Source organism: Alosa pseudoharengus, unplaced genomic scaffold (assembly GCF_046254945.1).
Source record: "Alosa pseudoharengus isolate Yale_2024_CS ecotype anadromous, Long Island Sound unplaced genomic scaffold, YU_APseudo_1.1 YU_APseudo_1.1_scf_2, whole genome shotgun sequence".
NCBI lineage: Eukaryota > Metazoa > Chordata > Actinopteri > Clupeiformes > Clupeidae > Alosa > Alosa pseudoharengus.
This window is the reverse complement of record NW_027468663.1, coordinates 22,849,969-22,910,916: the sequence shown is the minus strand read 5'-3', so window position 1 is coordinate 22,910,916 and position 60,948 is coordinate 22,849,969. Positions and strand designations below refer to the sequence as shown.

Below are 60,948 nucleotides of genomic sequence, written 5' to 3'. Positions count from 1 at the left end.
ATTCCTTCCTGTGACTGTGGGTAGTTCACATCCTCCACGCTGACCCTGCTGACCCCGCTGACCCCTGATGTTACACTGCCAAGCAGGTCAGAGTTCATTTTAAATCACTCCCAGACCAGTGTATCTTCCCAAAGGAAAGAGTCTAAGATAGAGTGATGCCCTCAAACAGTTCCCAGGTTGTTGACTGAGCATCTATATTACGTATTATTCACATACTGATTAAACAAATATGATCATTAAATCTGATTCTTTACCTAACTGTTAAGTGAAATAATTGACGTACCATATAGCAATGTTCCCACTGTTTATTTGACGTGAACCCATTGGAAATCTGATGGGAAATTATAAATAATTATAGAATAATTATGGTCATAAGAAAATAATATAGATGACTTACATTTTAGTGTTTTGTGATATAAATGCCTGGTGATTAGACAGACATCTCAAACAGAATATTTGAATTCACAAATTCGACTGACACAAATTCATTTAACACTGCAGCCTAAAGCCTCTTTCTTAACACCACACCACATCAAGTCAGAATATTAAAAGCATGTTCCAACATATGGAGCATAGACTTACAATACATGCACACTCTCAAACAAACTTGTTTATATCAAATTGTGTGTTTAAGTACCAGTTATATAATGATATAATGATGGAAAAACGCTTGTTCTTTATCAATCTTTGTAATCAAAGCATTGGAACATGGACAATTAAATCTGTGTCCTCTACTACAGTGATATTAAGAAATTATGGATGATTTCTGACTTCACAAGTCAGGGGACTTCTTATAAAAAGATGCTTCTTATAAAAAAAACTGTATATGAATATATTGTTAAATGTGTTACACATTGAAGCATATATTACTTATTGCACCATTTGTAATGTCTTTGCTCATTATATTTGGTTAACATAAGTCAAACGTTAGGATTAATATTTACTGTAGCTAGATATGAATCTTTCTATAATGAATTTCATCAAAATGAAAGTATAGATATTGTAGGCCATCAAGAGTATATGACAGATATTAAGGCAGTAATACAGACATTTCATACTACTCATAAACAATTGCAATGGTAGACAATTATTTGCCCTCAAATTCACAGTGTAGGACAGAGGATATGTTTTTTTCTTGACTCATTTGTCATTTGCAACAATACAGGCCCCTTTCCCATAGCCCTTGCCTTGAACTCAAGAATGGTCATAATGTTTTAGTTTATTACCCAAGTTTGTTGCTTTTGGACACTATCCGAAGGCAAGCTTTAAAATCTCTAACAAGGTCAAAAATCATTACCCTCAGTTTATTGCTTGTTGAGGGACTGCTACATCTGGTGTAACTCCAGTGTTCTAGTTGGAGTGTGAATTTGGAAGCTTGGAATATCAAGGTCCTCGTGTTGAGAAGCTCTCACCATGAGGACCTTTTCGTTCATCAAGACGGGGGGGAAATTGCAGCAAAAGCTTGGGTTGGCTTAAGATATTTCTAAATCATTTTCACATTTATACAAGTTAGAAACATTGCAGAGTATTTGCATGGCAAAAGAAACCCGCTTCAATCAATAGACAAGTTAATGACTACTGTAACACCAAGCCTCTCAACATTTATCAAATGTGACGACCAGCGCACTGAGTAAATAGTCCTCGTAGCCCTAATTGCTGATGAAGTAATTGGTGGCCCTTTGCTCAGGCCCATCCAGAATAAGACCAAATGGTCAATAGAGGTCCTTGGCAAGTCAACTGTGGTAGAAAGCGATATAAGTCGAGTGGTTTAGTGATTGTGGGCCCATGTTACTGCAGTTCTCATTAGTTAATCCCTTGATCCCTGGGACAGTCTCGGAGCAGCTTCATTGACACACCTTTTCACACATCCTTCCTCTGGCTTCCCATTGCTGTCAGCCATGTGAAGACAACACTGTCAGGCACTGATTGAGTCATTTATAGCTTATGTACAGCTACATCCTGTTACCGCCCCCTTCCCACTCAGCGCTCTTCCTCCTAGGAGAGGGTCCTGGGAAGAACACTTGTGTGGGGACTGAGACAAACATAAACACACCGGCTCCATTGTACGCGGCTATATATAAGTTCAATCCAGTCTTGTCTGTCTTTCAATGGCTCAGAACTGCTGCAAGGTCCTGCAAGCACGCACACACCAGCATGTTCACATGAGCCTTTGTGCACACACACTTGCTCACAGACACACACACACACACACACACACACACACACACACACACACACACACACACACACACACACACACACTTGAGGCCTGCAGCTTCATGGACTGGCTTGTGGATTAGTGGACATGAGTTCACATTGTTTTGGCCAGTCTGCGTCGCCCCTTGTTCCACAGGCAGTATTGTTGGTCAGGCGGGCCTAGTCACTGTCCTTGCGCAGGCACAGGTCTGTGTGCAGGTTGTTGGGGCTCGTGGTCTTGCATTGGATGCTGTTGCTGTTCACCTGAGGGTCAGAGTGGCACCAGCAACACAGGCAGGACTGAAGGAGAAAACAGGAAAAAGAAACTTTAATGGCACTGAGATTTGATTGGAATTCTGTAGTTTGCGTAGGTGATTTCCTTTAGAGGATATTTTGCCTCAGTATTCCCAGTGGTAAAATGTTCAGTTCAGTGTTATAACATTAATTGCATCTATTCAATGTGATCCTTTTTCCTTTTAACTGTACAGGCATGCATGTAGCATTTGAGTCTGTGATCTGTGTGTGTGGTACTGGGGATGATAAGGGTAAAGGTCATTGGAAAGGCATTACAGTCACACTGAGCATTCCCTCTCTCCCCGGGGAGAGGCTGGGGGCCACGCATGGCTTATCTCTCTCTAGTGGTATTCTGGCAGGGAGTTGAGCATGCAACCCCACCCCAGTAAATAGCTTCATAAATCATGTTCTGGTTTATATTTTCCTGTAAGTGTGTCTCCACAGTCATTTGCTGGGGAGCAGAGTAGAATGCGGAGAGCAGACGATAGCTAGGGTAGTTATGGAGGGAAGTATGTGTGAGTGAGAGAGGAAGATGTTGGAGACATCAAGAGGAAGGCAGGAGTAGATGGGGTAAGTTGGGTGGAGTAGATGGGGTAAATTGTGTGGAGTAGATGGGGTAAGTTGGGTTGGAGTAGATGGGGTAAATTGGGTGAGTTGGGTGGAGTAGATGGAGTAAGTTGGGTGGAGTAGATGAGGTAAATTGGGTGGAGTAGATGGGGTAAGTTTGGTGGAGTAGATGAGATAAATTGGGTGGAGTAGATGGGGTAAGTTGGGTGGAGTAGATGGGGTAAGTTGGGTGGAGTAGATGGGGTAAATTGTGTGGAGTAGATGGGGTAAGTTGGGTTGGAGTAGATGGGGTAAATTGGGTGGAGTAGATGGGGTAAGTTGGGTGGAGTAGATGGGGTAAATTGGTTGAGTTGGGTGGAGTAGATGGGGTAAGTTGGGTTGGAGGCGTTTGATCCTCACCTTAAAACAGTTCTTAAACTTCTTGCTGACAAAGTAGAGAATGATTGGGTTGATACAGGAGTTGACTGTGGCCAGGTTTATGCCCAAATAGTCCAAAATTAGGAGGAAGCTGAAACAATAAAAAGACCAAAATTTAACCAAAGGAGATGCAGAGTCTCTATTTCTTCTGTTTCTGTGACATAAATGCTTGGTTGTATTGGATTGCATTTGTAAACATTATATCCAGCAAATTCAACACACTTGAGGAAGTCACATCGCGATGTGTCATTTTCATGATAGCCCATCTTCTTCAAAATCCGGCTTAGATGCAGAGGAAACCAGCACAGGGCAAAGATCAGAACGAGGCAGAAGACAGCTTTGGCCACTTCTCGTCTCTGTAAGACATATCAGATGGTGATGTCTTTATCATATTGGAAAGCATGAGATCCCTGTTAATATACTAGATCTCAACAACACATACATTTTCTTTTTCAACTGACACCCTCCTACATATTAAAAACATGGTATCAACTCTTGTATATGTGTATTCACAGCTGTCATAGTTTTGATCATATATTACCTGTTTTAAGTGTTCACTCAGTGCAATCCGGAGATTTCCATTGCGGTGATTGAGCATCTCAGAGGTCATCAGTGTGTAAAAGATGGCTGTGCAGGCCAAGGGTACACAAAAGTAGAACCCGAACAACCACCAATCCTTTGCTTCCGTGTAGAACTGCAGGTAAATAACACAACTGAAGTTGAATCATGAGGGGAAGATTTAGGATGAATACACTCATCTTTAAGTGGTACTGTATTCATGGGTTTCATCAGGTCCCTTTCCACAGGTGTATAAAATCAAGCACCTTGATTATCAATGCAGGCTGCATGGTGCTTAATTAATACACCTGTGGAAAGGGACCTGATGAAACCATGAATACCTTGGCTGGAGTCAAAAGTCAAAAGGTCAAAAGGTCTAAAGCTCCAGTTTTTCCTGTTTTCTCCATCACAGGAGAAGGAAACGACTGCATGCAGTAGAAGCACAGACTTGCACATGTCATTACATGTTTAAAGTAGTAGCAGCACAATCAGATAATGAAATGACTCCAAGACAGATGTGAGATAAAGGCACACGATAAGAAACCTTTTTAAAATGAGAAACTTAAAAGTTAGAAAATGGCTCTAATTTTGTATGAAAACTGCTCCCATATAACATTGTTATGTACAAGCCCATTAATATGGCCTGGCTGGAGGACCTGAGCCAGATACCAAGGAAAGGTAATTGTTCTGTACATACACTGATCCCAATCAAAAAGTGTAGAATCCGTATTTGCTAGAGCAGTAACGCTTCAGAGATTCAAAGGCAATGCAGCTCCAAAGAAAAGGCCCAGTGTTTCTCTGCACATATGGCTCTGTTTCAGGGAAACATACATCAGCTGGATGTGATTGCTCGTGTAGCCTTCAATCAATTAAACTTCTCCAGGCTTGGGAACAAAGAAAGTGATCTCCGGATATGCCCAGTGCAGGAAAGAGAAAATAAGGCAATGCTACCCAGGTTTCTCCTTTTCTCATTTTCTGTGGTTTACAAATTCCAAACACCTTCCACTCAAGTCTGTTGAGAGAGGGCTCTTTGTGCCTAAGAGGTTGTTATAATGAACTGACTGTCATTTACATCAATGTCAAAAAGTGTTGGCTTACATGCATGAAGTTACTTTGGGGGTTGAGCATGCAGGTCCTTATGGTCTGGTTTCTGTATTCGAAAGTGACCATGTCGAAGCAGATGGCTTCAGGGACTGCAAGAAGGATTGACAGCACCCAGATGGAGAGGATCTCGATGGCAGTCAAGAGAGGGATGCCCACCCCCTGCACCCTGCTCCACGACGCTACAGCCCTGTACCTAGAACAGGAACACAGTGCAGGCGTTACACTTTCTCTCTGGTACCAAGAACACTTATTGTGTTAAATCACACATGAACACTTCATAAACATTATTCCCCCTGGTGAAAAACTGAAAATAAAAAGTACTTGTCCTGTAGATCAGTAGGCCAGTAGTGTTTAAAGAGCTAAAATACTGAAGGGTTTAATTGCTTTTATTTGTAAATAACAAAGCAGATAAATTAGAGATTCATCAGAAAGGGCAAGGATCATCCAAGACTCATGGAAAGTCACATTGTGTTCTTCTGTGCTGTAATATTGATGTTGCAAAATACTCACTGACAGAACTAATGTTTATTGTTGGGAAGAAGCCATTGAGCTTGCTTGCCAAACACACTTCTTGTTTCCTGTTGCTGGAAATCATGTTTGCCTGTTTGTATCATTAATAACATCTCTCAAGTGAATGTTTTAGTATAATGCTGCATCAAGATTTCATGTGGAAATATATATTTTTCATGACACATTTGAATATCCCTGCCGAACAACATTGTACCATTTATATTTCACCAGTGGTGTACCTAATTCTTTAGACTGCCAGACCATGGAAGAAGACAACAGTCGTGACAGCCTTATGCAGGAATACGGAGATATGCAGAACATTTCCTTGACCTCATTTTGAATACAAATTAGGACCATCTGGGTATTTGTACCGGTGATGTGAGGTGAGCCATTGTCATGATGAAGCCCAACCTCTCTCAGCTGCACCTTGGATGCATGCAGACTTATGAGGACCTTCTGTGCTTTCTGCTCAAAAGTTTTATTTTTCATCTACTTTACACTAGCAATGCTCCACAAGAAGCCAAAGACACAGATTACTCCTTTTTGTCACTTTAGTTTCTCACTATGCATCATCTTTAGTTTTTCTTTGTGTTTCTCAAGAATATTCTGTATGGTAGGACATTTTTAAAGCAAACCAAAATTATCATATCAGAGATAACTGTAAAAAACATCTAAATCTAAGACTTAGGGATAACATTATTAAACACATACAAACAATGATTTCCTATCTGCCTGGGAAAAAAACTGAGATAAACAAGCTCACAGGTGGCCATGAAAAAGGAAGCTCCTCTACATCATGAGAGCTGGCCATTACACTTAACCCCAGCTCCTCCTGAACAGTGCAGTAGACCGCCAACAGGGACTAACCCAGTCCTGCATCCTGTTCACATTCGGACAGGAATAAAACCGTTGACCTCTCTTAGGAGATTGTTTCCCCTTCAGAGCTGCAAGAGAGAGCCTCACCCTACTGCCCCTCGGAGAAATCAAAAAACTAAATAAAATGACCCAATGCCCAATTACCAATAAGATGACCATGCCCAGTTACCAATAAGATGCCAATGTTGATTGATAATTCAATGCTGTAATGCTACTTGTAATACTTACTTATAATAGCCTACTTACTTATAATGCTACCAGAAGCTCAGAAGCTACCAGAACATCTCTTACTTTAAGGACAAAAGTTGGTGGGTAGAAAAAGCAAGACATGTGTATCCCATCTGAGGCATGGAATGCAACCCTTAGCTGTGTCAGCATCACATGTTTCTAATTACCACAGGGCAATCAAGGCCTACACGTTAAGGATCCTCAATTTTCTGCTCACAGGCCCCCACTTGCACCTGTGTCTTTCTGCTTCAAGCTCTTGTTTGGTTAAGTAAGGTATACTAACACTCTTGGTCAGTTAAGGTATACTAACACTCTTGGTTAGTTAAGTAAGGTACACTAACACTCTTGGTTGGTTAAGTAAGGTATACTAAAACTCTTGGTTGGTTAAGTAAGGTATACTAACACTCTTGGTTAGTTAAGTAAGGTACACTAACACTCTTGGTTGATTAAGTAAGGTTGGTTAGGTAAGGTATACTAACACTCTTGGTTGGTTAAGTAAGGAATGTTAATCCAGAACACTGATTAATTAAGTCACGTATGCAGAGTAGGAAACATTTTACTTGACTGATTTTAGAGCTCTTGAATCCTGTCATTGTATTGAGCTTTTTCGTGTAAATGGTAATTTGTGTTAACCTGACTCTCGCCAGATGAATTTCGTTCCGCCTAGCTCAGGGGTGGGCAAACTTTTTGGCTCAAGGGCCACATTGGGTTTTGAAAATTGGCCGGCGGGCCACACAACCCCCCCCCCCCCCTCCCCCCCACGACACACGCCTAAAAAAATACATTTTTTATAGCCTATAATTTAGTATGAAAAGTATTTTTTTTTAAATAGTGCTAATTTGTTTTAAAAATACTGCTAATTTTATGCTGTTAAACAAATGTATAAATTGTACACTATCGCTTTAAGACAGTCGCTTTAATTCACGTTTATTTCTCAATGATCTTCTGCCTGCTCCACTATGGCTAGTGCTGTACCTACGGCTGGGCCCTCTCACAGTTTTTAAATGGTCAGTAGTGGGAACTACTGTTGCCTTCATGATTTCCTTTTAAAACTTTCTTATAAGGAGGAGATATCAATTATCAACAATCACAAGCCAGCTGGAACCTGCGGCTCTCTCTCCCTCTCGTGAGTGCAGACGCTTTCCCAATTAAATGGATTGCATATGTTCACGTTAGATCTGCTGCAAAGGAGATAACTAAGAGTTAAATTAGTTTAACATGATGTTATCTCTATTTAACATGATGTTTTGACATTGACATTGTAAACGTTATCTAAGGAGAGTGAAAAGCAGTTTGCAGTAAAGCTAACCAACGTCTATCGCAGGAAAAAAATAGCGAGCAGCCTGATAACTAGCCTAAATGAAATGCTCGGCGGGCCGGATGAAAGTGCTTGGCGGGCCGGATCCGGCCCGCGGGCCGTAGTTTGCCCATCCCTGGCCTAGCTCCACTCACATCCATCTGGGATCGCTTCCGTTGAGAGTGATTTCGGCACCAGATTTTATGGTAGAGCCAATCAGGACGCAGGGCGGGAGTTTCATAGATGTGATGTAACGTAGAAGCGACTGTGAGACTGTTCTCAGCATCACGGGTTGGCTTTGATGTGAGTGGTTGAAGTAGCACGTCAATAGTTGACGGACAAGTGGCTTATCCAATCATATGCAAGAATTTTTAATAAGGCCCAGCCTTCTGAAACACCACTCCAATGGATCGATCCCAGATGGATGAGTGGAGCTAGGCGGAACAAAATTCATCTGGCGAGAGTCAGGTTACATTTGTGTAGCAGCGGTCCAAACGTACCTGTCCACGCTGAGGGCACAGAGGTTGAGCACTGTGATCCCCACGGAGGCTTTCTGCAGGAAGGGCACCAGCTTGCAAAGACACAACCCAAATGCGCTGTCATTGAAGGGGAACTTAGCTCTGAGGAGCTAAAAAGAACAGATGACAAACTGGTTATTCACCAGGCAAATGTAGCATGTATATTTTACAGCTAATGGGATCATTGATTTGTTTTTTGAGATCCAGTGAAGTTAAAAGGTAAGCTTTGCCTTAATATGAATGCATCTTGTTTGTTTGAAGTATAGTCACAAAGGTAACATTTACAAAACAACATAATCAAGTCCATTAGCCTGACCAAAACAATTAGAGTTCTAAAATATCCATCTGAATTCATCAGTCCCCAATGTCACCACAGTTTAGAGATTTATGTCCTGAGACACAAACAGATCCTTTGGGATCTTATGCCACCAACTGTCATCTCTACGGAAATATGCTTTAAATAGATGTAAGGTTTCTAAAAGCAAAGATAAATGTGGGTTTGTCCTGTAGTTTTGAATAGAACCTCTTCATGCACCCAGCCCCTGTGTTTACTCCAAAGTAGTGCTTTTAATCATGGGAATCCATGGGAACTGACAGTCTGTGAGTATAGCAATGTCTGCAAAGAAGCAATTATGTCCTTTATAAATTTACTTTGTCATGTATTTGTGAATGTAGGTGATTGGAATGTACAGCAAGGTAGACCTCTGTCTGCCTTCCTTTGTGTGTGTGTGTGTGTGTGTGACGTGTGTGTGACGTGTGTGTGTGTGTGTGCGTGCGTGCGTGCGTGTGTGTGTGTGTGTGTGAGAGTGAGTGAGTGTAATGTTGTTGTTTCTAAACTTACTGGTATATCTAAGTATGTCATTATTAGCACTATTAGGACTAGAGAGAGCGTGAGAGACAGATATGGCAATGTTTATGCACATGCATGGGTGTGTTTAATTTCGGCATTTCCTCTAGACTTGTGTGTACCCATGATGGATGTCATTCACTGGGAGCTAAGCAGCCTCAGTGCTGCTGTCCTTCCCAAACAAAAGCATATTGTCCATTTTCCTGTCAGTGACGGAAAAGCCTCCCTTCTGCCCAGCTGTGAGTTTATTGTTTTGAGCAAGAGCACCTGTATCGGGGACTCATTTGAAATATGTGAAGAAGACTATAAAATATTAAAGAAGAATGGGGATTATAAGAGTATTTAAACATCATAATCACCCTCTCTATCAGTTCCAGAAACATCCCCCAAAGCTGCATGCAAAGCGTAAGACACTTATGGACAGAGCTGGAGTCCCAGATGTGGTGTGAATTTGCAATCAGACATTTCCCTGAGGCCATGTCTGTGATAAAACCCTATTGGTTTGTTGAGGTCTCTGCACATTGTTGAGTGGTCTATTCACTGATAGTGGTAGATAAAGCCGTGCAGTTTGACCAGTGATAAAGTACCTCTCCATTCTGTAACCGCAGCTCAATCCCTGTGTTTATTTTAGCAGGCCGTCTCTCTGCTGCCATCGTCATGAAAAAGCCTCGTGACTAAGACAGGCTGGTCTAAGAGATAAGCTCTGGGTAGATGTCTAATTGCACGCCCACTCTCTCTCCTCCTTCATTTCTCTCTGTAGCACCCTCATCTCTCCTTTTACTCTTATGCTTTTCCACTTGGTGCTTTTCTAGTTGCTATTCATGTCTTTATGTTTTGCCAGTCGTGATACTCAGGTTTTTACATCTTAACAATTTAGTCCATATAATATTTTCTTCACTCCCTAACATGCTTTTCTAAGTGAATGCCTTTTTATTGGTCCAATAGGCCAAACCAAACTATCAATAAATGACATTGAGAATATGCTGGCTTTTAGAGACCTTTAGATCACCCCTTTGCAAATAAAAGATACACAACCCTAGCTAGGGACTTAGACAGGCCAGGGAATGTCTATTATTAGATGTTTGATGTAGCTGGGCTTTCAATTAACCCCTTCTCTCAGTTAACCCCTCATGTTCAATTGGGAAACAACAACACTGGGAAACAGCAAGTCATTCACTATTTTAAAAGTGCAACAAGTGCTTTTGTGCATACACTAGTTTTCAGGAGAAATCATCATGAAAAATGCCCTACCTTGTAAACGGTGAGGGGAAGGCAAATGATGATGTACATGAGATCTCCTAAAGCCAAGCTTGCAATGAGAGCATTGGGCCCATTCCTCATGCTTTTGTTCTGGTAGATGATCCTCAGGAGTGTTGCATTTCCTACCATCCCTACGAGGAACACGACACAAGAGATGGCTGTGTTGATGTACCTGAAGCAGTCTTTGATACCTGTCTGGACAACCCGACAAGCAGGGGGTGGGGGCGACCGCCTTGTAGCGTTGCCCGACATCACTCCCCTCTGGCTGGCCACATTGTTCTGAACAGAGCCGCGGCTGTGTTGGTCACTGGACGATGTGGTCGAGATTGAGCCCAGGGCCAGGGAGCCGCGCAGAGTGTCTGAATCATTCATGTGGCACATTCCACTGCTTGCCGTGGCAGCTATTAGCAGCAACACATGTAAGGTCAGGAAGCCCATCGCGCTACACATTCCACACCACGATTCCCAGATATGATGACAAAGTCTTTAATACGTCCACTCAATCAAATGGAAGCTACGAAAGGAGAGAGTGATTAAAACCCAAGAGACATAATTTGCCTTTTCAATATAAAGGCCATGCAGAATATAATGACATGATTGAATATGTAAAAAAGTATTCATATAGAGAACACAAAGTTATTAAATTAAACAACTAGAACCATTATTGAAAGTTTGACAACATGTCTGCAGAACAACTGCTTCCTTTTCAACAACAAAAAGGATTTAGAGGAGAGCTACAGATGGGGGATGCCAGTGCTGGTTACTGTCAAAGAACAGAACAAGACGGCTCTTCTCTCGTCAACACTCACACTACCCATTGACAGTGGCAGCCCTGCTAATACCATGCAACTCTGTGTTGGAACTTTGTTTTTTCTCACATGTTGTTTTGACAATGCGCCCCTTGCGTGGCTTTCATCACTGTGGTTTCTGTTGCTGGGCATTCCATTCTGTTTCCAATTTACAGATTTAAACAAGTGGTTTCAGCAAACAAAGGAACATTGCAGCATAAAAGACAGGACTTTCTGTGGAGGCACAGGGGGCATTTTATCCCATTTACTCACAGCGACAGAAACATTAATGAAAAAGTCATGGTGAGAAGAGTTGTAGGCCTCCAGTTACCTTCATTCAGTAACCAATAACCCATACAATAGCACAATTTAAAAATAAAATAAAGTTAAACAAACCAAAATAAATTAAACTTCAATTTTACTATTTTGTATTTTTTGTATTGTATGTGTATTGTATTGTACGTTTTAGATTGTTTAACTTTGTAGAGGAATGTGATTCAAACTACATAACTCACAAAAATAGACACAATAGCCACAAACTAGATAAAGCTGAATAAATAATACTCAAACATTAAAATACATCTAATCCAGTCAAAGTGACCCAAGTGGCCAAAGATCCACTACAAAGACAGTTCTTCTCATTTCGCAGACACATATTGCTGTTTAAACGTCCTGCCACCACCTGGTATACAAAACCTATTTAACTGTCATTCCTTCATGTAGCATCACAGTTTAACTTCAGCCTTGCCACGACTGGGAGCCCTGACAGCACATAAACGGCTCCGTCTATAAATAATAAATGCCTTTTGGTTTTTCACCTACCGCTCCTAAAATGTCTGCCTTCCTCAAGATCCCGTCACTCAGTCAGTCATTCACACACATGTGGGGAAACTTTCGACTCTTGCCCCCAGACGTCTGTGCGGCATCACATAAGTAATTAAGCAGATATCAAAGTAGTGAAGGATCCCGTCTGGGCCGACGGAGCTCTGTGTGACGGCAGAGAGGTGCTGCACATTCTGTCTCCAGCTTTTCCTGTGGAGAGTTGCCTTGTGTGTGTGTGTGTGTGTGTGCGCGCGCGCGCATGTGTGTGTGTGTGTATGTGAGTGTGTTTGTGTTAGAGCACTTTGACTGGGTGGGAGTGCATATCTCCACCCCCTCCCCTTTCCTCTCCCTCCACAAAGATCCAGCCGGGAGGGAGGCCCCAGAGAGAGCAGCAGTCGTCTGAGAGACACAGGCACAGACAGACATAGCACAGGATACATTCAGACACACTGTGATGCACAGTCACAAAGTACAACACACAGGCATAGTGCATACAGCCATCACAGACATGGAGCCTACCACAAAGACACAAACTGCACAACACAATACACAGACATGTTAAGTACAAGCCACCACAAAATACAACACATCACACACTCACACACACACACGCACACACACACGCACACACACACATACACACACACACACACACAAACACAAACAGACACAACTCCCAAGCGGAGCAGAGAAAGCACAGCAGATTATGGATTCAGATGAGACAAAGAAACTGTGGAAAAAAATTGCCAGGGTAACAGACACCTAATATAGCTACTACTATTTGTGTTTTCAGATATCAAATGGCCAAAACCTCATCACACACACACACACACACACACACACATGTGCTCTCGCACACCCACACAGCTCCTTCTCATGGGCATTTGGAGGTACATTGTATTCAAATGGCTAGCTGCATCATTTTGATCATGTCTGTTTTCCTTCCCCCACAGATAACATCACACGTGGATCAAACGTGCCTTGTGTTGGTGCTCTGTGGACTGAAGAGTGGAGAGGGGCTACAACCACAGCATCTCTGATCTTTTCATCACTAGATTGTCATCTTGCGGTGGGTGGTTGCTGGAAAAAAGGAAGCTCCAATAAACACCGGTAGGGGTCATTTCTCTCCATCCAAACCTCAGGGCTGCATGGCACGTCTCAAATGCCCTGCACCATGCCCTGGGTCATTTCAGCATGGGATTGGATGATGTCCTGAGACACACCATACATTAAGGAGTCCCACTAACACGAATGTTCTCATAGAGACAGATGGTGCAGGTTGCAGGGAACTGACAGAGAGTTTAAGCATGCATAAGCTCTCCGAGGTCCAGAGTGCCTTGCTGATGGCATCAACATCCATTACGGAGACCACATGTCTATACTTAGCCAGTTTCCTGCTCTCTGGCAGGGTATTGATAATGGGCCCATCTGCTATCGGCAGGGCCGATGTGACGCCCCTCACATCAGCAAAGAGCTGAGACAGCACCTGCCATGAGTAAACAATCCCAATCCACTCCCCAGAGGCTGGAGATTGGCTAAGCATGCTATAGGAGGAAAAACACACTTGTATTGTTTATGGTCAACATTAGAGAGAGAGAGGTTGCTACATTTTTGTGACAGACTTTGTAATATGAGGACTTTTAAGATCAGTCGATATGCAGATGTTGTTACAACTGCTTTTGGTAGCAGGCAAGTGTATTGCACCAATATACGTCTTGCATTTACGTAGAAGATGATATTTTAAAACATATATTTAATATTGTTGAGATACAATGTGTAGGGACATAATGCAAAACCAAAAACAACCCCCCCCCCCCCCCAACACACACACTCACGCTTAATAGTCAAGAATGTGGTTTATATCCCTTGGCAGACCCAGGTTGTCTGCTTTTTCCAGAATATTCTTTGTTTCCTGTAATGCTGATGTTGTTCCAGTCCGGCCCCCTCTGCCTGACTGGCACTGGCCGCTCACTGCCCCAAGGGAACTATTTTTCTGGAATAGGTCACACACCAATAATCAGTTTTACTGCTCTATCCCACAACCCTTTATTTAGTCAGAACAGTGCACACACATCTAAAAGGCTCTCCATTTTACCCCTCCTGCTAAACTTCATTCTATTACTGGTAAGAGAAATTACACAATCTGCATGAAGCTATATTTGCCCCATCTTTGGTCACAAAACACATACGGTCCTTTTCATGAATTAACCCAACAGGCTGGTTGTGTTGATACTTGGAAAAACATTATAATAAAGGTTTTTATTTGCCCAACAACCATTGTTAATAGGTGTGCTTCCTCCTTAATATAAATTGTGACTTAATTGGGTAATGCTAATATTTACTACCATTTAAAGTTTAAAGAATTGTGTTTTCTTTAATTGAAGGCATAAATATATCATAGCTGCTGAATAAGTCATGGTCAACTGTGGCAGATATTTTATTCATTAGGATGTGATTTGCTGACGGGATCTTTTTTTCCAAATCTAAACTCCCATAAGTCAGCCAGCAGTTTTGGTGGTGTCGCAACTTTGAGAGGCTCCAGTTGGAGTCTTTGTTAATCAAGGCATTAATATCTAAAATGATGAAACCTTTACCTGGTCCCTGTTGTTTTGGGCTTTCATGTTGTTGTGTTGTTGTTGTTTGCAGCTTCATCTCGTATTAATGCCATTCTCTCTGAACTCAAAGATGGCAGCTTGCCTAGTAATTCATATGCTTGTTCTCTGATGGCATCTGTCGAAATGTGCTCCCTGCATATTGGTACATACCCTGTGGGAAAAAGCAAACCCAGGCCTCTGACTGAGTGGGATGTAAGCGTTTTCTTAACTGGGGCACTTGCTCCAAAAAGGAGGAAAAAAGGGGAAAAGAAGTTAAAGGCCAACGCTGTTGTCACTCAGGCAATAGCTGTCACAGCGAAGCAGAAAAAACAATGGCCATGCACACAGACTCTCAGAAAAATGTACTGGATCATTTTTATGTGTTACAGATGGCTTGTGAACAAAGGAACAAAGGAATGTTTTTGAGGGGAAAAGGTTTTTCAGTAAATGAGGATGGTAACTCACAGAAATACACATGAAGCAAATGACTTGTGATTTCATACGGAAAGATACTTGTCTTTACCGGCAGAAAGATCATACGTTTGCAGAGGAAATCTAATCAAGGATGACAGGATTTGGGGATTGCAGCAGCTCGTGCTGTTGAAATCCTGTATATGAGAAGGATGGATGAGAGACAATGAGTGAAGAGATTTCCTTCCCCGGTCATTTGTTTTCTGACTGAGGCTGCCTTTTTCACAGTCCAGTCCCCCCACCCCTCAGCCTGTCCCTCCTCCCCCGACACACATCATCTTAAGGGGGTGCATAATGGATGAGCCGGCAGAGGCCCAGCCTATGTCGTGTATTCCAGGAAGTGATTCATTTTTAGTCATCCCCCACCAACACTAACACCAAAGGGTCAAAGAGGTCCTGAGAAGTGTTAGGGTGCTCTGTCCTGATATGTCTTTACAAGGCTATCCTTATGAAGCGCAAAGGTAAAAAAAAAGATTTTACTGGACTGCCACAGGTCCATGGTGGTACAAAAACAGCAACAACAACAACACATATGTTTTTCCTTACAATTATGAGGACATGAGATTTTAAGAATCCATGAAAATATTATTTTTACAACTAGCAGTTTAGACACCAATTTGAGCATTTCAAATGAGTAAATCAATAGATATATTGCTGCTAATGGTTTCTGACTACTTGGTGAAAAAATAGTTAGTAATGCATCGTCACAAACAATGAACTGATTTCTTTTGCTTTTGGAAGTTTTTGGAAGCAAAGAAGTGGCATGTGCAATTCTCCATACCCCATTAGTAAAGCTAATGATCTGCTACATTTGAATTGCACTGATATGCAGAAAGGCAGCTATTGCATTTTATGTCAATAAACATTCCTCATGTTTCTTCTGTGTACAAAAACACTTGTGTGTTTGCGATGCAGCAGCTTATACGTGATAGAAACTTTTACACAATGAAAAACCAATAATAGTAAACAGTACACACTATTAAATGAATAATCAGTGTTCTTTACTGTACATTATTACAGAGAGTGACTATATTATATGTAATACATGAAAGACAATTTAATAAGAAATGTTATGTTTCAATGCATCAATATGTGAGCATACATAAAGAGTATTTTATCATTGAGTTCCTGTCCATCTCAGACCTAAAGCTGGGTCCATCAGGACAGACAGAGCCACAGAGGAGGCTAGAGTCTGGCGGCACCTTTAGCTTTATCTCTGTCATGTCAAAACACATAGCTTACCCAGTGATAAGGAGGAAGCACCCTGTCTGTGTCTGAGATGGTCATTTTTGTGTGCGTCATGTCTTGTACAAACATACTCAGTCAAATCTTCTTGGCCCACCTCAGCACACATCCCCCAGCCCAGTCAGTCTGGGAAACATAAGTAAGCGCAGCGTCAGGCACCTCTGCTGGCTGGTGAGTGAAGCTGACTACATCCCCAGCTGGCTGTCTAACAACCTATTCATCTCTGAATCTTGTGGAAAATTACAGCCACGATACTGTCGAAGGATAAGGAAATAAATTGCTCATCCATAATAATCAGTAAATATATTCTGATTAGATTTGGATAAATCACATTCTGTTAATAGTGATGGTGATTATCGATGTATTGAATTTCACTGCACCTGAAAATACAACAAAGTTTCCACACTAGTCACTGTTCAAAAAGCTACTCTTAGATGCCCGAAGGGTGTTTCAGAGCAAAACTAACATCTTTTTTGCTGTCAGGCCTTGTGCTGATTGGTCAAGTTGGGCAGACCATTGTGAAACATCTGTGGCCAATTACAGCATGGCGTGCAAGCCATCAACGCAGCCTCTGGCCAGGACGAGCCAAATGGAAAGAGATCACTGATGTCCAGAGAGGAAAGCAACAGCGGACAAGAGAGTGTGTTGAGAGGAAGCCTTTGAATGGATCCAACTGTCCAATTGCATCCGTCTGCCAGATAAACGCAGCCTTTCTGTGCATGTTAGCTGCTGGCAGTCAGTGAGCCAGGTAAGAGATGAAAGAGGGTTGGAGCAGGTTGACCATGGGCAGGATGTGGCCACTGAGCAGACGTTCACACTTTACAGGATTCTCAGGAAGCCGAGGCCCGATCTCTAATATGAGGCTGGTGCCACTGGCTGGACAAAAAGTGTGACTGTACATGAATATGTTTGTGAGGCCACATTTATATTGTATATATATATATATATATATATATACCCTATATATATATATATATATATATATTATATTTGGGGCAGCCGTGGCCTACTGGTTAGCGATTTGGACTTGTAACCAGTTGTCAGTTTGAACCCTGACCAGTAGGCACGGCTGAAGTGCCCTTGAGCAAGGCACCTAACCCCTCACTGCTCCCTGAGTGCCGCTGTTGTTGCAGGCAGCTCACTGCGCCGGGATTAGTGTGTGCTTCACCTCACTGTGTGCTGAGTGTGATTCACTAATTCACGGATTGGGATAAATGCAGAGACTAAATTTCCCTCACGGGATCAAAAGAGTATTTATACTTATACTATACTTATACTTATATTGTGGATTATGGGAAAGGAATCCTATCTATATTTAGGGGTCTATTAAACTTCCAATATTTTTTTAAAAGACAACTCTGCCCTGTCTTCTGTCTAGATTGCATGTTCTTTGGGTTATATTCTAGTTACGTGTTTGCACATGATGCATGTCTACAGATTTGGAGTTGGGGTTATGGAATGTACCTGGGTGTTGATAATCTCTCATTATAAACCAGTAAGTGATTATTTGTCTTTCCAGAGGTGGCCAGATGTTAAGCACAAACCTGTTGTTGCTCCTTAGATTGCAGCTGGTAGTCGCGTAAGGAGCTAATGAGGCTAATCATGCAGTGAAGCCTTCAGCCCCCACCTACTAAAGCATCTCATAGTTCTGAACTATGGGTTCCCTCTCACTCAGACACACAAACACCCACGTGTACACTTGAGTGTAGTTCACAGATGTTTCCCATGTGAAATAAAATCTCACTGCCTTGTGTTTTTCCACTTCAAGAACATTTTATTCCCTATTTTTTCTTTTCATTTTTTTCTGGGCCTTGATTGCAAACAGTGCAGTGCTATGCTTTGATGTGCACCACATGGCCCATTAGCACACAGTCATTAGTTCCACGCTGTGAGAGCCTTGAATAAGGCTTTATCAACCCTGGCTTTGTTTATTGGTGCCTTTGACATATATGAGTTACTTAACTGTGGGTTAAATTCAATAATGTAAGCGTTGCATTCAAAGGTTTGGGTCCATGGATTTGTTGTTTAGTTTAAATATAGTTTACAGATGGAGTTGAATAAGAATCCAGAAGTAACTCTGAAACCAATGCAGACCATGCATTTCTCTGTGCATGAGTGTATTTTTCATGCTATTCTGCTGGCATGGCAGTTTGGCATAAGCTACAACGGATTGAAGGAAATCGGACTGAAGTAAAAACAGGAGTGGTACCTGTATCTAGTTACGGGGATTATTGGAATTGGGATTAATGGTCAGCATTTATTCATTGAGTCCCTCAATGAAAGATGAAAGAATCACCATTGAAAGTCTGAAAGTATTACCATTCTCAACATGCGTTTTTAAGGGTGCGTTTTTAAAGTTTTTTGCTCTTGCGTGTGTGTGTGCTTGCATGTGTGCGTGCATGTGTGTGTGCGTGTGTGTGTGTGTGTGTGTGCTTGTGCTAGAGGGTGGGGATGGTGTCAAAGGTGATGGCAGGGTGCTCATCTGGGAATGATTATGGTACTGATTTGAATGATTTGTGCATGAATATCTTCCTAAAATCTCTACTACTAAGAAGTTATTGAATTGTCATGGAATATATGTCATTGCATAATAAATAGAATGTTATTGAACATTTATATGATTTCATTGGCATGACATATCCTCCTGAGACCGAATCCATAGACCTATGTCCTCTGTAGTGGACATAAGTTCTAGATGCATACCCCTTTACCCCTTTGAGCTATTCTATCAATTCCTGTGGTCTTTTAAAGAGGACATCCTGGGCTTTCTAATGATATATCATGTGATTGGTTGGGTTGCTGGGAACCTCCTCTTTCTTGTTCTCAAAAATGGTTGACATCAAAACAAGCACATTTTATGGAAGGAGGAGAGATACGTCAAATAGTGTCTTCTTATTAAGCATTCATTGTGATGGCAATATATGGTCTTGTTAATGAAAATGTCAGGAATCATATGATTAATTTTGAAAGAAGTTAAGTTATTTACATTTTGAAATAATAGTGACTTTATGAATGTCCATTATAATGGACACCAGGACCAAAATATTTAGATTTTTTGGGAAATTTAGGAGATCATTTGTATAGGATGAATGAGGGGGCGTCAGATTTGGAGCTCTCAGGTGATGAGTGAGTGAAACAGAGGACTATGAACCTGTGCCTCAAGAAGATAGCGAGGAAGAGTAAGACTAAAAAATGAATTATCGCAGATGAAAGAAAAACATGAAAATTAAATGAACAATCCAGAAAAAAGAAATACAACTGTCCAAAAAGGCAAATAAAGAAGGATAAATAACCTTTTCCCTTATATTTGGTTAAATTTACCCTTAATTTAATACCACTAAAAGCATAATTTGTCCATTTTTGTCTATTTTCATGGCTACCTTTTCATACTAAAATGGTCCTTTTGTCCACCACAGGGGACATGCTATAACATTTAAAATAAAAATAAATATTTTTATTAATCCAATTTTTTAAAAAAAATAAAAATTCTAAGATGTTTTTTTTTAATTCTAAATAGAAAGGAAATCACAACAAAAAAGAAATTGTTGGACACTTTTTTTTCTTGGTTCCCAGGAGGATATGAAATGTGATAAACTTACACTTGCTTATTCATCTGCTGACCCTTGAACCTTTGATTGTCGAGGTCATGAACTCTTAGTTAGTGGGGATAGAGTTCACTTTGAATGATTTGAAATTGATAGTACTCAAGTTTCACAATGTTACAAAAATGGCCTTAATTATTAACCCTTTAATGTGTGAGAGACAACTTTATAAAACCTTTTTCTCCTTCCCTATTGTAGACATCACTAGCCTAAAATGTGTTTATCTGCTATACTTATGGAATAATTTGCCGTGTATAAAAGAAACACATGGACCTGTTTTTGAAGCCTATAGTCTTTTGAAAACTAACTTGCCAATTCAATCAGTTCCCAAAAGTTGTCATATACTGCTAGCTGGACAGCGTTTTCTGTCATGATATTCCTGCCCAAAGGACAGCATAGTTGTTCGGTCTGAGTCATCCATGGCCCTGAGTTGCCCCTGCTGCTGGTAAACAGAGCCAGAGGCTGGCATTCCTCTTCAGCTGGCCCAAAGCATCAGCACTGCTATCAGTCCCTGGGGAGGCTGGCCTCACGCTCACAGGGGCCCTGCCCATCCACTGGGGTTTCCTGTATTTAAGGAACAAAGAGTTGGCACAGAAGTGAGGTGGGGTGATGCTGCACAACTTGGCAGGACCTACAGGAAGAATATCTGGTCTGTATTCAAAGTGCCGAAACAGCATTACAAGCATGAAAAACAAAAATAGACAAACGTTTCGGGCCTAGCCCATCATCATGTCTCAGGTTCGGGAAGACATGATAGAGAGAGATAGATAGATAGATAGATAGATAGATAGATAGATAGATACAGTAGATAGATAGATTAGATAGATAGATATAGATAGATAGATAGATAGATAGATAGATGGATGGATGGATGGATGGATGGCTGGGCAGCCGTGGCCTACTGGTTAGCACTTCGGACTTGTAACCGGAGGGTTGCCGGTTCGAACCCCGACCAGTAGGCCATGGCTGAAGTGCCCTTGAGCAAGGCACCTAACCCCTCACTGCTCCCCGAGCGCCGCTGTTGTTGCAGGCAGCTTACTGCGCCGGGATTAGTGTGTGCTTCACCTCACTTGTGTGTTCACTGTGTGCAGTGTGTTTCACTAATTCGCGGATTGGGATAAATGCAGAGATCAAATTTCCCTCACAGGATCAAAAGAGTATATATACTTATACTTATACTAGATAGATACTTTATTGATCCCCAAGGGGAAATTCAAATCCAATGATGATGGGCTAGGCCCGAAATGTTTGTCTATTTTTGTTTTTCATGTTTTCTATAATGCTATTTCTGCACTTTGAATACAATTTTGAACATCTCTCAGCCCCTGAGTGCGGTCTCCACTTTCTACCACTTGACTGAACTTTATTTTGGAGTTACGCACCGGTCAAAACAAAATGATTAGACTAAAGGCGCAGACACCACCTCTACCTACGCAAAACTAGTGTTTGGCAGGAGCTACGGGAAGAGTCTCTGGTCTGGTCAAGACTAGTGTTTGGCAGGAGAGCAGTTGGCACAGGAAGATTAGGAAGGGGTGGGTTGGCTGCATCATCGACTGCAGCTCAGCTAAATGAGTTTTCCTCTCAATCACCATGTTTCCTTCCCTAAGTATCTATTTAAAATGGGCAGATGAGGTCTCTTGATAACGATCTACAAACGAAAAGATTTCTTTGCACAGATATTATTGGGGGCCAAGCAGCGAAGCTGCAGGGCAACCCTTAGTGATTCTATGTTTTCTTCCCTATTATTGGGGGCCAAGCAGCGAAGCTGCGAGGCAACCATTGTGTTTCTATGATTTCTTATTATTGGGGGCCAAGCAGCGAAGCTGCGAGGCAACCATAGTGATTGTTAGTTTTCTTATTATTGGGGGCCAAGCAGCGAAGCTGCGAGGCAACCATAGTGATTGTTAGTTTTCTTATTATTATTATTGGGGGCCAAGCAGCGAAGCTGCGAAGGCACCCATTGTGTTTCTATTTGTTCTTATTATTATTATTATTATTATTATTATTATTATTATTCCGCCATTGAAGTCAATGGCAGCCCATAGAACCGTCTGGTGAAAAGTTGTGAAATTTGGCACACTGATTAGGGACAGTCCCATGGTTAATGTCACCAAGTTTCATGATGGCACCTCAAGCACTCTAGCGCCACCAACAGGCCAAAGTTGGACATGCGTTCACGCACGTAACTTTTGACCCGTATGGCCGATTGTCAAAAATGAGGTATCATTGGAATCCTTGGACCAATCCGAGTTAAACGCACAGTATGAAGTCATTTTCCGCCATGATGGATTTTCCGCCATATTGGATTTCATCAAAAACACTAAAAAGTCCTCTCAGGTCACATATTTTGTCCGATTGACACCAAACTTCACAGATATCATTTACAGACCATGCCTCATTAATGCATTGCTTTTTGTCTCCGGAACTAAAACCGTTCGCGCGTAACAGCCAATCGAAATTTGTGGCGAAGCCGCCACACAGGAAGTGAGCTCATATCTCAGCAACCCATTGATCTATCATAACCAAACTAAGTACATGGACTCAGGACCCAATCAGGGGGACGCTCAAGAAATCTGGTGACCTTTGACCTCTAGGGGGCGCTGTAATTAAGAAACATACCTTTTGGCCTGTAGCTGCAGTTGTGCTTAGAATTAAAATGCACTAGTGGTGTCTGGTAATACTGTTGGAGGTCCTTAGGCCGACCCAACCCAACTTGTGATGTCATCGTAATTGATTCGGCCGCCATATTGGATTTAATCAAAAACACGTACAAGCTTTCGCAGGTCACAAATTTCAGCGGATCCTCAACAAAATTGGCAGAGACCATCTTCAGACCATGCCTTATCAGTGCATTGCTTTCTGGAGCAATTGACAGAAGCATTCGGCTGTAACAGCCAATCGAAATTTGCGGCGAAGCCGCCAAACAGGAAGTGAGCTCATATCTCAGCAACCCTTGCATGTATCAAAGCCAAACTAGGTGCATGGACTCAGGACCCAATCAGGGGGACACTCAATAAATCTGGTGACCTTTGACCTCTAGGGGGCGCTGTAATTAAAAAAACATGCCTTTTGGCCTGTAGCTGCTGTTGTATTTGGAATTAAAATGTACTAGTGGTGTCTGGTAATACTGTTGGAGGTCCTTATGCCGACCCAGGCCAACTTGTGATGTCATCGTAATTGATTCGGCCGCCATGTTAGACTTAATCAAAAACATCAAAAAGTTTTCACAGGTCGCAAATTTCATATGATTTTCACCAACATTGGCACAGACCATCTTCAGATCATAACCTATCAATATGTTGCTCTCTGGAACAATTGACAAAAGCATTCGCCCCTACCAGCCAATCGACATTGGTGGCGAAGCCGCCAAACAGGAAGTGAGCTCATATCTCAGCAACCCTATAATGTATCATAACCAAACTTACTACATATATTCATGACCCCATTAGGAGGACGCTCAAAAAATGTGGTGACATTTGACCTGTAGGGGGTGCTGCAATTAGCAATATTGCATTTTGATGTGTAGTTGTTGATGTGTTTTATCAATCTTTTATTTTTTGATGTGAAACTGATGACAACATGTTCCATCCAGTTAATTCTAATGCGTGCGTGCAGGGGCAGGGCAGGGCAGGACGGGGTGGGACGGGCTGGGGTGATTAGGTGGGGGGGGGCTGGCTGGTGGAGGCGGTGGCAATACTCAGCCCTGTTTCAGCCCTGTTCATCCCGGGTGTCTGCTGGGTGTCTGCTGAGTTCTATCTTGTCACCGTGGCTACTCCGGCCTATTCTGCTTGGCCCCCTCATTGCTGCTTGCAGCTATATTTGGGGGCCAAGCAGCGAAGCTGCGAGGCAACCCATAGTGATTCTACGTATTCTTATTATTATTATTATTATAACGAAACGCTAATTTGCCATTAAACCATACAGTAAAAAGTTGGGATATTCGGCACATTGATTCGGTTCAGTCATATCTTTAATTTATCAAAGTTTCAAGTCTGCACTTTGAGTGCTCTAGCGCCACCAACATTTCAAATTTTTTATTACATCTATGCACATAACGTTTGAATGGTACACCACATTTTGAACATTAAGGTATATTTGGAATCCTTGGATGAGACCGAACTCAACGCAGACGTCAATTTATGGGGTAAACGTAATTGATCAGGCTGCCATATTGGATTTAATCAAAAACACCTAAAAGGCATCAAAGTTCGCAAAGTTTGTCCGATTTTCACGAAACTTGACGCAGATGATCTTCAGACTATGACTCACAAATGTTATTGCTTTTCGGAGCCATATTCAAAACCCATCGCCCGTCGTGACCAATCAAGTTTGGCGGCGAAGCCGCCAAACAGGAATTGAAGTGATCTCAGCAAGGCTTTCGCGTATCAACACCAAACTCAGTACAGGGTCTCAGGACTCAATTAGGAGGAGGCTAAATAAATTTGATGACTTTTGACCTATAGGTGGCGCTATAATTAGCAAAATTACATTTTAGCCTGTAACGGGTCATGTGTTTGGAATTTCATCATATTAGTGATATCTGTTAATACCTTGAGAGGTCCTTAGGCCGCCACATGCCAACATGTGACGTCAACATAAATGATCCAACCGCCATATTGGACGTCATCAAAAACACTTAAAAGGCATCAAAGGTTACAAAGTTTGTCTGATTTTAGATGATGTAGATGATCTTCATACCATGACTCATAAATGCATTGCTTTCTGGAACCATATTCAAAACCTGTTGCCCGTGACAACCAATCAAGTTTGGCGGCGAAGCCGCCAAACAGGAAGTGAAGTGATATCTCAGCAATGCTTTCACATATCAAAACCAAACTAGGTATATAGGTTCAGGACTCAATCAGGAGGACACTCAAGAAATGTGGTAAATTTTGACCACTATGTGGCGCTATAATCACAGGAAGTGGGCTCATATTTCTGCAATGCTTTCACGTATCGAAACCAAACTTGGCTCATTGACTCGGGACCACATCCTGAGGACATACAATAATTTTAGCGACCTTTGACCACTAGGGGTGCTATAATTTGCAACACTTTCTCGTATCAACACCAAACTTGGTATATGGACTCGTGACTACAACCTGAGGACGCACAATAAATGTGGTGACTTTTGACCACTAGGGGTGCTATAATTATCAACACTTTCTCGTATCGACACCAAACTTGGTATGTGGACTTGTGACTACAACCTGACTATGCACAATACATTTGGTGATGTTTGAGGTATGCATATGTATGGGGGGTTATTGGGGTGTGTGGGAGAGGAAGTTTATCTTTGTATATGTGTGTGTGTGGGACGGGTGGTTAATTGGGTGTGTGTATAATGTAGCAACATTGGGTTGCCATGACAACTCCTGCTCAACTGCTTGGCCCCCACATTGCTGCTTGCAGCTATATTTATTATTATTATTCCGCCATTGAAGTCAATGGCAGCCTATAGAACCGTCTGGCAAAAAGTTCTGAAATTTGGCACACTGATTGGAGACAGTCCAATGATTCATTTCATCAAGTTTCATGTCGGCACCTCCAGCGCTCTAGCGCCACCAACAGGCCAAAGTTGGACTTGCGTTCACGCACGTAACTTCTGACCCGTATGGCCGATTGTCAAAAATGTGGTATCGTTGGATTCCTTGGGCCAAGCCGAGTTCAACGCACCCTATGACGTCATTTTCCGCCATGATGGATTTTCCGCCATTTTGGATTTTATCAAAAACACTAAAATGTCTTCTCTGGTCAGAAATTTTGTCCAATCGACACCAAACTTCACACACATCATCTACAGAACACGCTACTTTCAGGAATTACTTTTTGTCTTCGGAAATACAACCGTTCGCCCGTAACAGCCAATCAAAATTTGTGGCGAAGCCGCCAAACAGGAAGTGAACTCATATCTCAGCAACCCTTTCTTGTATCATAACCAAACGTAGTATATAGACTACTGACCCCATCAGGAGGACGCTCAAACATTTTGGTGACCTTTGGCCTCTAGGGGGCGCTGTAATTAAGAAATATGCCTTTTGGCCTGTAGCTGCTGTTGTGTTTAGAATTAAAACACACTAGTGGTGTCTGACAATACTGTGGAAGGTCCTTTGGTCAACAGAGGACAACTTGTGACATCACCATAATTGATTTGGCCGCCATATTGGATTTAATCAAAAACACGAATAAGTATTCGCAAGTCACAAATTTCAGCTGATCCTCACCAAAATTGGCAGAGACCATCTTCAGACCATGCCTTATCAGTGTATTTTTTTCTGGAACAATTGATAGAAGCGTTCGCCTGTAACAGCCAATCGAAATTTGCGGCGAAGCCGCCAAACAGGAAGTGAGCTCATATCTCAGCAACGCTTTCATGTATCAAAACCAAACTTAGTACATGGTCCTCAGGACCCACCAGGAGGACGCTCAAGAAATTTGGTGACCTTTGACCTCTAGGGGGCTCTGTAATTGGCAAAAATGTATTTTGGCCTGTAGTTGCTGCATTATTCTGCAATGGAGGTCAATGGCAGCCCATAGAACCGTATGGTTCATCCTGATGATGCACAAATAATTTGGTGACCTTTGACCTCTATGGGCATTGAAATCATAGCAAGCATGATCATATCTCAATCAATCTTTTATTTTTGATGTGAAACTGATGACGGCGAGTTCAATCCAGTTAATTCTAAAGCGTGCGTGCAAGGTTGGGGCAGGGTGGGACGGGCACGGGCGATTGCGGCGGTGGGTTGCCTGGCTGAGGGGGCGGCGACACTCAGCCCTGGTTCAGCCGCACAAAATCAGTTATGTTTTGATGTGAAACTTGACCTTGTAACTCAGCCAATCTTGGGTTGTTTGACATGGAACTTGCTGTGACTGCTTAATGCTATATGCCTGATGCCACGGCATTGAGTTGCATGGCAAATCTGGACTGCTGAGCTGTCTGCTTGGCCCCCACATTGCTGCTTGCAGCTATATTTGGGGGCCAAGCAGCGAAGCTGCGCGGCAACCCTTAGTGATTCTACCTTTTCTTATTGGGGGCCAAGCAGCGAAGCTGCGCGGCAACCCTTAGTGATTCTACCTTTTCTTATTGGGGGCCAAGCAGCGAAGCTGCGAGGCAACCCATAGTGATTCTACGTATTCTTATTATTATTATTATTATAACGAAACGCTAATTTGCCATTAAACCATACAGTAAAAAGTTGGGATATTCGGCACATTGATTCGGTTCAGTCATATCTTTAATTTATCAAAGTTTCAAGTCTGCACTTTGAGTGCTCTAGCGCCACCAACATTTCAAATTTTTTATTACATCTATGCACATAACGTTTGAATGGTACACCACATTTTGAACATTAAGGTATATTTGGAATCCTTGGATGAGACCGAACTCAACGCAGATGTCAATTTATGGGGTAAACGTAATTGATCAGGCTGCCATATTGGATTTAATCAAAAACACCTAAAAGGCATCAAAGTTCGCAAAGTTTGTCCGATTTTCACGAAACTTGACGCAGATGATCTTCAGACTATGACTCACAAATGTTATTGCTTTTCGGAGCCATATTCAAAACCCATCGCCCGTCGTGACCAATCAAGTTTGGCGGCGAAGCCGCCAAACAGGAATTGAAGTGATCTCAGCAAGGCTTTCGCGTATCAACACCAAACTCAGTACAGGGTCTCAGGACCCAATTAGGAGGAGGCTCAATAAATTTGGTGACTTTTGACCTATAGGTGGCGCTATAATTACCAAAATTACGTTTTAGCCTGTAACGGGTCATGTGTTTGGAATTAAAGCATATTAGTGATATCTGTTAATACCTTGAGAGGTCCTTAGGCCGCCACATGCCAACATGTGACGTCAACATAAATGATCCAACCGCCATATTGGATGTCATCAAAAACACTTAAAAGGCATCAAAGGTCACAAAGTTTCTCCGATTTTCACGAAACTTGACGCAGATGATCGTCAGACCATGTCTCATAAATGCATTGCTTTCTGGAACCATATTCAAAACCTGTTGCCCGTGACAACCAATCAAGTTTGGCGGCGAAGCCGCCAAACAGGAAGTGAAGTGATATCTCAGCAATGCTTTCACATATCAAAACCAAACTAGGTATATAGGTTCAGGACTCAATCAGGAGGACACTCAAGAAATGTGGTAAATTTTGACCACTATGTGGCGCTATAATCACAGGAAGTGGGCTCATATTTCTGCAATGCTTTCACGTATCGAAACCAAACTTGGCTCATTGACTCGGGACCACATCCTGAGGACATACAATAATTTTAGCGACCTTTGACCACTAGGGGTGCTATAATTTGCAACACTTTCTCGTATCAACACCAAACTTGGTATATGGACTCGTGACTACAACCTGAGGACGCACAATAAATGTGGTGACTTTTGACCACTAGGGGTGCTATAATTATCAACACTTTCTCGTATCGACACCAAACTTGGTATGTGGACTTGTGACTACAACCTGACTATGCACAATACATTTGGTGATGTTTGAGGTATGCATATGTATGGGGGGTTATTGGGGTGTGTGGGAGAGGAAGTTTATCTTTGTATATGTGTGTGTGTGGGACGGGTGGTTAATTGGGTGTGTGTATAATGTAGCAACATTGGGTTGCCATGACAACTCCTGCTCAACTGCTTGGCCCCCACATTGCTGCTTGCAGCTATATTTGGGGGCCAAGCAGCGAAGCTGCGAGGCAACCCATAGTGATTCTACGTATTCTTATTATTATTATTATTATAACGAAACGCTAATTTGCCATTAAACCATACAGTAAAAAGTTGGGATATTCGGCACATTGATTCGGTTCAGTCATATCTTTAATTTATCAAAGTTTCAAGTCTGCACTTTGAGTGCTCTAGCGCCACCAACATTTCAAATTTTTTATTACATCTATGCACATAACGTTTGAATGGTACACCACATTTTGAACATTAAGGTATATTTGGAATCCTTGGATGAGACCGAACTCAACGCAGATGTCAATTTATGGGGTAAACGTAATTGATCAGGCTGCCATATTGGATTTAATCAAAAACACCTAAAAGGCATCAAAGTTCGCAAAGTTTGTCCGATTTTCACGAAACTTGACGCAGATGATCTTCAGACTATGACTCACAAATGTTATTGCTTTTCGGAGCCATATTCAAAACCCATCGCCCGTCGTGACCAATCAAGTTTGGCGGCGAAGCCGCCAAACAGGAATTGAAGTGATCTCAGCAAGGCTTTCGCGTATCAACACCAAACTCAGTACAGGGTCTCAGGACCCAATTAGGAGGAGGCTCAATAAATTTGGTGACTTTTGACCTATAGGTGGCGCTATAATTACCAAAATTACGTTTTAGCCTGTAACGGGTCATGTGTTTGGAATTAAAGCATATTAGTGATATCTGTTAATACCTTGAGAGGTCCTTAGGCCGCCACATGCCAACATGTGACGTCAACATAAATGATCCAACCGCCATATTGGATGTCATCAAAAACACTTAAAAGGCATCAAAGGTCACAAAGTTTCTCCGATTTTCACGAAACTTGACGCAGATGATCGTCAGACCATGTCTCATAAATGCATTGCTTTCTGGAACCATATTCAAAACCTGTTGCCCGTGACAACCAATCAAGTTTGGCGGCGAAGCCGCCAAACAGGAAGTGAAGTGATATCTCAGCAATGCTTTCACATATCAAAACCAAACTAGGTATATAGGTTCAGGACTCAATCAGGAGGACACTCAAGAAATGTGGTAAATTTTGACCACTATGTGGCGCTATAATCACAGGAAGTGGGCTCATATTTCTGCAATGCTTTCACGTATCGAAACCAAACTTGGCTCATTGACTCGGGACCACATCCTGAGGACATACAATAATTTTAGCGACCTTTGACCACTAGGGGTGCTATAATTTGCAACACTTTCTCGTATCAACACCAAACTTGGTATATGGACTCGTGACTACAACCTGAGGACGCACAATAAATGTGGTGACTTTTGACCACTAGGGGTGCTATAATTATCAACACTTTCTCGTATCGACACCAAACTTGGTATGTGGACTTGTGACTACAACCTGACTATGCACAATACATTTGGTGATGTTTGAGGTATGCATATGTATGGGGGGTTATTGGGGTGTGTGGGAGAGGAAGTTTATCTTTGTATATGTGTGTGTGTGGGACGGGTGGTTAATTGGGTGTGTGTATAATGTAGCAACATTGGGTTGCCATGACAACTCCTGCTCAACTGCTTGGCCCCCACATTGCTGCTTGCAGCTATATTTGGGGGCCAAGCAGCGAAGCTGCGAGGCAACCCATAGTGATTCTACGTATTCTTATTATTATTATTATTATAACGAAACGCTAATTTGCCATTAAACCATACAGTAAAAAGTTGGGATATTCGGCACATTGATTCGGTTCAGTCATATCTTTAATTTATCAAAGTTTCAAGTCTGCACTTTGAGTGCTCTAGCGCCACCAACATTTCAAATTTTTTATTACATCTATGCACATAACGTTTGAATGGTACACCACATTTTGAACATTAAGGTATATTTGGAATCCTTGGATGAGACCGAACTCAACGCAGATGTCAATTTATGGGGTAAACGTAATTGATCAGGCTGCCATATTGGATTTAATCAAAAACACCTAAAAGGCATCAAAGTTCGCAAAGTTTGTCCGATTTTCACGAAACTTGACGCAGATGATCTTCAGACTATGACTCACAAATGTTATTGCTTTTCGGAGCCATATTCAAAACCCATCGCCCGTCGTGACCAATCAAGTTTGGCGGCGAAGCCGCCAAACAGGAATTGAAGTGATCTCAGCAAGGCTTTCGCGTATCAACACCAAACTCAGTACAGGGTCTCAGGACCCAATTAGGAGGAGGCTCAATAAATTTGGTGACTTTTGACCTATAGGTGGCGCTATAATTACCAAAATTACGTTTTAGCCTGTAACGGGTCATGTGTTTGGAATTAAAGCATATTAGTGATATCTGTTAATACCTTGAGAGGTCCTTAGGCCGCCACATGCCAACATGTGACGTCAACATAAATGATCCAACCGCCATATTGGATGTCATCAAAAACACTTAAAAGGCATCAAAGGTCACAAAGTTTCTCCGATTTTCACGAAACTTGACGCAGATGATCGTCAGACCATGTCTCATAAATGCATTGCTTTCTGGAACCATATTCAAAACCTGTTGCCCGTGACAACCAATCAAGTTTGGCGGCGAAGCCGCCAAACAGGAAGTGAAGTGATATCTCAGCAATGCTTTCACATATCAAAACCAAACTAGGTATATAGGTTCAGGACTCAATCAGGAGGACACTCAAGAAATGTGGTAAATTTTGACCACTATGTGGCGCTATAATCACAGGAAGTGGGCTCATATTTCTGCAATGCTTTCACGTATCGAAACCAAACTTGGCTCATTGACTCGGGACCACATCCTGAGGACATACAATAATTTTAGCGACCTTTGACCACTAGGGGTGCTATAATTTGCAACACTTTCTCGTATCAACACCAAACTTGGTATATGGACTCGTGACTACAACCTGAGGACGCACAATAAATGTGGTGACTTTTGACCACTAGGGGTGCTATAATTATCAACACTTTCTCGTATCGACACCAAACTTGGTATGTGGACTCGTGAGTACAACCTGACTATGCACAATACATTTGGTGATGTTTGAGGTGTGCATATGTATGGGGGGTTATTGGGGTGTGTGGGAGAGGAAGTTTATCTGTGTATATGTGTGTGTGTGGGACGGGTGGTTAATTGGGTGTATGTATAATGTAGCAACATTGGGTTGCCATGACAACTCCTGCTCAACTGCTTGGCCCCCACATTGCTGCTTGCAGCTATATTTATTATTATTATTACACATCTTTCCGCTGTCATTGAAGTCTATGGCAGCCCATAGAACCGTACAGTAAAAAGTTGTGAAATTTGGCACATTGATTCGGGACAGTATAAAAATTAATTTGAGCAAGTTTTATGCCTGAACCACAGAGAGTCTAGCGCCACCAATGGGTCAAAGTTGACATTGCATCCATGCAATTAACTTTTGAACCGTATGCCCGATTTTGAATATCGCAATATCTTTGGAAGTCTTGGATGAGGCCGAACTCAACGCACCCCATGACGTCAATTTCCGCCATGTTGGATCTTCCGCCATATTGTATTTCATCAAAAACACTTAAAAGGCATCAAAGTTCGCAAAGTTTGTCCGATTTTCACGAAACTTGACGCAGATGATCGTCAGACCATGACTCATAAACGCATTGCTTTTTGGAGACATATTCAAAACCGGTTGCCTGTGACGACCAATCAAGTTTGGCGGCGAAGCCGCCAAACAGGAAGTGAAGTGATATCTCAGCAAGGCTTTCGCGTATCAACACCAAACTCAGTACAGGGTCTCAGTACCCAATTAGGAGGAGGCTCAATAAATTTGATGACTTTTGACCTATAGGTGGCGCTATAATTAGCAAAATTATGTTTTAGCCTGTAACGGGTCATGTGTTTAGAATTAAAGCATATTAGTGATATCTGTTAATACCTTGAGAGGTCCTTAGGCCGAAACATGCCAACATGTGACGTCAACATAATTTATTCGACCGCCATATTGGATGTCATCAAAAACACTTAAAAGGCATCAAAGGTCAGAAAGTTTCTCCGATTTTCACGAAACTTGACGCAGATGATCGTCAGACCATGACTCATAAACGCATTGCTTTTTGGAGACATATTCAAAACCGGTTGCCTGAGACGACCAATCAAGTTTGGCGGCGAAGCCGCCAAACAGGAAGCGAAGTAATATCTCAGTAAAGCTTTAACGTATCAAAACCAAACTCAGTACATGGGGTCAGGACCCAATAAGGAGAAGGCTCAATAAATTTGATGACTTTTGACCTATAGGTGGCGCTATAATAAGCAAAATTACATTTTGGCCTGTAACGGGTGATGTGTTTGGAATTAAAACTTACTATTGGTGTCTGTTAATGTTAATGTTAATATACTAGTGATGTCTCTGGGAGGTCCTAAGGCTGACAGATGTGATTTTGTGATGTCAACATAATTGATCTGGCCGCCATATTGGATTTAATCAAAATCACTTAAAAGGCATCAAAGGTCACAAAGTTCATCCGATTTTCATGAAACTTGGTTCAGATGATCTTCAGACCATGACTCACAAACGCATTGCTTTTTGGACCCATATTCAAAACCCATCGCCCGTCTTGACCAATCAAGTTTGGCGGCGAAGCCGCCAAACAGGAAGTGAAGTGATCTCAGCAAGGCTTTTGCGTATCAACACCAAACTCAGTACAGGGTCTCAGGACCCAATTAGGAGGAGGCTCAATAAATTTGATGACTTTTGACCTATAGGTGGCGCTATAATCACAAGAAGTGGGCTCATATTTCAGCAATGCTTTCACATATTGAAACCAAACTTAGTATATGGACTTGGGACCTCATCCTGAGGACAGACAATAATTTTAGCAACGTTTGACCACTAGGGGTGCTATAATTTGCAACACTTTCTCGTATCGACACCAAACTTGGTACCTGGACTCGGGACCACATCCTGAATAAGGACAATACATTTAGTGACCTTTGACCACTAGGGGCGCTATAATTAGAAAAACTTTATCGTATCGACACCAAACTTGGTACATGGACTCGGGAACACATCCTGAAGACGCACAATATATTTAGTGAGCTTTGACCACTAGGGGTGCTACAATTATCAACACTTTCTTGTATCGACACCAAACTTGGTATGTGGACTTGTGACTACAACCTGACTACGCACAATAAATTTGGTGATGTTTGAGGTATGCATATGTGTGGGGGGTTATTGGGGTGTGTGGGGGAAGAAGTTTATCTGTGTATATGTGTGTGTGTGGGACAGGGGGGGTTAATTGGGTGTGTGTATAATGTAGCAACATTGGGTTGCCATGACAACTCCTGCTCAACTGCTTGGCCCCCTCATTGCTGCTTGCAGCTATATTTGGGGGCCAAGCAGCGAAGCTGCGCGGCAACCCTTAGTGATTCTACCTTTTCTTATTGGGGGCCAAGCAGCGAAGCTGCGAAGGCACCCATTGTGTTTCTATCTTTTCCTATTATTGGGGGCCAAGCAGCGAAGCTGCGAAGCCCCATTGTGTTTCTATGATTTCTTACTATTATTATTATTGGGGGCCAAGCAGCGAAGCTGCGAAGGCACCCATTGTGTTTCTATGATTTCTTATTATTATTTAACATCTTTCCTCTGCCATTGGAGTCTATGGCAGCCTATAGAACCGTCTGGTAAAAAGTTGTGAAATTTGGCACACTGATTGGGGACAGTGCCATGATTAATTTCACCAAGTTTCATGTTGGCACCTTGACCGCTCTAGCGCCACCAACAGGCCAAAGTTAGACGTGCGTTCACGCACGTAACTTTTGACCCGTATGTCCGATTGTCACAAATGAGGTATCGTTGGATTCCTTGGACCAAGCCGAGTTCAACGCACCCTATGCCGTCATTTTCCGCCATGATGGATTTTCCGCCATATTGGATTTTAGTGAAAGTGAAACTAAAACTTCACAGGTCACAAATTTTGTCCGATCGTCACCAAACTTGACTCACATGATCTTCAGACCAAGCCTCACAAAAGTTGTGGTGTTTTGTCTTCGGAACTATAACCGTTCACCCGTAATATCCAATCGAAATTTGCGGCGAAGCCGCCAAACAGGAAGTGAGCTCATATCTCAGCAACCCATTCATCTATCATAACCAAACTAAGTACATAGATTCAGGACCCAATCAAGGGGACATTCAAAAAATCTGGTGACCTTTGACCTCTAGGGGGCGCTGTAATTTAGGAACATGCCTTTTAGCCTGTAGCTGCTGTTGTGCTTAGAATTAAAACGCACTAGTGATGTCTGGTAATACTGTTGGAGTTCCTTAGGCCGACCCAAGCCAACTTGTGATGTCATCGTAATTGATTCGGCCGCCATATTGGATTTAATCAAAAACACGTACAAGTTTTCGCACGTCACAAATTTCAGCGGATCCTGACCAAAATTGGCAGAGACCATCTTCAGACCATGCCTGATGAGTGCAATGCTTTCTGGAACAATTGACAGAAGCATTGACCTGTACCAGCCAATCGAAATTTGCGGCGAAGCCGCCAAACAGGAAGTGATTTCATATCTCAGCAACGCTTTCCTGTATCAAAACCAAATTTAGTACATGTACCTCAGACCCCACCGGGAGGACGCTCAAGAAATTTGGTGACATTTGACCTCTAGGGGGCACCGTAATTGACAAAAATGCATTTTAGCCAGTAGTTGCTGATGCGCATTATTTTGCAATGGAAGTCAATGGCAGCCCATTGAACCGTCTGGTAAAAAGTTATACAATTTTGCACACCAATTGGGGACAGTCCAATAATTCATTTCACCAAGTTTCATGCCGGCACCTCAAGCGCTCTAGCGCCACCAACAGGCCAAAGTTGGATGTGCGTTCACGCACGTAACTTTTGACCCGTATGGCCGATTGTCAAAAATGATATATCGTTGGAATCCTTGGACCAAGCCGAGTTCAACGCACCCTATGACGTCAATTTCCGCTATGATGGATTTTCCGCCATATTGGATTTCATCAAAAAAACTTAAATGTCTTCACAGGTCACAAATTTTGTCCAATTGATACCAAACTTCACAGATATCATCTACAGCCCATGCCTCATTAATGCATTGCTTTTTGTCTTCGGAACTATAACCATTCGCGCATAACAGCCAATCGAATTTTGCGGCGAAGCCACCAAACAGGAAGTGAGCTGATATCTCAGCAACCCATTGATCTATTATAACCAAACTAAGTACATGGACTCAGAACCCAATCAGGGGGACGCTCAAGAAATCTGGTGACCTTTGACCTCTAGGGGGCGCTGTAATTAAGAAACATGCCTTTTGGCCTGTAACTGCAGTTGTGCTTAAAATTAAAACGCACTAAATTTCAGAGAAAAGCCAAACATCATAAAAAGTTTCACAGGCTTCAAAAATAATCAAATCTTCACCAAAATTTTCACAGACAATGTTTAGACAAAGCCTCACAAAAGTTATCAAAATAATTTGGATATGTTGTTCCATTTCAGAGATATAGGCCAATAAAGTTTGACCACTCAGCCTATTTATCCTATATCACCTATATTCCTATATGAGTATTTTTTTTTCTTGGATAACAAGCATACAGCCATCATTAGGTGGATACCATTAACAATGCACATTTTCAGATCTGTACTCTTTTTTTATAAAGCCCTTAATTCTACTGTCAAATGTATGCTAGGAATTTTCTTGATGTTGTGTGTTTGCCAACACACATTTTCACCATGTGAATGTGACTGCCTAATATGTAGGATTGTCAGTGGCTCAGTGGGATAATGCCTAGTGCTGAAGATTCACACCATTGAACAGCACCTGAATGACATCAGGCAATTAACATTCACACTCATTAGTTGCCAAGAATCAGAATGCTGACACACTCTATGGCATATAGGGGAACTTCTTTGTTTACTATTTTTCCTTCATCATTAAGTCTATCGTATTTATATTTCATCCATTACTGTTCTTCTCTACAAATGTCTAATTGCCCCAGAATATCCAAAAGTTTTCAGGTGTACTCTTTCAGGAAAGCCCTTCATTTTATTGTCAAATGTATACTTGGAGTTTTTCTTGTGTGTACCAACACACATTTTCACCATTTGAATGTGACTGCTCAATGTGCATGATTGTCAGTGGCTGAGTGGGATAATGCCTAGTGCTGGTGTTTGTTAGGTTGAGAGTTCGAATCCTGCTAGAGCTTGAGGCTCAAGATGCACATGCTATTGGTTATTGAAGATTGACACCATTGAACAGCACCTGAATGACATCAGGCAATTAACATTCACACTCATTAGTTGCCAAGAATCAGAATGCTGACACACTCTATGACATATAGGGGAACTTCTTTGTTTACTATTTTTCCTTCATCATTAAGTCTATCATATTTATATTTCATCCATTACTGTTCTTCTCTATAAATGTCTAATTGCCCCAGAATATTCAAAAGTTTTCAGGTGTACTCTTTCAGGAAAGCCCTTCATTTTATTGTCAAATGTATACTTGGAGTTTTTCTTGTGTGTTTACCAATACACATTTTCACCATGTGAATGTGACTGGCAAAGATGTAGGATTGACAGTGGCTTAGTGGGATAATGCCTTGTACTGGTCATCCTTAGGTTGAGAGTTCAAATCCCACCTGAAGCATTAGTGTTCAAATACTGTTGGGTTGTGGAGGTTAGCATACTAGAATAGATTGTTGTGGAGGTTAGCACACTATAACATTACAGCTACTTGTCAATATGGACTTGTAGTGCAAGGCAAGTATAACTGTATAATTATAGGCTATTTATCTTATTGACTCCAACACAGAACCCACCACCACAAATGCAATTCAATTCTGTGGGAAACACTGCCTTCCATTATCAAACCCTTCATCTTATCCACAACAAATAAATAGTCCTGTAGAATCAAGTATTGTTAGAATACTCTTGGGTTGTGGAGGTTAGCACGCTATAACGTTACAGCACAGGGTAATCCTAATTTTATGGATCAAATTTAATCCAATCTAACTCAAAAGTTTTGAACAACACAAAGGTTTTATCCAGATCAAAACCAAGAATAGATTATGTGATCTAATCCAATTTCAGGATCCTTGTTTCCTTTTGAACAACCCATTTTCAAGATTTGATCCAATCCGATAGCCGAAATCCGGTAACTGAAATCCGATCACCGAAATCCGATCACATTTCTTTTGAACAATTGTGCCCAAACAATCAAAGCATATGTAAAACTAAAAGCTATGCTACCTCATGTTTGTTTTGCTCGGACCCCGTAAATCACCGCTTGCGGTTATATTTATTATTATTCCGTCATTGAAGTCAATGGCAGCCCATAGAACCAACTGGTGAAAAGTTTTGAAATTTGGCACAGTGATTGGACACAGTCCCATGATTCATTTCACCAAGTTTCAGGTCGGCACCTCGAGCGCTCTAGCGCCACCACCAGGCCAAAGTTGGACGTGCGTTCATGCACGTAACTTTTGACCCGTTCGCCCGATTGTCAAAAATGAGGTATCGTTGGAATCCTTGGACCAAGCCGAGTTCAACGCACCCTATGACGTCATTTTCCGCCATGATGGATTTTCCGCCATTTTGAATTACATCAAAATCACTTAAAACGTATCAGAGGTCACAAATTTTGTCCGATCGACACCAAACTTCACAGATACCATCTACAGACCATGCCTCATTAATGCATTGCTTTTTGTCTTCAGAACTAAAACCGTTCGCGCGTAACAGCCAATCGAAATTTGCGGCGAAGCCACCAAACAGGAAGTGAGCTCATATCTCATCAACCCATTCATCTATCATAACCAAACTTAGTCCATGGACTCAGGACCCAATCAGGGGGACGCTCAAGAAATCTGGTGACCTTTGACCTCTAGGGGGCGCTGTAATTAAGAAACATGCCTTTTGGCCTGTAGCAGCAGTTGTGCTTAGAATTAAAACGCACTAGTGGTGTCTGGTAATGCTGTTGGAGGTCCTTAGGCCGACCCAAGCCAACTTGTGATGTCATTGTAATTGATTCGGCCGCCATATTGGATTTCATCAAAAACACTTAAAAGTCTTCACAGGTCACAAATTTTGTCTGATCGACACCAAACTTCAAAGATATCATCTTCAGACCATGCCTTATCAGTGCATTGCTTTTTGGAACAATTGACAGTAGCATTCGGCTGTAACAGCCAATCGAAATTTGCGGCGATGCCGCCAAACAGGATGTGAGCTCATATCTCAGCAACCCATTCATCTATCATAACCAAACTTAGTCCATGGACTCAGGACCCAATCAGGGGGAAGCTCAAGAAATGTGGTGACCTTTGACCTCTAGGGGGCGCTGTAATTAAGAAACATGCCTTTTGGCCTGTAGCTGCAGTTGTGCTTAGAATTAAAACGCACTAGTGGTATCTAGTAATGCTGTTGGAGGTCCTTAGGCTGACCCAAGCCAACTTGTGATGCCATCGTAATTGATTCGGCCGCCATATTGGATTTAATCAAAAACACGTACAAGTTTTCGCAGGTCACAAATTTCAGCTGATCCTCACCAAAATTGGCAGAGACCATCTTCAGACCATGCCTTATCAGTGCATTGCTTTCTGGAACAATTGACAGAAGCATTCGGCTGTAACTGCCAATCGAAATTTGCGGCGAAACCGCCAAACAGGAAGTTAGCTCATATCTCAGCAACCCTGCTATGTATCATAACCAAACTTACTACATGGATTCACAACCCAATTAGGAGGACGCTCAAAAACTTTGGTGACTTTTGACCTGTAGAGGTTGCTGCAATTAGCAATATTGCATTTTGATCTGTAGTTGCTGATGTGTTTTATCGATCTTTTATTTTTTGATGTGAAACTGATGACAACATGTTCCATGCAGTTCATTCTAATGCGTGCGTGCAATAGCGGGGTGGGGCAGGACGGGGTGGGACGGGCTGGGCTGATTAGGTCGGGGGGGCTGGCTGGCGGAGGCGGTGGCAATACTCAGCCCTGTTTCAGCCCTGTTGATCCCGGGTGTCTGCTGAGATCTATCTTGTCACCGTGGCTACTCCGGCCTATTCTGCTTGGCCCCCTCATTGCTGCTTGCAGCTGTATTATATTTGGTGTTCTAATATTGACCATAACATGTCCAATTGTACAAATGTACCAAAAGTACATTTGTGCCAGGGATGTAGTGGTAAAATAAGAGGTGGGTGAACTATGAATTCTGCAATCTCGGTGAGGCGGACTGCGCCATGCGGTTTTGGATTTTTTAAAAAGGCATTCAGAACATGTTTGATAATGGTGGAGGTTAATGTACAGTATTGGGAATATATAGTATTGGATAATACAGTTTTGAATGTTAAAAGTGAATAAACTATTTTGAGAGGTGGATAAACTAAGAGGTGGGTAGGCCTAAATTCTATTTCTGAAATTTCAGAGGTGGATAAACTGTTTAACGCGTTTAACCTCTACTACATCCTAATTTGCGCTCATAGGCCTATTCCCAGCTCCGTAACAGAAAGGTAATATTTGAATGTAAGCTATACGTAGGCTATAGATATTTTATATCATATATAGCCTACATAACGGAAGTTATCCTCTGAAAGCAGGGCATCTTCATTAGTGTTGCGTCGGAGTTGCGTAAAGAGGTGCAGAGCGCGCACCTGTTTGCTTTTTTTGACTGGCAGTGCCCAAGATCAGATGACGAGTTGGATAATGTAGGCTAAAATATAAAGGTAGGGTAATATAAAAAAATTGGGTAGGCCTACCTTATGAAGGAAAGACCTCTAGGCCTACAGCATAATCCTATACGTTATGGTACAGTAGGCTACTGTACGTTTCCAATATGACCCAGGGTAATATGCTGATTTAGCCTACAAAACAGAGGACTAAATTATAATATGTCATGTAGGCTTAACGTTTCTTTTAGGATAGGCTATGTTTTTGCTGAAAAAGTAGCCTAGTCCACCGGTCATTTTTCATTCATTCTGCTATCGTTTTCTTTCAATAATGTCCAATGGCTTAAACATTGTCCTTTATTGTTTGCTTTAGGCTTACCTTTATATTTCATCCTACATTATTCAACTCACGTATTGTCATCTGATCTTGGGCACTGCCAGTCAAAAAAAGCAAACAGGTGCGCGCTCTGCACCTCTTTACGCAACACTAAATATGAAGATGCCCTGCTTTCAGAGGATAACTTCCGTCCCTTGGTTGTGTAGGCTATATATGATATAAAATATCTATAGCCTACATTGTATAGCTTACAGTCAAATATTACCTTTCTGTTACGAAGCTGGGAATAGGCCTATGAGCGCAAATTAGGATGTAGTGGAGGCTAAATGAGAGTGAACGCAGTTTATCCACCTCTGAAATTTCAGAAATAGAGTTTAGGCCTACCCACCTCTTATTAGAGTTTATCCACCTCTCAAAAACGTTTATTCACTTTTAACATTCAAAACTGTATGATCAAATACTATCCTATATTCCCAATACTGCACAATAACCTCCAACATTATCAAACTGTTCGAATGCCTTTTTGAATGCCTTCCTCTCCTAAACGAGGGTAATTGGACATTTGATGGTCAATATTAGATTGGTGAGAACACTAAATATACTAGATCACCTGTAAGAATGTTTCAATTAGGCTATTCTATCGTAGGTCTTGGTGGGTTTTTTTTAGATATTGTGAAATAAGTATACGTCTTTTCACTTTCTTAAGTGGGCTATAGTTCTCATTAGCAGTTTTATGCCAAACCATGAAACATTAAGCTGCGTCCAAAAACGTCTTTAAAAATCTTCTGATATTGATCATGCATATGGCAAAGAAAGACATGAGATCGTTGGTCTTGGAATTTTGAAAATGCATTGCACTTGGACCTCAGATTACTTGCAGTACCCCGGCATTACCACAAGGAAATGGTCGTACGTCAAGTTTGAACCTGACGTGGAGATAAGCACTTTTCCACGTCAAAGACGGTTTTTATAAATCTGAGCGTTGGCATGGATTTGAGCGTACGCACGGTCTAAGATCAAATCTGTGCGTAAGAACGCTTTATAAATGAGGCTCCAGGATGTTATGTGGCTGAGGGTGGAGGGGGGAGAGAGTTCAGCATCCTAACAGCCTGGTGTATGAAGCTGTTGGTGAGTCTGGTGGTGTGGGAGCGCAGGCTTCTGTACCTCTTCCCAGAGGGCAGTGGATCAAACAAATTGTGAGCGGGGTGACTTGCATCACTCACAATTGTGGTCGCCTTGCGGGTGAGGTGGGAGGTGTAAATGTCCTTCAGGGAGGGGAGTGAAGCACCAATAATCCTTCCAGCAGTGTTCACTATGCGCTGCAGGGCTTTCCTGTTGTATTCAGTGCAGCTTCCTCCCCACACAGCGATACAGCTGGAGAGGATGCTCTCAATGGTGCCTCGGTAGAATGTGGTCATGATGGCTGGTGGAGCACTTGCTCGCCTGAGTTTCGGATATGCAGCAACAATTTGCATACAAAGGCTATTCTGTTCAAACGAACATTTTAACAACATTACATACAGTAGCTATACAATGTACTAATACTTGTAAATACAGTCCTTTAGTTAATACTTACAAGCAAAGCCTTCTCAAAGCAAGAACATATTTTATAGGAGCGTTTACCAGTGTGAAGAAAACTAACGTGGTTCGACGTGACCACCTGGAACAATGAGAGGATGTTTCTCTTTATAGTCAAGGTTTGCATGCCTGAGTCTTCCTCCTATCCTCAGCATTCTCTCTTCATCACAATAGGGACTGAGTTTGTGTAGAGGACTGTGTGCAGGGATGTCCTTTCCACTGGCGATGCAGGTAAGTTCCTCCTTGAATGTCTCTCTGCACACATTTAATGATGACGGTTTCAGCTTTTGTCATTTCCTCCACGGTGCGTGGCTGCCTACAGTAATGCCATGAATGACAAGTCTGATCATCCACTTTGCTTCTGAAGGACTGGACGATGTGAATTAGCAAGCTTGTAATAAGCCCTAATCAGCTTTCTCCATGAGGAAAAACGCTCGAACCGCTGAAATCCAAGCTGAAGTCCATCAGTGCACAGGTGAGTGACGAGTGCTCGTACTTCAGTGTCTGAGTCAGGGTCGACGAGTTCATAGTGAAGGAGAAATTTTGGATTACTAACATTTTTTATATTCTGTGTTATGCTTTCTATACATTCAATACTGTGCATCAATTTTGCTTTGTCTGTCATTTGCTCTCTCCATGTCATGATTTTCTAATAAAGGTCATGCAACCCCCTTTGTCACGAGTTAAGGGTATTCTGCCTGAGGCAGTAATATTAGGAATATCCCGACAGGAACTAGACTATGGTAAGAGAATGCTGAAGGATGTATATGTATTGTATTGACCAATTATCTACTTACTTGGAGTAGCCCCATGACTTGCATATGGCGCATGGATCACATGCTATGTCCAAGAAGTGTATATGTATTGTTGTATTTCTGCATGTATGAGGATTTTTGGAAAAGACCATTGTACTCATGTGATTTGTATTACCAATGTAATTAACATGTATAAGATGGGGCTTCGCCCTAGAGAACTTTGAGTAGTGTTACTGGAACATGATGTTGCTAGTGACCTGCTCCCGGTATCGTGAATAAACCTGCAGTGGTTCCTCACACCTGAGTGTTGCCTGGATATTTTTGACCACAATAGGTTTCCGAATCTGGTTTTCTATTGGCTTGTGACAAGAAGGCAGGCCCCTTGAGCCAGGCGCTATTGCCCAACATGGCTGCAGTTACAGAGCGTGTGCCTATGTCGGCTGGGTTACAGCTTGTGGAGACATAATGCCACTGCATTGGGTCTGATGCTCTTCTAATGCGCTGCACCCGGTTGCCTACGTATACATAGAACCTCCTTGTCTGTTAGTTATGTATCCTAAGACTACACGGCTATCTGTGTAGAATTCAACAGCGTCAAGAACAATGTCCAGTTCACTGATGATGACTTCTGCTATTTCTACAGCTAAAACAGCAGCCCCCAGTTCTAACCTTGGGATTGTGTGAGCAGACTGTGGAGCTAATTTGGCTTTCCCTTGAACAAATCCTACATGAGGCTTCTCCTCTGCATCAATGATTTTGAGATAGGCGACTGCTGCAATAGCTTTAACTGAGGCATCTGAGAAAACATGCAGCTCTTTTCTGATGGCCGTTGAAATTGTAGCACCAGCATAGGGTCTCAGAATCTGTAGCTGTTGGAGGTCACTGAGAGAGTTCCTTCATTACCAATGTAATTAACATGTATAAGATGGGGCTTCGCCCTAGAGAACTTTGAGTAGTGTTACTGGAACATGATGTTGCTAGTGACCTGCTCCCGGTATCGTGAATAAACCTGCAGTGGTTCCTCACACCTGAGTGTTGCCTGGATATTTTTGACCACATTTTGGTGGCAGCGGTTGGGATACCTAACTCCGAGACGTGGCGGTGAAACCTGGAAGGCGTAGGACCCGAAAAGGCCTTACGGGAGATCTATTTTTGATTTTGGGACAATACCGTGGAAAAAAGGCAACAACGCCCGCGGGACCCATCCTTGCCGGAAGGGAGTCATCCTGTGTCTCGGATACGGTATTACCATATTGTGGTCACAGGCACCTAGGTGGTGAGTGGGAAGCGATTTTTTTCTACCGCTTTGTAGTTAAAAGTTGGCTTGTGTGCCGGGGTGCCACCGAAGCAATCTGCTCTACTTGTAGGAAGGTAGAAAGGTTGGCTTGTGAGCACAGCCGAAGAGCAATCGATAAAGGATCTGCTAAGAGAAGCAATCGGTAGGATTGGCTTAAAGCGCTTGATAGGGGGATTGGATTGGTTGAGAACATTGCTATTGTACTCTGATAGTTTGCTCTGTTTTAGGCGTGAGGTAATTTGGCTAATAAAAATATATTAAAGGGACACTGCTATGGGGAATAGTTAAACTGTTAAATTGCCCAAAGGTATACATAATTATGGATGTTTAAAAGATATGTATAAGAAATATGGACCTGAATGTGTAGATGAATGTTTATTGAATAAGTGGAGTAGATGGACTGAAGGAAAATTTCCTTTAGATGGTACGTTGAGTTTTGAAAGGTTAACTGAATGTAGGGCTAAGATGAAAAGGAAGGCTAGGCCTTTTAAGTATGATTTGTTTGATAAGTGGGAAAGAGAAGCGAGGGAAAGAGAGGAGAAGAGAAAAGGTATGGAACAGAAAGAGCAGGGCCAGAGAGAGAAGGTTTGTGCGGAGCTATGGACATTTCAACTGAAGTCTATGTGCAGACGAGTGAACCTGACCTCCAGCCCTTAGTCCGTAAATCTCCATCACCATTCCCTTCAGCACCCCCTACACCACAGCTGGCTTTGGCTGTTCCTGCCCCTAAGCCCCTGCAAGTATTCACCTACTGAAGATTGGACTAAAATGGCTATTTCTCAGCTTACAACAGACTGCTAGAGAATTCTTGGGAAGAGTGGCTTCAGCAGTTAACAAACTTTGTGGAGGAAGGAGAGCAGGATTTAGGTGGACTGAAAGAAACGGTTGCTGGAATTGTGGAGACGTAGAACACATAGCGAGATATTGTCCGAAGCAGGGTGATTGGAGACAAGACGGGGATAAATCATCACAACGACGCCCTCAGGGTCCGGTCTGGATACAGAATGGAAATTCTGAATAGGACAGGGAGGATTCTGAACAGGGGGCTCCGGGACCCCTCACCAACACTTCTGTATCACCCTATGAACTTTATCCACAACTGACTTTGAATGCTGCCACACAACCTAAGCTAACTCTTTCTCTGAATGGTAATGATGTATCTTTTTAGTTGATACAGGAGCAGATGTTAGCACACTTGGAAGGAAAGATAGTTCCTTAACTTTTTAACATTATACGTTATATATGTAACAGGAGCTTCAGGACAATCAGTGGCAGAACCAGTTTCTACCCCTTTAGTGGTTCAATATGAACATCAGACAGTAGAACATTCTTTTCTCCTGAGCAGTGTTTGCCCTGCAAATTTACTAGGCCGAGATCTAATGTGTAAATTAAATCTTACACTTTTTCTGTCTCCTGAAGGAGTAGGTCTAGAAGGGCCCATTTATCTGTATTGTCAGAAAGTTAACCCCACAAAGATAGGATATGAGTGTAAAGACATTAGTTTAGCATTAAAATCTCCGATCTCGGTTCTAGAAAAGACAGAAACCCCTGAGCAATTAAAGTGTACAATTGCATGTTTTCAAGGCTCTCCAGATCAGCTGTATGTGAAAGAGTGGTAGGAAATAGTATTGAGACTATTGATGTAGCCGGCGTATTGACCTCTAAAATCTACTCTGCAGTAGTAGTAGACCTGTCTCCAGGTCTGAAATATTTGTTTGCAAACCCAAATTCTTATCCACATGTTGCATTGGTGAAAGCCCAAGATAATTGGATTGATTTAGGGCCGTTTGTGAAAGCATGTGTGAATGCTAAAGATTGGACAGGAGTCCAAGAAACCCTAAATTTGTTTTATTAGCCATCACAAGATGCATGCAAGATGCATAGTGTTCTTTGAAAGTTACTCCTGTGCAGAAAGAGCTCTCTGCATGTTTAATACCCTCATTAACCCAACCCAATAAATGGAGGGTTCTCTCTTTAAAAGAGAAAGCAGATCTGTTAGCCGCTGTTCCAGATAATCTCTGGGCAGCTGATAGTTATGACTTTGGGACTCTATCTACTGCTCAACCATTAAAAATATGCGCAAAAACGTTGCATTACCCGTCGAAAGCCCAATATCCGTTGTCGAAAGAGGCTGAGCAGGGGATAGAGCCCGTATTCAAATCATTATTGGACAGGGGAGCTATTGTGCGTTGCAGTTCCTCCCCATTTAACACACCAATTTTGCCCGTTAAGAAGTCTGATGGTACTTGGAGATTTGTGCAAGATTTAAGACTTGTTAACGACGCTATTCACCCGAGGCATCCTATTGTGCCAAATCCTTGCACAATTCTCTCTAGTCTGCCATCCACTGCTAAGTTTTATTCTGTAATTGATATTAAAAATGTGTTTTTTACGATAAGAGTACATCCTGCCTCTCAATTTTGGTTTGCCTTCACCTTTAAAGGTCAAAGGTATACTTGGAGTCGTTTGCCTATGGGATACACAGAATCACCTTCAGTGTTTAATGAGGCATTAGTGGCCTGTCTGACACAATTCACTCCACTGGCAGGAAGTACTGTTATTTCTTATGTTGATGATGTTTTATTAGGAAGTCCATCAAAAGAATCATGCCTGATTGACACAGTGGCATTGCTGAAATACCTGGCCAGGGAGGGACTTTTAAAAAGTCTCTTAAAGAAAAGTTGCAACTCTGCCAAGAGCAAGTTAAGTACTTGGGTCATATACTTACTCCTGGCTGAAGGGCCCTGGATGCGTCACGCATCACTGCAATTACTGGCTGTCCGAGACCCAGGACAAAGTAGCAATTGTTAAGCTTCTTCGGAATGATTGGTTATTGCCGTGTTTGGATTTTAGACTTCTCGGAGAAAGCACAAACTCTCCGAACGTGTGTAAATGCTTGTAAGAGTTTGACTGACATTGTAACTTTTGTGATTTTGAAACAAGCTTTAGCTTCAGCTCCAGCTTTGGGAATGCCTAATTATTATGATCTTGATTTTCATGTGTTTGTGTGTGAAAAAGGAGGTTACATGTCTGGGGTATTATGTCAGTTGCATGGTGGACAGTATAGACCAATAGCCTATTTGTCAAAGAGACTGGATCCGGTAGTAAGAGGCTGGGTGCCTTGTTTGAAGTCTGTTGCAGCTGCCTCAAATACAGTAATGGCTTGTGCGGATCTAGTATTAATGCATCCTTTGACTGTTCATGTTCCACATGACGTGCATGCATTGCTTTTACAAGCAAAGACATCACATCTGACAACTGCCCGCCTCCTCTCGTACCAACATGTGTTATTGACTTTAGCACATGTCACACTTGTACGTTGTCATGCCATGATTGCTGTGATGTCATAACAATTTGTATTAAACCTCGTCCTGATATATCTGAGGAACCCCTTACTAACCCTGACTTAATTTTTTATGTCGATGGTTCCTCATTACGCTTGGAATCTGGAGAGGTAGGGAGTGGCTACGCTGTGGTGAATCAATTTGAAGTGGTTGAATCTTACTCGCTCCCTCCAACTTTTTCTGCCCAATCTGCTGAGTTGATTGGACTTTTTTGAGCTTGTGTGTTGGAGCAATATGGAAAGAAAGAGGCTTTCTTACGGCTACTGGTAAACCTGTACAACATAAAGAGTTCATTGTATTGTTGCTGGAGGCAATTCAGCTTCCTTCTGCTTTAGCAGTGGTTAAAAGTGCAGTGCATATTAGAGGCGCTGATGAGGTCAGCCTTGGTAATGAGAGGGCTGACTCGGCTGCTAAAAGTGCCGCGAAGGGGGGAGTTGAGAGGAAGATACACCTGAGTTTGTAAGACATTATAGTGTTTCTAAATTTACAAAATGTATAAAATAGATATAAAAGAAAGATGAAAATGGAAAAATTGTAAAAAGAATAAGGATGATTTGTGGCTACATACTCCAACAAGCAAGCCTGTTCTACCAAAATTATGTTTTTATATAGTTGATAAAGTCACTACTGGTTTAGATCATGCGAGTGCAATAGCTATGGTAAAAACAATAGAACAACTTTATTTTGCACCAGGATTCACAACCGCGGCAGCTGCTTAATGTGATAGGTGCATTACCTGTTAAACATAACACTGCACCCACAGTGAGAACCCAAGGAGGGCATCACCCACCACCATCAGACCCGTTTGAATATATTATAATGGATTTTATTCAATTGATCAATTAACAAAATGCAAAAGTTATGAATATTGCCTTGTAATTGTAGATATGTTTTCAAAATGGCCAGAATGTTAATGGAATGTTGAAAGATAAATTGACTAAAATAATGGGATGGAATTGGGTGACTGGTCTACCTTTGGTTCTCCTCTACCTCAGAGGCCGTGCATCAAGATCAAAAGGGTTAAGCCCATTTGAGATTTTGACTGCCCGTCCCATACCAATTTCAGATTTACCTAATCCTAACCTAATGTAGTTGGTACCTTGTCTGGTTACATGCGAGAACTGATTGTTGCCCTATCTTTTGTTTCTTAACAGGTGCAGTTGACTTTGCCTCAAAGTTTTCTGGGTACATACCCAGTGCTTGTTAAGGATTTTCGAAGAAAACGCTGGAATGAAGAACGGTGGTGCAGACCGTATCAAGTTCTGTTTTCTACACCAGTGAGAATTGCGGAAGGAGACTCTTGGATTCATCTGTCACACTGCAGAGTGGTGAAAGAACCAGAACATTATCTCAACGGATTGTGACTTTATGCTTAAGGTTGACCAGTGGAGGTTTTGGCAAACTTCGCCAGTAAGCCTTTGGATATATGTTCCATCGGGGATAAGGGAAGTGTTGCAAGATCCTGCTGTTTTAACCTGCATTACAACTAGAAAGTATTGGACTGCAAAAGAAGGGAAGTATACTCTGATAAGTACACATGTGAAGTCATTCCTTTGAGGGTAGGGAAATCAATTAGTGTGGTACACCAGTGTCCATTTTAATATGTGGATTCAACCATCCATCATCCAAATCAGTGGTGGATATTAAAAGTAGAAACAAGATATCAGTATACACTAAACTAGCACTCTTTTATTTCCAGTTTAGCTAGATATTTCAGTATCGCTGGACAGTGACCTGGGGAGGGCCTAAAAACCCAAGCCAGCTCTGCTGTTGAAGATAGAATAGTCTTTGTTGTTTTATAACTGGGAGTAGAATGGGGCTAGTGTTGTTATTCTGTGTGTTCTTACTGATTATGCCCACTTCTCCAGAGGAGGAGATCTGTGGTTCTAATAAAGCCTGTGAAGTGGCTTTCCAAGTTAGAACAACTGTAGCAGGGACGAGTGAGACCTGCTGGGTGTGCCAAGAAAAGTCTTTTCAAATGCGTGTTTTTCCCTACAGGACTTCTGATGATTCTGCATGCTCTGCATCTCGACTGTGTACTAGTAAAGATTGCCTTAACATAGTAGGTGTGACAGGGATAGAACAATTTTTAGGTGGTTCGTCCTTGAATATTATGTTAACATTAATGGATTCTGTTTGGATAAATAAAACTGGACAAAAGATTTGATAGAATGATATTGAAATGTGAAATGAGTTTTACCCTGATATGATGACCCGGAAATGTTTTTGGAAAATGTTATTTGAAATTGGATTTTTCTTTTTTATTTCTTTTTGATTACTAAAATTTTTTTGTGGCCTTAAGCCCCAAAGGGGGGAAATGAAGGAGAAATTTTGGATTACTAAAATTTTTTATATTCTGTGTTATGCTTTCTATACATTCAATACTGTGCATCAATTTTGCTTTGTCTGTCATTTGCTCTCTCCATGTCATGATTTTCTAATTAAGGTCATGCGACCCCCTTTGTCACGAGTTAAGGGTATTCTGCCTGAGGCAGTAATATTAGGAATATCCCGACAGGAACTAGACTATGGCAAGAGAATGCTGAAGGATGTATATGTATTGTATTGACCAATTATCTACTTACTTGGAGTAGCCCCATGACTTACGTATGGCGCATGGATCACATGCTATGTCCAAGAAGTGTATATGTATTGTTGTATTTCTGCATGTATGAGGATTTTTGGAAAAGACCATTGTACTCATGTGATTTGTATTACCAATGTAATTAACATGTATAAGATGGGGCTTCGCCCTAGAGAACTTTGAGTAGTGTTACTGGAACATGATGTTGCTAGTGACCTGCTCCCGGTATCGTGAATAAACCTGCAGTGGTTCCTCACACCTGAGTGTTGCCTGGATATTTTTGACCACAATAGGTTTCCGAATCTGGTTTTCTATTGGCTTGTGACAAGAAGGCAGGCCCCTTGAGCCAGGCGCTATTGCCCAACATGGCTGCAGTTACAGAGCGTGTGCCTATGTCGGCTGGGTTACAGCTTGTGGAGACATAATGCCACTGCATTGGGTCTGATGCTCTTCTAATGCGCTGCACCCGGTTGCCTACGTATACATAGAACCTCCTTGTCTGTTAGTTATGTATCCTAAGACTACACGGCTATCTGTGTAGAATTCAACAGCGTCAAGAACAATGTCCAGTTCACTGATGATGACTTCTGCTATTTCTACAGCTAAAACAGCAGCCCCCAGTTCTAACCTTGGGATTGTGTGAGCAGACTGTGGAGCTAATTTGGCTTTCCCTAGAACAAATCCTACATGAGGCTTCTCCTCTGCATCAATGATTTTGAGATAGGCGACTGCTGCAATAGCTTTAACTGAGGCATCTGAGAAAACATGCAGCTCTTTTCTGATGGCCGTTGAAATTGTAGCACCAGCATAGGGTCTCAGAATCTGTAGCTGTTGGAGGTCACTGAGAGAGTTCCTTCATGCGTTCCATTCAGCTTCTCTGTCTGCAGGTAAAGGAGCATCCCAATCGAAGGCCTCGCTTGAGAGCTCTCTCAGCATCATCTTCCCCTGAATTGTGACTGGCACTGTGAATCCTAACGGATCAAAAAGTCCATTGATGGTGGCCAGGACACCTCTTCGTGTGTAGGGTTTTACTGTGTCAGCAACTTGAAAGGTGAAAGTGTCTTTCATTAAGTCCCACCTCAAGCCAAGGCTTCGCTGAATAGGTGTTTCATCAGCATCTAAGTTTAGCTCCTTTAGCCCTTTGGCGCGGTCGTCAACAGGAAATGCTTCCATAACCTCTCTGCTGTTGGATGCAACTTTGTGGAGACGGATGTTCGATGTGGCAAGCATCCTCTGCGTTCGCTTCAGTAGATCAATGGCTTCTGTAGCCGTGGGTCTTGACAGTAGCCCATCATCCACATAGAACTCTCTCTCAATGAAGCGTCATGCATCTGCTCCGAATTCCTCTTCACCATGAGCTGCAGCACGCCACAACTGAAGGGGATGGGCTGTTGACAAACACATGAACCTTCATGCGATACTCACAGATGTCTTCGGCTGGATCATTATGTTTGTGCCAGAGGAAGCGGAGAAAATCTCGATGGTCCTCTCTTACAATGAAGCTGTGAAACATCTGCTCTATGTCCACAGTTACTGCTATGGCCTCACGCCTGAACCGCAGCAAAACTCCTACCAAGTTGTTATTTAGATCAGGCCCAGACAGGAGGACGTCGTTGAGGGAAACGCCCTGGCACTTTGCGCTTGAGTCAAAAACCACTCTGATCTGGCCTGGCTTCTGCGGATGGTAAACTCCAAAGATCGGTAAATACCAGCACTCTTTTCCCTGTTGGAGTGGTGGAGCCAGCTCAGCATGGTCACGATCAAAGATGTCAAAGAAAGTGATTCTTCGTTTCAGGCCTTTTGTCCAGAGTGCGTTGAAGTGAAGCCAGCCGTGTTAGGGCCTGGTCCCGATTGTGAGGTAGGTGTTGTCGGGGCATTCTGAATGGAAGTGGCGCTACCCAGCTGTTGGCATCATCCATGTACATCTCTCTATTCATGATCTCTAGGAAAAGTCTGTCTTCAATAGAGAGCCCGATTTTGTTGTCATCTTTGGTTGTGTCAAAGATTGTGCTTCCCAGTGTGCATTCATACGGGGTGAGCATTTCAGGGACAGGAAAAAAGTCTGTGCTCAGACGTGGACCCATACATCTCTTTGACATGAAGTCTGTTAGGACATGGGCTTAAAAAGAAAGGGCGTTTGTTCTCAAGGACATTGGTGCGGTAAGTGTGAATAGCTGCAGGCTTGTGAGTGTTCCCTAAGCAGACATCGCCTATGATGACCCATCCCAGATCTACTCTCTGTGCATATGGGGCGTCGTGTGGACCAATTCACTGCTCTCTCACCTTATGGACTCTCAGAAGGTCACGGCCCAGCAGGAGGAGGATCTTAGCTCCAGGATCTAGCGGTGGGATGTTGTGAGCTATAGGCTTGAGGTGAGGGTGATGCAGTGTGACTGTCGTAGCTCCATCTAGTGACTCCACTACAAACCCTGTGGCTCTTCTCCCCTTCATCTCTGTTGTTCCAGCACATGTACGGAGTGTGAAAGGTGAGTCTGACCCCTCTATGCAGTACATCTCAAAGAAGTCGGACCTGGCAAGAGACCGGTTACTTTGGTCATCAAGCACAGCATAAGCTCTTGTCACTCTTTCTAGGTGTGCTTTCGGGAAAACCTTTACTAAGCAGATCTTGAAGCAGGACCTTGCGCTCTGGCCCTCTGCGGGGAGGGCCAGAGCGCAAGGTCCTGCTTCAAGATCTGCTTAGTAAAGTGACAGCTACCTTACGCGTTTAGATTAGATTAGGCTAGGGAGATACCCTTCTACTTTAGCGGCTTCTAGCTCATACAAGAGATCGCTAAGCTCTCACAGCTTTACCGGTTGTTTGCTACTGATCTTTGGGAAGTTTGTGAGTCTGTCAAAAAGTGACTTTTCTATTATTTCTGGAGACCCAAAGCATTCTTCTAAATGCTCCCAAGCCTGCACTGCTCTTATTCTCCTTACGTGTCTTGCAGATTCCTGCCCTAACCACTTGATGAGGAGGTCTAGCTCTTCACTGGCACTAAGAAGAAGTCCATCGATAGTGTTAGTGAATGAAGACTTCCACGCCCAGTAATTCTCAGGGCAGTCGTCAAACTTTGTAAGACCAGAGATTATAAGGTCTCTGCGTGCTAAGTATCTTGCTACGTCACCAATGCCTGCAGTGCCATCTAGTGGCTGTTGTGGAATGTCTTTGTTGAGCGAGTACTTCGCCTCACTGGCTGGAGATCGTGCTGGAGAACTGTAGCGGAGTGGAGTCTTGGTGTGTTGAGGTGGTATTGGATTGGAACTGCCCTCATGCCTAATGTTGGAGAAATAGGCTTTGGGTGCGGTGAGACGCTGTCTGGGGGGAGACCCAGGTCTTAATACGTGGACAATTGGTGTCAAAGGCTGTGCATTTGGCTTAACACAATATGCTGACTGCAATTGCAGCTCTTCAACATACTGGCGTGTTCTTTCTGTGGCGTCTTGTATGACAGAATTACTTTCACTCTCTCTAAACTCTGAGGCTGCTGCGAGTGCATTAGCTTCTGCCATGGCTGCTGCAACCTCCTTGTTATGCCTCACGGCGTTCAACCTAGCTTCTATTTGGGCTTTTTCAAGCATAATGTCTGACTCTATTTTTGCAAATTCCGCTCGTGCACGGGCTGCCTCCACTTTAGCACGAGCGACAATTACAGCTCTGCTAGCCGATGATCTGCCGGATGACAAAAAAGCGAAGGACCTGGTCAGAGAGTGTGAACGGGTGTCACAGCCCAGAGACTCAGGACAGGGAGGTAGAGTTCAAACAAGAAGTTTATTTACAAAGGAAAACCAGGAAATGGGTTGTCAAACCCAGGTCGGGATCAAACAGAAGTTCCACTGGAAACAGTAGGCCAAGGAGGGTCCAAAACACAGAGGATCAGCAAACTTAACGGAAGAAGTCCCAAAACACAGAAGATCGACTTAACTACAGTAGATCCAAATCCGGAGGTGACTCGAGGGGTCAGACCAGGAGGACGCTGGAACAGGCGAGGGGAATCCAGGAGGAGTATTCCTTGTGAGTCAGGCTGGTGGATAGCACCTTGGTGTCATCACTGACGAGGCTAGACAAAGACTGAGGGGAGACTGGGGTTTAAGTAGGGAGTGAGGCTGATTGGGAACAGGTGCAGGTCATTAGTAAACTGGGGAGTGTGAACGAGTGAGGGGAGCTTCAGGAGAGTGAGCAGTGGGTGTGGCTGGAACCGAACCTGGTGTGACTGTGACAACGGGCACCTTATGCCAAAAATGATGGATACCCCAAAGGTCAAAAAGGTCAGGTTCATGATTGGGTCAGTGGGCGTGTCTAGTATATTCTAGAAGATTCTGGAACATTCCAATAAGGTCACATGATGTGGGTGTGTCTTATGACATCACATGAGGAGGCGTTACTTTGCAGATGATGAGATGAGATTTAACAATTTAATGGTTAATTAATTAATTGTATAGAATCAATAGAATTCTTTGTTCATGCTTGTGGAGATAGACGGTGAGAGTGTTTGCTGACATTTCACAAAAATCAGGCTGTGGGGCATACTCTCTCAATGGTCAGGCCCGCCCTCTCACAGCTAGGGCTGGGGGCACACACACACGCGCACGCACACATACACAGTAAAATGGTAGAATGAGTGTATGCTAAAAAAAATACCTTGGGGTGTAAAAAACCACAGAGTCCTGAGGAGATTCTGAAGGCAAAGGCCTGTGAGAGACAGAGTCCGTGTGTATGATTTTTAAAAAACCGCAGAGTCCTGAGGAGATTCTGAAGGCAAAGGCCTGTGAGAGACAGAGTCCCTGAGAGAGAGAGTCCGTGAGAGACAGAGTCCCTGAGAGAGACAAAGTCCAGAGGAGATTCTGAAGACTGCGACCGTTCCCTCCGAGCGTATGACTGGAAATGAGTCGAAAACGAGAAGCTGGGAGGGCGTGGTTGTCCCAGATTTAGACTAGTATTTCTCGTACCAATGGGATCATTGGGTGTGGCCAGCCTGTTAACCAATGAGCTTCCTTGAACTAGCGGTCATGTTCGGGCCATGCTCACCCATCCCCGGGTTACTATCGGTCACCCACCCACCCTCCCTGGGCACCCGCCCACCCTCCCTCTGCACCCCTCTGCACCCCCCATGCAGACTCATCTGTAAGACCTTAAAATCAAAGAAAGTTTTTTACTAACCACAGGGGTAGACCTAACTGACCCTAAAGTTCATGAGAGAGGTCATACTCACCCACTCCAGGGGTGTGAGGTTACTTTTGCCCACCCACCCCATGTGAACAACCCCGCACCCCACCAGGTGTGAGCATCCCCTGGGAGTCATCTGTAAGACGTAAAATCAAGGAAAGTTTTTACTAACCGCAGGGGTAGACCTAACTACCCCTAAAGTTCATGAGAGAGGTCATACTCACCCACCCCAGGGGTGTGAGGTTACTTTCGCCCACCCACACCATGTGAACATCCCCGCACCCCACCAGATGTGAGCATCCCCTAGGGAGTCATAGGACTCATAGGACAACATGAACATCCTGGACCACCAAGTTTTAGGGGGTTTGTAAAAAAAAAAGAAATAGGAGGAGTTGCTTAGAGTTGTCGAGCCAATGGTGGAAGAAGTACAAGAAGAAGAAGAAGCGTTTGCCGGAACATCTAGAGCAGCGGTCCCCAACCACCGGGCCGCAGGACATTCCTAACCGGGCCTAACTAAACTAAATTTAATTCGCAATAATGTCACGTTTTTACATGGCATAAGCCTATATGCAGTTGTTTGATTGCACGCATGTTTGAATTTTGCAAGGTCTATTTTCTTACGTCTGTCTGTCCCGCCTTCAAAACTTTTACATATTGCCTACAGCACTGCGCAGCCTCAGGTCAGCTCACTTCACTTGATCAGTTCTTGGCGAACGGTAGTGTCACACGAAGTTAACTAAACTGCTAGAATGAGCAACAACAAAAAACAAGCATCTTTAGCAGGTCACTGGTGTACTGGCCAGAGTGTTTGAGTTGCGAGAGCCGATGCAGAGATTTCTTACAGAAAAAAAGTCACCGTTAGCTGCACATTTTAGTGATGAGGACTGGGTGTCAAAACTCGCTTACCTGTGTGACATATTCGGGTTGCTTAATGACCTGAACCTGTCACTCCAGGGGAGAATGACGACTGTCTTTGAACTGGCAGATAAAGTCGCTGCATTTAAAGCCAAGCTTGATTTGTGGGGACGACGAGTGGACCGTGTATTTGATATGTTCCAAACAGTAGTGGGTTTTGGGAGAGACTGAGGCAGGGCCCTTTCTCTCGCAGCTGGTGCGCGATCACCTTGTTGCGCTTTCAAATGAGTTTGAGCGTTACTTCCCATCCTCCAAAGATCCACGGCAAACCAATGAGTGGGTCCGCAACCCATTTGTCAATATCCCGAATAGTCCTAACTTGTCAGCGCAGGAGGAAGAGCAGTTGATCGAAATTGCTTAAGAGTGTGTATAAGGAAACCTCTCTGGCGGGTTTTTGGATCAAAACCAAAGCAGAATATCCCGAGATAGCCGTAAAAGTGCTGAAAACGTTTCCCACCACGTATATCTACCGGTATGCGAGGCCGGGTTTTCGGCAATGACTGCAACTAAGACTAAATTGCGCAATCGACTGGACATTTCAAACACACTGAGGGTGTCACTGTCTTCCATCACCCCCAGATGGAAGCTTCTTGTTGCAGGGAAACAAGCAGGGCTCCCACTGATTATATTCGTAATGCACGTTTAGTTCCCATGTTTTGTTCCCATATTTTGTTAAGCATGTTCACACTTATATGTAGCTTCAAGTTGGTCAATATTCATAGTTCATATTGTTCAATTTTCACTTCTTCAAGTTCACGTTTTTCACAAGAGATCGTTACCTTCACTGTTCATACATAACTGGAGCTAGTTCTTTTCAAGTAATGCATGCACAACACATATGGAACATGGAACCCCTGAACCCCCAAACCAACCCCCCCCACCCCCCCCCCCGTCGGTCCGTGAAAAAAAAATAGGAATCAAACCGGTCCATGGTACATAAAAGGTTGGGGACCCCTGATCTAGAGGATTCGTCACTCCTCGAAATGCTGTTTCTGAACCTGACGAGCGTTTGCTGGGAGCTCCTAGGAGAAAAAAACTCTTAGGATATCAAGAACGTCAAGAACCTCATCCCAGCGAGTTAGGAGGAAAAGAGAGATGGTGTAATCTAAGTTTAGGGTACGACTTTTATTTTCATTTGGGTCAACTAGGTCTGTAGGCCTATAGACTACTGAGACCGAACTGACGGCGGAAGCTCCTCCCGACACCGTCATGACTTTGAGATCTTATGATTGGAAAATGTGTCAAGAGATCGTCAGTAACTGCATCAAAAGTAAAATGCCTGGGAATGAGAGTATTTCTGGAATGTGGTGCACGGTGCCTACCGATTTTGACAAAGTGTACATACGGTTCTTTTGCTGCCTGAAGAATGAACCCCCTTTGTCTTTCATTACACTCTCTCGTCAAGTGGGTGAGGATGTGGAAAAGGCTACACTGTAAATTGTGATTAGTTCACTTCATTTAAAAAACTGTGGAAACCCGTTGCCTTAGAAAAAGTAAGTAAATTAACTTAAAGTTTGTTGTACTGTATATTGTACATAATATTCTGAGTTGTAAGTTCATACTAAAGTTGTTGTTACTCACACACTCACAAACACAAACACAAACACACACACACACACACACACACACACACACACACACACACACACATCCATATGTATATGTATACAGACACAAACACACACACACTCACACACACATTCAACAAAATGTAGTCATTCAAACTAACTTGAGCTTCAAACTAACTTTCTTGCTTAAAGATTATTAAGTAATTATTCCAGTTGTTAATACAACTTATATTGCACATTAACTTCCACAATAACTGCTTTTTGCATTGACATAGAATGTAATGCTAAACTGTTTTCATTCAAATAATGACGAGATTTACCACAAACATTACAGAGTGTGCACACTGCATGTATGAAACTCAGGCTTTTATACACATTTGTAGTTTGTGCAGAAGGTGATGTTGGAGTTAGCCTTAAGGGGTTGCATGAGAAATGTATGTTAGATCGTGTAAAAGACCTTATAGGTCTTATAGGCATATAAAGGCCTGCATCTGCAATGTAATCTGCATAATCTAGGAGGTCAAACATCACTCTATATGACGATTTTTCAGATTTTTCATAAAGCCAGATTGTATTTGAGTATATAGTGTAGACATATCAGCCTCACCACTTTAACTAAAGCAAACATTTTATATTCAATAGTTAATATTGAGATTGGATGTCAGTTGTCAATAAAAGATTGTGTCTTTACATTCCTTGTGTCACTGATTCCTTGTGTCCTTGTCTTCTGCCTCACACATTCTTTATACAGCACCAAACCCTCATTATAGCCCCAAAATGAACACGGAATTCTACTAAACATAAAATTGTACCTTTTTTTGAAGGGACTGATTGTTTTTGAATGGTCTGGCACTTGCCTAAAGCTAGCCTCTGGCGTGAATTTGGTGAGGTTTCACATGTACTCTTCAGTTTTTGAGATTGAGGTGTCTGATGCAGTGTGTTTCCGTGTGATAGTGAGGCCTTATTGTTCCGGACAGTATTATTTGGCGAGCTTCAACATTTTATCCATTCCTACTTATTAGGGGTGTGAATCTCTCATGTAAAAGACGATACGATTCACATCTAGATACATGGGCACGATTCGATACAAGAAAAGATACATGTTCATAAAAACGATTCAGTACGATTCGATGCGATGCGATTCGATGCAGTTCGATGCAGTTGAAGAATGGAAAGCATTCTGAAAGATTTTTTATCATTTGCTTAAGGTGCACATTAATTTTATATTATCAATTATCATGGTCATGTCAATTAGGCAAATACAAATGTGTGAATATGATTATCTAAACTGAGGTTTGTATCATATACTATATTGAAATGAAATACCAAATACCAAATACCAATACCAAAATAAAATCAAGTCTGAGTGAATATGAGCAAAATAATAATAATTTGTAGCCTACATCGTTTTAGCAGCAAGGGTCAAATTATTCTTTAACTTTAAGGAAATCCCTTCATCAAACGTAAGGCTACTCTACAGACTATCGTTGCCGTTTAGGAATGCTATAGTAAGTGTTTAATTTCGCGCTAGATTTTGACAAACAAAAGAGTAAAAACTGTCAAACACCGACAGAGTGCGAGTTGTCACGTGCTTAAGTTGCAGTAGATGTATGGGTAATGAAGTTCTTTGACTACTTTGGGCAATGAGTGTAGCCCAAAACGAACTTCATTACCCACAAATCCGTGCCACGTGTAGTTTCAAAACAGGAAGTGGGATGAACGCGCTGCTTGCAACGTAAATCAGAGTCTAAGCGAGCAGAAAAGGTTATGAACCGATTTGTAACAAGTAAATCGATATAACGACCGGTTCATTTCAGTTTTATTCCAATACGGGGCTTCACATATCGATGTAGCCGTATCTTACACGTTAAAAACGGATACCGATACGTATCGGTTAATCTTTACACCCCTACTACTTATGATAATAAACTGTATAAATAAACTCTCTCATTCAATCCTTTAAGCAATATAATAAGGCTCATTTCCATAAAGTTACACTTTCTTCATGGAATGGTGGGCATATCATTCATTCCTCATTGCTCTGTAAGCATTCTTGCGTGCGTTAATTTTTTTGTTACAATTTCCTTACACTCCAGAAGCAAATTGACAGATTCACATTGTCAGATTCAGATGTTTTTTTATGTTTTCACGAGTGAAGTGAACTGAGTAATACTTACTTGACTTGCCTCACTTACTTAGTATAACTTCATCTAGATAAGTTCCTTTACTTGTCTTTTCCAGGAAAGCGGTTTCCAAATTTTTGCAAGTATAGTTGTATAGTTAACACATCAGATTGTATAGTGTACATTTCTCTGTGTACATGATTCAAGTGTTATCAGATCATTTGGTGTGTTTGTGATTTGACAACAAAATAGATTTTCATTTTAAAACAAGTGTTTCATTTTGTAAAAGATCCGAGGGATTCTGTTATTTGGCCGTGGCGGCTGTGTGTTAAAAATTGAATTTGAAATGTCAAAATTCTGCTAAAGCAATGGAAGGAAAAATCTGTAACAACAGTTCTGCTCACAAGTTCTCTAACCATTTGCTCCATGATCTTACGAAGCCCCCTTTAGTCAAAAAAATCTCCTCAGGTTGTAATATTCTCTTTTGACAACTCATGTATTCTCTTTAGCTGTGTCTGCCTCTTTGTTTTCTGGAGATTTTAATCATTTTACATCTCTGAATGACAATATATCTTGTTTTATACTTTGAGAACCCCCCCCATTTTTGTTTACCTTCCTCATTTAGGTCAGAAAACAGGATCGGAAATCAGTTTCCGTCCTTTAATAGAGCATTGTTCAATTTCCAATAACCTCATAGTGATGGAATATCTGACGCATCTGTTTATCCGGACAAATAGCAGACTG

The 60,948-nt window shown here is 42.3% G+C and overlaps 1 protein-coding gene across 1 annotated transcript; it reads right to left on the bottom strand.

Moving 5' to 3' along the window:
- Positions 1-290: 290 nt before the first annotated feature.
- ednraa (endothelin receptor type Aa) lies at positions 291-12,546 on the bottom strand. Its single transcript, XM_076294227.1, has 8 exons — positions 12,283-12,546; positions 10,664-11,186; positions 8,548-8,675; positions 5,131-5,329; positions 4,016-4,168; positions 3,697-3,830; positions 3,457-3,565; positions 291-2,496 (listed from the first exon to the last, which is right to left on the bottom strand). The coding sequence occupies exons 2-8, from the start codon at positions 11,120-11,122 to the stop codon at positions 2,377-2,379; spliced, it is 1,302 nt and encodes a 433-aa protein (XP_076150342.1). The 5' UTR covers positions 11,123-11,186; positions 12,283-12,546; the 3' UTR covers positions 291-2,376.
- Between the last annotated feature and the right edge of the window lie 48,402 nt (positions 12,547-60,948).

Coding starts and splice junctions, on each gene's coding strand:
- ednraa (XM_076294227.1), bottom strand. CDS start 11,122: ATGTGTAGCGCGATGGGCTTCCTGACCTTACATGTGTTGCTGCTAATA. Junction 5,330..8,547: donor TGTGCCCTCAGCGTGGACAG/GTACGTTTGGAC, acceptor TTCCTGTTCTAG/GTACAGGGCTGTAGCGTCGT. Junction 4,169..5,130: donor CCCAAAGTAACTTCATGCAT/GTAAGCCAACAC, acceptor ATTTACCTGCAG/TTCTACACGGAAGCAAAGGA.